Raw genomic sequence first — 72,089 nt, forward strand, 5'->3', positions numbered from 1 at the left:
GTTAACTGAGTGTTAATTTGACTGGTGACATATATATGCCTGACTGTCCTGTACATTTTTCAGGTGACGAGACGCAGCTGAACATCATGATAGGCCTGCAGTCAGTCACCGACTCGGTGTCGATATGCCACGTGGATGACCTTTGTCGGGCCCAAGTGTTTGTAGCCGAGGCCGAGTCCTCGGTGGGCAGGTACATCTGCTGCAGCCACAACACCACCGTCGTGCAGCTTGCCCGTCTCCTAGCTGAGAAGTACCCACGATACAATGTGAAACCTGAACGGTATGCGAACAGTCTATCTAAACCGTTGCCGCGTACACATCTATATTTTTAATACCGGTTTAACCATATCCAAATATATACTTGTGTAGCTTTGTTGGGTCCCAAGAGAAGCCAAGAGTGTGTTTATCGTCTCAGAAGCTCATCACGGAAGGGTTCAAGTTCAAGCACGATGATTTAAGTGAGATCTTCGACGACCTTGTTGAATACGGCAGGACCACGGGGATCCTTCACTACTGATATGTCTGTTGTCTAGGGACGGATATGTAACCAGGACAAAATAACGTGTCTTAGCAGAAAAAACCATGCTTGTATCTTTCTTTGAGGGGTAATCCATGCTTGTATTTTGATGCGTGAAGATGTTTAGTTCTTTGCCTTTGCGGCAAAAATAAATAAATATTATTTTGCTAAATGTATGTGCCGTGCATATCATCGCTGTAACCTCAAAAAAGGCTTTCGCTCTGTTTTATTATAATTAAAATCAGCATCATGTACATACAGACGGTTCAAGTGTAGTATAGAATAAAAAAGTCTGTTGGGGCCCCCGTGCATATACCAAGCCTCTTCTGACCCGTGTGTCATATGGTGTACCTCCATTAAGACATGACAAAAAAAAGGACCGGGTATCCTGAAGCCACATTCTTTTGAGGTTTTATATCACTAAATCCCAACTTCATTGCAGGACGAATGTTTTTAGCGCAAGGCAAAAAAGAAAAGACTATGGTGTGGCTTGGGTCTGGACCAAAGGACATTCTGGACATTGTCGAGCATGATGTATCCTTGATTGAGTAATACTAGAGTTATTTAGCAAAAAGAGTGACTCGTTGCTGGAAGTTGCCACTAGGGTATAGAGTGATTGACATGGAGGAGGACCATGTCCATGTCTTCACACACCCTTCCGTCGAGGTACACGTAATTTGGTCGGATCAGGCAACTTCTCATATATACTTTTGGAGCAAAATCTGCTAGGTTTTATTGATCAATGTTCAAAAATACAGGTAAAACGTTCTAATCATGGGGAGCAACAAACCATACATGTCTCCCTTGATCTAATAAAAGAGCGTGCCTAGCCAGATTATGAGGTTCAAAGTTTGAGTCCGTAGACACAAAATTACAGGAAATGAAAGAACTAGTCCAAGAATTGATATTCTTGATCACCCCACCATAGCTTCCTCCTATAGCTTCATGAATATAGCTTACTACCATCTTGCAATTTAAAGCGATATGTAGTTGTTGTAGTCCAAGGTCTTCCGCTAGAGATGGAGCTTCACGGCACGCCACTGCTTCAAGGGATATGGGATCTGTCATGCCCCTTATCACATAAACTAAAGAGCCCCTGTACAGCCCATGTTCATCTTGACATATAGCGGCAGTTGTTCGTAAGCGTCCTTGGATCGATACAACCGCGTCCACTTTTTTTTGAACGGTCGGGGGGGGGGGGGGATCCCCACCTGAAGAATATTATAGATCTACATTGATTTTATAGATCCTAGGTGGATGAAGGATCCATTTATTTCCTGTTTCTTTGCCTCGTATATTACTTTGACGACCCTGCACATGTCCAAACCGGTCTATCTCAACCAGATCTACAAGAAAAATTGAAACCAAAAGGTGAGTCGACAAAGGACTCTCGTTGATTCTCTCGTGAATAAGCTTCCTTTGCGCCTTCCAAATAGGCCATAGTGTCACTGTCGTTTTGATCAACACATTATGCGATGGTGTCTCAATCATTGTGAACAGCCAAGCCTTAGTCAAAGCATGACACACAAAGGCAAGGGAGCAACTTATCAAGCGGTTTGCCTAAAAGATAACTAACCAATGGGTACACCTTGCGCCGGCGGGGGGGGGGGGGGGGGGGGGGGGGGGGGGGGGGGGGGGCTACGAGGGCCACTTTTGCTGGGCCGAGACTCTCTGCTGCCGCCACATGTCGCGTGTTGGGCGCTCTCTTGGGATTTTTTTTTCTGTATGTGTTTTCCGGTTTTGGATTGTTTTATTTTTCGGTTTTTTTTGGCTTTTCATCTTTTGCCTGATTTTCTCTAGATTTTGGACCGAAAAATGGAAAATAAAAAAACATTGCGCGTTTTTTGCTTCCGCCATAGGCATAAATTTGCCTATCATGGAGGCACACATTTGCTTCTCATTAAGGCACATGTTTTTTTCGCGAGAGGCATAGTTATATCTCTAAGAAAAGAAAAAAAACGTGTTTTATTTTTCCTTCCACGAGAGGCACGGATTTGCTTCTCATGGAGGCACATATTTGCTTCCATGAGAGGCACAACTGTGTCTCTTGGAAAAGGAAAAATATGATTTTTTTTTGCTTCCGCAAGAGGCATAGATTTGCTTCTCGAGGACGTGGAGCCATAGATTTGCTTCGCGAGACGCACAACCATGCCTCTTCGGAAAGGAACAAAAATGTGCTTACGGCACTGGTTTTTTTTGATCTGGTTTTTCTAGTTCTTTTGTTTAAAACAAGTTTATCAAAACCTAGTAACATGAGATTCAGTTTGGAAGATCTCGATGCGAGAAATCCAATGGTGAAAACAATTGGGGATTTGGACGCACGATTTAAGAGATAAAATGTTTTGAAGAAACGATTCTTTGAAATAAGGAAAAGCTCCCAAGTTGCAACAAGGCAGTGCGCCACCTGTCGCAACCCTGAAAAGGTGGGAGTAACCTTTACAAGGTGTATCTATCAGTTAATGATTTCGCATAAGGTTATGGGTGATGCTATGTCTCGTTCATGCGAGAAAAAATACAAGTAGGCTCGCCTGAAGCGAGCAACAGACTGGGCTACCCCAGCACACGGAAGGCGATAGGCCTCAAAGCGCTCACGCTTTTTTAGCATTGTTCTGTTACCATTTTTTTTACTATTTTACTTTTAGTTATTTTTCTAAATATTATATATGTAACAAAAAAGCACTTAAATATTTGAAAAATGATAATTATGCATTTAAAAAAATAAATGTGTATAAAAAAGTTTCTGATGTATATGAAAGTGTACATAAAAATATAAAATGTGTATGAAAGAGTAGACATCAAGAAAATATTTAGAAAAAATGTTAAACACATATAAGAAAATATTCCTAATGTACAACGTATATAAAAAAACTAGACATTACAACATATATTGGAAAAAAATGTTAATCATGTACTTGTAAAATGTTAAATGTGTATATCGAAAATGTTCCTGATATATACGTAAAATATTGCATGTGTATGAAAAAAGTAGACGTCAAAAGGTTTGTTTAAAAAAAGGGTAATCATGTATTTAAAAAATGTTAAACATGGATATAAAAACTATTTCTGATCTATGGGCCACGGGAGGTGCTCAACGCGAGGTGGGACGTGGTGGTGGTCGACAGGCCGAGCGGGGCAGGTCCCGGGGAGCGGGCGAGGATGGGCGCCATATACACCATGGCCGCACTCGCGTGCGCGACGAGGGGCGAAGTGGTGGGCGTGGCGGTCCATGAGATGAACCAGACGACGAAAGATCTAACGCCACCGCCAATCTTCTCCACCCAGCGGGGCCATGGCTGCCGGCCGACGAGCGCCTCACCGCGGCTGCTGGCCGACAAGCTCGCCGACGAGAGCCCTGCCGAAGCCGTCCCCCCTTCGACCTTCTCTGCCACTAGTTGGATAAGATGAAGAAAGGAGCGCTGGCAGAATTCTAATAAATTGAGGGGTCAATTTGTAAAATCTAATCGTTTTTCCTGACATCACTTCAAGAGGAACATCGGGTGCAATTTCTACAAAACAGGAGGGCCTATTTGCAAAACAACCACGACGGGTGTACTGCCAGGAGCTGTAGCCGCTTTTATTATTAGATTAGAGAAGATAAAATAAAGATAAAGATAGCAGCCATCGTCAACAACTCCACGTTCCAAAGTTTGTGTTGTACTCCCTCCGGTAGTAGTATACGTATCGTACAGTGCACATCAACCTTACCTACTGTCACTTTAGCGTTAGCAGCCATGCATAGATACAGCCGGCCGGCTGAGAGTCTTCATGCACAAAAATCTTACCTACTGTCTAGCGTCAGCGATGAGCATGCAGGTCACTTTCAAGTTTCAACTGCTGGAAAACTCTTTGTCATTCACCACCAACCTGGGACTTGTTAGTTATCTGTACACAGTATAAATGCAGGTTCTCTAAAGAGTGGCAACATCCGGAGCAGTGAGCTAGCGAATCGTCGTTCTGTTTGGCAGGAGAGGTACTGATCGAGATGTCGGCGGCCGAGGGAAGGAAGACGGCGTGCGTCACCGGAGGGAGCGGCTACATCGCTGCAGTACTCATCAAGCTGCTGCTCGAGAAAGCGGTCAAGACGACCGTCAGGGACCCCGGTTTGGTTCTTGTTTCTTCGTTTCTAGTTCTCTTTGTTATGCACTCCAGCAAACTTCCATTCAGAGTTGACTTAGGTTCTTTGGACTTTGCCATGTTTTTTTTTTATTTCTTTGGTATGCTCAGACTGCAAAACATACCTTCCAAGTTGTAAATCAAAGTGTTTTGCGTACTATCACTTGTTCTGAAAAATTGTTGGAAACCGTTTTTGATCCAAAATTCCCAAGACTCAAGATTCTGTATTTTGTATGAAGATGACATGGAAAAGAACTCCCACCTCAAGGAGTTGCAAGCACTTGGCCCCTTGGAGGTCATCGGAGCCCAACTGGACGTAGAAGGTAGCTTCGACAAAGCAGTTTCTGGCTGCGATTACGCCTTCCTTGTTGCTGCTCCGATGAACATGGATGCAGCAGATCCTGAGGTAAACATCCATCTCCCACAATCTTCGCTTTCATTTGCATGATCGCTCTTCGATCAGGCATCTGAATATCTGACGGTGATGTACGGAGTTGGGACTTGGACACAAATTTATGTTGTCAGCTATATATCACGTGATCTCTGACAAATTATTCTCAACCAAAGAATTAGACTTGGGTTCTTGTTCACCCTGATAACATGTCCTTCATGTGGCGTTCTGATCAAAAGCCAATGGTGCGCTCCGCAGCTGACGGAAAACGTGATGTCGGTCTTTTTTCAAAAAGGAGGATTACCCCGGCTTTGCATCGAGCGATGCACATAGCCATGGAGTATTTTCAGAACTTTTTAAAATTTATATCGTTTTTTATGTCTGGCGGCAGAAGGATATGATCGAAGCCGCCGTCCAAGGGACTCTCAACGTGATGAGGTCGTGCGTGAGAGCCGGGACGGTGAAACGGGTGGTCCTGACGTCTTCGGATGCCGCGGTGTCCAGGAGGCCGTTGCACGGTGGCGGCCATGTGCTGGACGAGGGCTCATGGTCCGACGTCGAGTACCTCAGAACAAACAAGCCACCGATTTGGGTACATAATCTTTTGTGTGTGCAGCTGCAAACTCTCTCCCAGACATTTAAATGTGCATGGAAATAAATCATGTAACTTTGGTACCCGTTTTATGTACGTAATTTACATGGCAGGCGTATGCGGTCTCGAAGGTGCTTCTGGAAAAGGCGGCGAACAAATTCGCGGAGGAGAACGGCATCAGCCTTGTCACCGTGTTGCCTGTGTTCACCTTGGGTGCCGCGCCGCTCTCCAAGGCCAAAACTAGCGTGCCCCTCACCCTCTCCCTGTTGTCCGGTGAGAAAGGCGTCCATGCTATAGCATTTCTCAGTTGTTTTTACAGCTCGGTCAGTGGTTGCCAACTGAGAGATGTGGCAACTGGCAAGCAAGCTCTGATTCTAGTCCCGTGTTCTTCTGACATGGTGTCCTCTTGACATGTGCATTTACCAGGCGACGAGACATTCCTGAACATGCTGATAGGCCTGCAATTGATTACCGACTCCATGGCGATAAGCCACGTTGAAGACCTATGCCGCGCCAAGGTGTTCCTGGCCGAGAATGAGTCCTCCTCCGGCAGGTACATCTGCTGCAGCCACAACACTACAGTCCTGCAGCTCTCCCGTTTCTTGGCAGAGAAGTATCCACAATACAATGTGCAACCTGAACGGTACGTTAGTCGGCTGTTTAAAGTTTGGACTGCTCGAATGCAGGCACGCAAATATTTATCTTTTATGTGGGTTTAACAACATCCATGTATGCTTATGTAGCTTTGATGGATCCCCGGAGAAGCCGAAAGTGTGTCTGTCGTCTGACAAGCTCATCGGGGAAGGGTTCGTGTTCAAGTATAATGACCTGGGTGAGATCTTTGACAACCTCGTCGAGTATGGCAGGACCACAGGGATTCTTCCCTACTGATATATACGCCAGCTGACGATCAGTATGTGGTCGAAACAAAATATTGTTGTCTCAAATACGCATAAAGCCCCGTTCTTGTGTTTTGGTAAAATAAGATGTTAGTACCCCCGATATTTGTCAAAAAGCAAATTAGATAGCAAAAAATCTCGATCTTTGGGGGTTTTGTATCACCAAATAACTTTTAAGATTAAGAGCTGGCGGTTTCCACCCACCTAAATATAATGTTCGTAAAATTTGTTTGTTGGTGGCATTATCACTACGGTGATTAAAATGGAAGAGTACCAAGTATCCATGCACCTATCCTCAAGGTACACAAGGTTCGGTTGAACGTGCCACTTCCCCTAGTTTGTTGTTGCCCCTACGAGTAAATATAGAGGGCAATGAACACACCGAAGCACGTGAAACCGAAACCAAACATTTGTGTTAACATCAGAGACCAACCTATTGTCATCGACCTTTTATGTGTTGGACAAGGATATATATAGGTGGGTTAGAGTTGTTGGTCTATGTGGTCTAGGTAGATGGAGCAGGGAACTCACCCGGTAGTCGACGATGGAGGTCCTCGTCATCATCATGCATTTTATGGGTGGAGGCCCTCTCCCCATGTGAGAAGCTCTTCATGTTCATCTCGATGATTTCTATTTGGGCCGAGTAGTGCTCGGACCTGGGTCATGCTTTTTGGGCCGACACAAAGCATGGATAAACGTTGTTGTTGGTGAGTAAGGGTACCCGCTCGAGAGGGTGACTTTACGGGTGCGACTAGGTCATATCATTGGTCAAAGTGTCTAGGGACTCCCAAGTCCCGCGCCCCACTGAAACTGAGTAGACACTCATAAGGGAAGACCTAAGTTGCACTATCTCGAGCATCCTCCAGCTACAGGAGATTTGTTTCCTACAACTACGTGATCGCCCGAACATATTCTATCCATCGGATACAACTGCCTAACCACCGGTCCCTGGCAGCTTATATAAAGGCGAACAAGTTTTCACAGGAAGAGAAGGTCACGCGGGTGCAAAATTCTGTAACCGCTCGATAGATCAGAAAACTCCATTGCAATTCTTTCGTATTATCAACAAAGATAGGTAGGCATCTCATAGGATCTTACCTATACGAGGGTCTAAACCTGGGTAAAACCACTGTGTCATCATCATTGCCGACAAGATCTCTGTGGGCACCCACCCCCTCCTTATTATCTTCCACAACACGAGTGCTCATGAATGGTGTGGACGTGCTCTGCTTGAGCCCTGACGCCACCGTCTCTGGTATCCGGGCGCTTCTACCGCGCCATCCAACCACTTGTCTGGTTGCCAGGCTGCAGATGGTGCTCAACTCAAACACTAGGCCGATCTCACCCTTGTGGGGTCGACACACGTTGACCTTGACCTGATCCGGCAGTTGCTTTGCGGGCTTGGTGTTGTGCCTTGTTTATCTCCTCCCAGGAGGTTCAACACCTCGACCGACACCCCTCATATCCAACCCAAATCTGGGGATGATATTGGGAGGCCTGGGCGCAACCGTGGGCATCTACCACATTGGACCCGACAAGCCGGACCCACCTCAAATTGCACCAAAGTTACCATGCCAACCAAATACACCAGCGTCGTCTTGTGCCCATCCACCATTTCCTCTGTCCGTACCCTCATCATCGTCCACCCTTCCTCTCACATCTGCACCACCGGTATCATCCACTACCCTAGATGTCATCGCCTGTCACCTTGTCCTCCACCGCTACCATCGATGTTGCCTCCGCGTCGGTTGTGGGGCTCCCGTCGATCGAGTCAAGCTACAAGCCGGAGAATGTCGCCCGGTGGGGCCGGCGAAGGAGGTAGTGCAAGAGGGAAGTGATGCTGCAGGGAGTTCTGACTGTGGACCTTGAGGAGGAGGTGTCCCTTCTGCCGTGCCTAACTCCCACAATCCCGTCCATTTTGCCGCCGACAAGGAAGGTGCCTTCCATGCCGCTTGGGGCCGACGATGATCCGATGACCAGATGGGTCATTTCAGACGGTTTTCCGGCAACGCAGGTGCCGGAGGACAATTTTTGTGACTTACCGCAGCTCCAAAGGGCGGAAATAAGCACAGGTAGCAGCGGCGCCCGATCTACCCAGCTCTTGTTCGACAAAATGACACGGGAGAACACGATACATTTTTGCTGCTTTTCTATCAATCCTTGCATATGTCATTGAATCATTTAGCAATTCGTTGCACGTACCATTAGTTTATTTGCAATCATGATAACTTTAGGACAATATCATGTCAAACATGATCAATGGTAATCAAGAACTTACCCAAATGGACTATGAGTTTGGGCATCCAAATTGCCCTACGTTTTGAAGTTGGTGAAACATAATCCCCCACCCCACAAATAAGAAAGGCAAAGATACCCAAAGCAAGAGGTCCGGCATTCACAACATTTGAGGATGTCTTGTTGGTTAGAGCTTGGTTGGCCACAAACATTGACCCTGTATGTGGCACGGAGCAAAAAGGAAGTAAGTATTGGGAGAAGATTTGGAAGCATTATCATGAACACAAGGAATATGTGGAACCAAATCCTGTCATTACCACCCGAAGTGTGGCCTCTCTCCAACATCAATGGTCCATCATTCAAGGGGAAGTGAACAAGTATGTATGCTACTATGCACAAGTGATTGGTTGCCCTCAAAGTGGGATGGGAGTGTCAATTCACGTAAGTTGAATTGCTTCATTTGTTGATCATTTGAAATTCTTGTTTTTTTCTTGAATTCACATCGGTATACATATTGTTTGCTAGATGGTCGTGATGGCCACTATGTACCAACAAATGGAGAAGAAGTCATTCGGTTTTAGCCATTGTTTGGTGCTAATGGATGGCAAACCAAAGTGGACACAACTTGTGACGGTCTCAAGGTCGGGAAGAGGAAGAATGATGGCTCAGATCCCACCAACCAATTGGGTTGGATGACGATGAGGGAGAAGTTGTAGGGGAGAATGGAAAAGCCATTGTTCCAATGAATAACCGAAAAGTGATGGAAAACAAGTGGGAGAACGGGAGGGTAGCCCATCATGCCACGGCGATAAAAAGAACCACCACATGGATGGGCATTTTTTCCACAAGGGGGGACAAGAAAGAGGGGGGATACAAGCTCATGTTGGATGAGCAAAAAGAACGGATGAATTTGGGACCCAGAAAGGGTGAAGAAGAAGTTACTAATTTAGAGCAACAAGTTGATAATTGAGAGGGAGAAGATAGAGTTGGAGAAGAAAGGGTGCGTCTCAAATGGGAGCTTGAGAAGGCCCTGAATTTTGGATCCATAGAGATTGAGAAGGAGATGTTGCAACTTGCTCGAGGCACGGAGGATTTGAGGAAAATGTTGGGGGACGCAAGCCTATTGTATGAGCAAGCAAAAAGGTGCTTGTGGGGAAGAATAAGAAGATCAATGAATGTAGGGAGTATGATGCAGCGAGAGCGGCAATGGCACTAGCGGAAAAGGGACGTATGAAGGCAAAGCAGATGACATTGATGACCTCAGCGAAGCAGGCGACGCAGATGGCGTATGGAGAGTGATCCCTCATGATCGGACTTGGATTTCATTTTGGCATGTCCGGGTTGTTGAACTATGATTTATTTATTTTGTTGCATTTTTTAACTATTGAATTTGGGATGAATTTGTGCTATATAATCCACGCGCCTGGATTTCACAGATTTGAGGGTTTAGATTTGAGGCGTGTCGCTGCCTGATAGGCCAAATGAGGGGGCATCCGGTGCTATCCGCGGTCACACCAGGCACGTCCGCGGGCGTATAGGAGGGTGGACTTTCTAAGTCTAGTTGTAGATGCTCTAACCCCAAAGTCTGCGAAGGATTTGAGTGCAATTACAAGTCTTGTGATAAGATATACGACCATATGGACGAATCTTGAGAATCCTTTGGTACATATATATAACTAGGAAACATGTCCGTGCGTTCCAAAGGAAATAATTCATGGCACTTCCCTGTAACATGTTACTGAATGAATGCTGAGTAAACTCATCCACAAAATACCCTGCCAGAACACAAACACGACACAAAAACATCTGGTTGGTGCTGCCAAGCGGCAAGGAGGCACCATGTTCCTTGAGTCCAATCGCCATCCAGCAAAACACCCATAAGAACGCCGGCAAACTAGCAACAAGGAACTAGAGGTGTGCACTACGGCGTGGATTGAGCTACGATGGGTGTGGGATCTATGAGAGAGAATGAATGGCAGAAGTGAGGGGAAATGTTTACATATTTTGTACTAACGTAAAACCTAGCTATTCGTATCTATGAACAGAAAAGGTTAAATGAACCAAACATCATTAGACCCCAAAATAAAACACATAATTGTAATGAGGTGATATCCAAAAAGATGTAAACATCATACAACATAATTGTGTAGCATTGACAATGTCTCCTATCTCCTTTAACATGTTCCTCGCCTCATCTCATAAAGGAGAAAAATAGCAAACCAAAATCCATGGCTCACTGGCCTATATTCATTGGCTACTCTGAAAATGTACATATGGTTGTCATTCATTGTCGTCAGTCTCTTCTACTGCCATCCTTATCTGCAAAAAAAATGTTTGAACTAAAGATTAAACTTATGAAATCTATAAGTGCAGTATTGTCATGGTGACATACGCACCCGTACCCGTTCTATTCAGTCAAATACCTAGGCCCCCAAACATTTTGGAGGTAGTCCTAACTATCTAATAGTGTTCATTGTTTTAGGTATAGTTCTTGCAAGCATTTCTTTCATAAATTTGAGCTGGCCAATTAGAAGGGATTTGTATCCTTTTTCTTTATGGAGACCATAAACCATATTTTTCATCAAAAGGATGAAGAAAAACAAAAAGAAAATGTTGTCTGTTGATATTCTTGTGATTAATCAGATTAACAAGAGATATCATTACTAGGGATAAGCCTAGTAGTGGCGTAGGGTAAAAGCCCACAAGTAGCGCAGGGGGCGTGCTACTACTAGTGTGCTACAGCTAACTAGTTAGTAGGGGCCTGGCCCCGCGCTACTACTACTGATGTTAGCAGTAGCATAGGTTTTACCCCGCGCTACTACTAACTAGCTGTAGCACTGGGTAGTACTCTGCGCCACTAATAAATATGTGTATTTAATTTCTGCATATTTATACTGTACTTATACACCTTATACAAATTTGTATACACTAGCAATGATATAACAACTCATCATCATCGTAATGATATAATAACTCATCATCATCATCATAGTGATAATCTGATATAACAACTCATCATCATCATAATAATGATATAATAATGTATCACCACCTATCATCATCGTAAGTTAAGCACTACTAGCTAATTGTTATCATCCTATGTAAATAACTTCCAAGCACATGACAAGTACTAGTACCTACTCTCACTTAGGTAAAATAGAACAAAACAGAAAAACTCCTCCATCTCTATTATGGAGCACAGAGATGCACCAGTCTCCAATTTTTATGTGCCCATTCACTATTTGTCTCCATCCTTTGATTTTGAGACATCCATTTGTTTGACATTCAGTCGAGTATGCATACTAGAAAGTGGTCCATGGTCGTACGAAAACAATTGTCATCTCACCTTCAACATACATCAGCGGAGGCAGAACATCATTCGGGAGCTTCTGTTGAAGAACATAATAGTAACATAGTTAGCAATGTAGTTTACTTAAGAATAATTTATGAAAAAGATGGACAAGTCACACAATAGTAAAAAAATCTTACCATGGTATTTGCACGAATGTTAGCATGTCTCAACTCATGGATTAGTGGCACGTATCATGTATAATTTCGGCCAGCTCCATAAATTCTCTTAAAAGTCAGAACATCATTAACAAAGGAGACATGAGAACTCTTCTCCTCCCAAGTTAACTATGAGCAAGTAGTGCACTATCTTCCATGTATCTCTCGAAGAAAGGAAATAAGCTATCAATTATAAATAAACAAGTTAAGTAGGGGTGAATACAGGGCCGGCCCTGAAGTTTCGGAGGCCCTAGGGGGAACTCGATAAATGGGCCCAGTGGTAGAAGTATTTTCTTTTTAAATTCCATATATTGATATGAAAAAATATTGTAAAGCCATAGTAAACAATGATAAAAAAAATTCAGGTGGATAATATTTGGTAACAATGTTGTACTTTTATGTTCTAGATCAAATATCAATAAGTTACAGAGCACAACAAGAAATAAATGCCTTTAATAATCATGAGAAACGACTTCGTGCATTTTTTCATTCAAAAATCATCAATGATGGTGTCAAGATTAATGATAGTTAATTTATCTGCTCCTTTACTGTCTTTCTTCTCACAGCTAGACAAGTGTTTTTCAGGCAACATGTTTGCCAAAAAAAGAGCGAGGGCGACACCTGAATGCTGGAGACTGGATTAAATTAGCAGCAGCAATCTCCATCTATATATAAAGGCCCTTCCTGCAAAGGATCGTGCTTCGGCTTACAACTTTGTTTATGATAAATTCAAGAATAAGCTTCCCACTTACAAAGCTGATAAATTATCCCATGCTTCTAGACTTGAGCTTATCAATTCGGTGTTCGCTTCCATACCTGTTTACTATATGTCCAATATCCTCTTTCCAAAAAAATTCCTTGCGAAGCTCACGGCAATCATTCGTAATTTTTGGTGGGTTGGTGTTAGAGAGGAAGCTAGTGCAAGAGCTTTATGTCTCAGGGCTTGGAAAGATATTTGTACTCCTAAAAAAGAAGGTGGATTGGGAATCAAAAACATGTTGGCTATGAATCAAGGTCTCCTTCTTGTGGCTGCCTAGAGACTTGCTGAAAATCCAGAAAGCCAAGTCTATCAAGTTCTCCGTGCTAAGTATTTTCCTGATTCTTCCATTTGGAGAGCTACTCCGAATACTCCGAAATCTGCTTTCTGGACTTCTATTCTCAAGGTCTTGCCGATGCTCAAGGAGCATTCTTTTTATCAGATCACCCAAGGCAACATTTCTATTAGGAGCTCACCTTGGTGTACCACTTGGGAGAACATATATGATCACCTTATTGTCCATCATAGTGATTTTATTTACCCGGCTATGGTCTCTGATCTTTGGCTACCAGGCCAAAAAGTTTGGAATTCTGAGTTCATTACTAACCTTTTTCAGGAACCGACTGCTTCGGCTATTACTGCAACTCCTATAGTTCTTGATGATAGTAGGGATATCCTTTGTTGGAAGCCCACTCCTTCTGGTAAGTGCAATTCTAAGAGTACATATAAGTTGTGTTTACAACAAATTCATAATTTGTAGGCAAATCAACCAAGACAGGTGAACCAATCAACCAAAGATATTTTGCAGCAGGTCTGGAAGCACAAATTCATGGCTCCAAGGGTTAAAACTTTTGCGTGACGCTTACTTAGGCATGCTCTCCCAACTGGTCTTAGAGCTGGCAGGTTTTCCTCTCATATTTCTTCTACATGTTCTAGATGTGATTCAGATGAAGATGAAATGCATCTTTTCTTTCTTTGCAACTTTGCTAGAGCCTCTTGGTTCGGGCACCCCTGGTATATTAGATCTGATATTCTTGCTCTCAATCATAATTTTGTTCTTGATATTATTCAGGTTCTAATTAAGATTAACCATCCGCAAGCATCTATTCCTAATATATTTACCTTCTTGTGGTGTTTGTGGAAAGCAAGAAACGATGTTCTTTTTTGTAGAAAAGAATCACATCCCCATCAGGTTCACCAAGCTGCTCTAGCCATCGCCTCTGTCCAAGATATGCAAGATCCCCAAGAACACCTAAATAGGGAGCTGCCTTGTTCGAAGGAGAAGCAATCTACAACCATACTCTCTCAAGGGCAAGAACAAGTACAGCAAGGCTCCACCCTCAAATCTGACTTGGCTATTTCAGGTACCAAAATATATTCAGATGCTTCTTGGCATAAGAAGAATGTGCCTGGGTATGGTGGTAATCCGGCTACTGGTATTGGTGTTCACATCCTCTTCCCCAAAGAGGGTTCTGATTCAAGAATAATGATTCAAGCCTCTACTCATGATGTTTGTTCACCTCTTATTGCTGAAGTTTATGCACTTCTATTTGCTGCTAAAATCTCTTGCAGGCTTCAACTTCAGCAAGGTTCTTTTCTCACTGACAATCTTTCATTAGCAAAGATGGCTGCTTCAAGAGATATCAATAACACCAACATCAGCTGGAGTGCAGACAACCAATTAGCAAGTTCTTTCAAATCTCCCATTCTCTTAATGCTGTTTATCACATCTCTAGGAATACCAATGGAATTGCTCACAATTGTGCTCATCAGGTTCTCAACTCGAGAGTAGAACATGTCTTTAGTTGTTCACGTTCTTCTCATGCCAATGTACCTTGCACTTTTCTGCAGTCCCTTCTCAATTTTCAAGTTCAGGGCTATGTAATTCATGTTGTACATTGTCTATGAGTTGAATGAAATTGTGGCGCTTGATGGCGCCTTCCTTGTGTTCAAAAAAAATATAAAGGCCAACAAATGTTGCTTTTACAGGAATAAAAAATATTCTAGATTGAGATTGAGGACTAAAATAATTCACACAAAAAATAGGAGTACCTCGGTTGTTCTGCCGTTCCTTGCCCTACTGTGCTTGAAGCCGGCAGCCAGTAACTTGGTGCTGATATGTTCCATTCTCCAGCAAAAGAAAAGACAAAGTTATCACCATGGGGCCTTGCGGACTTGACCACACATGCGTATATAGGTCGCTAGACAGTGGCGGCTCCAGGAATTTGCAACCGAGTATTCATGTGTATTCATTTTGCCAAAAGCATTGTTGTTTTTCAAAATTGTCACTCTTTTGCCACAACACTGTTTTGTAAAAATCATGGGTATTCACACGAAGACCCAAGAATACCCCTAGCACTGCCCCTATCGCTAGATAGATTGGATCGGAGAAATTGGAGAGGCGGTCAAGCAAACCGCCACGGCGCTGTGCAATCATGTTTTTTTAGGATCCGGCACCACGCAATCACCCGAGTTGCCGCTTTTGGGCTTCTGCTAGACATATCATAATTCATATACGGGCCTCATTGGCCTTTTTGTTTCGCATCAATATTGGGCCTACATTATATGGATGTATCCTTTTATATGTGCTAGGTCGGGGCCCCTAGTTTGGTTGGGCCCCGGGTCGTCGCCCCTGCTGCCTTGGCCCAGGGCCGGCCTTGGGTGAATAACAATTATTTTTGAATAAGCAATGTAGATTATTTAAAAAAATTGTTTAACAAACTCACACGAAGTTAGAATTGGAATCATGTCTAGATCCACCCAAATGTCTTTATCATGTTCTGGATCATCTTGAGTAATGCCAATACCGAGGTTTATTCTCATACCCTCCTCAAATCCGTAGGCCTTGCATAATCCACTCCAATTTGCACAACAAAAATGTGTGTGACCAACTTCATTTAAGATCTTAACCTCAGAAATGAAACCATGTTTCGTCTTAAGGTGAGTTTTCTCCATATCCACCTTTTCCATCTCATCGAAAGAGAGCTTCTCTAGGACATAAGGTCTGCATAGTAGGGGATGCACCAGTAGAATTATAGAAAATGGAAATTACATGGTAAAGCCAAAATCTTAAGCCATGCTCAGTTAAGAAGAAATATGTGTTGCTGAATTTATATATCATAAAATATTCGAAGGCCTACTTAAGCGCGAGGAAGAAGCACCTATAATTTTCCAAGTGAGGATTGTCGCACATACACCGTCCTCCGTACAATCATCACACTCGGGGATCCTATCGCCGTCATCCATTTGTTGTGTTCATGATTGAAAACATTAAAAATCACTATTCAACATGGGTTAACTTTTGGTCTGTCGAGTCTCCCTTGAACAACTCTCATATCTGATGGTGCATATGGTGGACATTCCCTCGCTAATATTTTGACCGTCGGTGATGGTCGCTGCCCCTCCTTTCCCTAGTGCATTACGAAAGGTCTAGCACAAGGAGAAGAGGGGGAAGCGACCCCTATGACAACATTTGGGATCCTTTCCTCAAGAACATCAATCTATCACACATGTAGCCCCATCAAATTGAAAGTCAACCCTAAGCATCGATCAACATTGCATATAAAAAATGCATACAAAACAAAATCGCATACTAGAACTACTCCTAGTTACTCCTAGGGTAGGGCACTCGATATTTCCTACTTTCTAGAACAAGCATGCCAAAATCCACAAAAACATTTGGCATGACCTTTGCTAAAATATGACATATTGAGCGTCTGAAATTTGTCAGAACAAAAATGAATCAACATTTTGGCAAAACATAGGCCACTCTGAGGCGTTCCCTACAAAATCATACATATGTCCAAATAGACAAGCAATATATGTCCAAATATACATCTTCTCCACAACAACACATGTCCAAAATCATACTCATTGTTGATCAAGTACAAGCTCTCTTCATCTTTAAGTCAGAAACATATATACCTTGGTGGTCTTTTCTAGCTTGTTCTTGAGGCTTTGGTTATCCTTCTTCGTGCACCTCCTCGATTCTTCACACTAGTTTCTATTGTTCAAAATAAAATATGAATTTATCCAAGTTTCAAGTCATACAATCAATGCCAAAATTGTCATATGCACTAAATGCAACATATCAACAAGTTATCAAGTTTAACATGGCATGCAACAAGTTACATATTCAAATAGTAGACATAACTTATAGCAATTTACATATATAACTTGTTTAAAATGGAGCTAAGGTTCAAAATTTAAAACTATACAAGTTATGTTCTTGTATGCCTACAACATCCTCATGCACTTTTAAACTGGATGAAATAGTGGGTTGGCAATATTAGTTGTAGTTGAAAGTTGCATAAACAGAAAGTAGACATGATGATGATCAATTTTCATATTCACACTTTGTCATATGAGGCATGGTTGAATTTATGTGAATTAAACAAAATGCCTAAACGATGTTAAAAATCTGCCAAAATAAAATTTACTAATGCCATGATAAAACTCTGCCTAAACTTCCAATGCCTTTTCTGCTAACTAAAATTCAATTAACTAGATATGCCATAATAAAGCTCTTCCTAAACTTCCAATGGTCAAATATTAATACTACTACATGCCAACATTTGGAAAAAAAATCAATACTACAAGACAACATTTACAAAAATGAAGATGCTCCTGACCTTGCTCTAGCGGTGGCGATGTGGGAGGGAGGGAGAGGGCAATGTTGACATGGGGAGGGGGAAGAGGACAGAGGTGACGCGGGAGGGAGGGAGAGGGAGAGGGCGATAGTGATGATGTGGGAGGGAGTTGAGGAAGGAGGGGGGAGGGAGGATGTGGGGGAAGGAGGGAGGAGGTAGCTAGGAAGGAGGAAAGAGGGAAGAGGGGGAAGGGGCGACAATGCCGGCAGGAGGACGAGTGGTGATGGTAGCGAGCGAGAGTGATGAGAGAAAGTGAGAGGAACAGTCACGGAGATGATAAGGAGTTGGGATTAGTTGTAGTGCAGGACACAGGCCCGCGCTACAACTAAGCCCATAAGTTGTAGCACGGGGCAGGCAGGCCGCGCTGCTACTAAGTTGGGCCCATCACCTATCCCCGTGTAACCATAGCAGCAGCGCCGGACCTAGGGCCCTGATAACTCACAAGTATAGGGGGTCAATTGTATAAGTAAGAGTGTCGAACCCAACGAGGATCTAAAGGTAGAATTAATATTCCCTTCAAGTTCTATCGACCACCGATACAACTCTACGCGCATGAACGTTTGCTTTACCTAGAACAAGTATAAAACTACTTTGTAGGTGTAAGGATAAGTTTGCAAGAATAAAACGAGAAGTACTTAGCTACAATAAACAACAAATAATTTGCAAGATAATAAAAGATAGTCCTTAACACAAGAGAAGGATTTGTTCCTAGGCTATTAATAACTATACCGGTAATCATTATTGCAATTTTATATGAGGGAGAGACATGAGCTAACAAACTTTTCGTACTTGGATTATACGCACTTATGATTGGAACTCTAGCAAGCATCCACAACTACTAAAGATCATTAAGGTAAAACCCAACCATAGCATTAACTAACATGTCCTCTTTACTCCGATATACAACAACCCCCTTACTCGGGTGTAAACTTTTGTCACTCTAGCCCCCCACCATAAGCGAATTATGAACGTATTGCAACATCCTACAGTGGGAATCCCTCACGCTTGCACGGCATGGAGGGCACCATAGGACAACACCAAAATAAAACATACAACTCAAACCAATCACGATCATCAATCAACCCATAGGACAATACGAATTTACTTAAACATCATAGGATGGCCATACATCATTGGGTAATAATATATAACATGAAGCACCATGTTTAAGTAGATATTACAGTGGGTAGAAGAGTTGTTACACCATTGCATAGAGGGGGAGAGACTAGATGTTGACGGCGGAGAAGTTGTTGGTGTAGATCGACGTCACGATGATTGCCCCGGCGTCATTTCGGCGCACCCGGGTGAGAGGGGGAGAGAGCCCCCTCCTTCTTTTTCTTCTTCCTTGGCCTCCCCTCTAGATAGGAGGAGGGATTCCCATCTAGTCCTTAGTCTCCATGGCTCCCAGAGGGAAGGACCCTTCCGATATTGGATCTCTCTCTGTCACACACTCACTCTCTCTCTCACTCTCTCTCTCTCTCTTTCTCTCTCTCTCTCTCTCCTCTATTCTCTGTTCTCTTCTGTTTCGCGTTCCTATTTTCTGGCCCTTCACTATTTTTTAAATTTCCGGAGATCCATAACTCCAATTGTGCTAAAATTTTGAGGGATTTTTCTTTCAGATAGTATCTTTCTTATGGCAGAAGAAGGGCACCAACTTCCTTACAGGGGCCCCACAATCCTGCCCGGCATGCCCTAGGTAGGGGGCGCACGCTCTGGGGTTGTGGGCCCCTCGGGCATTGTCTCACGTTGATTCTTTTTCCCAAAAATCACATGTATTCCAAAATAAATCTCTGTAAACTTTTTATCGCATTTGGACCTCATTTGATATGGATATTCTGCGAAACAAAAAATGTAACAAACAGGAACTCACACTGGGCACTGGATCAATATGTTATTCCCAAACATAATATAAAATGTTGCCAAAAGTATGTGAAAATTGTAGAATATTATCATGAAACAATAAAAAATTATAGATATGATGGAGACGTATCAAGCCCATGCAGCTACTCTCCTATTAGTTGTACCGCGAGTTTTGGACCCAACATTGCTATTGTGGCCGGTCCCAGGGGCACCGTGAGGCCCACTTAGTAGTAGCGCGGGTCAAGGGAGCCCGCGCTACAGCTATAGCTTACCTGCAACGCGGTGTTTTAACCCGTGCTACTTCTACTTACCAGCACTGGTCTCTTTACCCACCGTTGCTATTAGGTGGCTGCCTATAGAGTTTTTCCTAGTAGTGCATCCTTGATCCACGTCACCATCTTTTTTTTGCCTACAACACCATTAAGTAGCACAGCAGTAGAGGCAGAATTTAGAATATTTGATACCCGGTTAATCCATCCGGGCCCAAAACCTTTAGCTTTAAGCATAGCAATAATTGCCTTATATTCAATCTTGTCAAAAGCTTTTTCAAAGTCAAGCTTGAGAATGATAATGGGTTTTTTTGATTGATGACAAAGATAGAGATATTCAAATGCATATCCCAGGCAATCTTGAATGTTTCTACCTTTGATAAATTCATATTGGTTTTGGTGAATAACAGATGTTATGATCTTTTGAGCCCTGTTGGCCAATAATTTGGTGAAGAACTTCAATGGCAAGTTGACCAAAGATATTGATTTGAAATCATTCATGGTTTCATGATTGGTTACTTTTGGAATGAGGGTGATAAATGCAGTACTGATACTCTGAATGTCACAATTTCCCTAAAAAAAGTCCCAGATCATAGTATAGAAGTCCTGCTTGATAACATCCCAGCATTTTCTCAGGAACATACCATTAAAACCATCAGGGCCTGGTGCCCTGTCAGCAGGGAAGTCTTTAGCAACCATTTCAATTTCATCCATAGTAAAAGGTTCATTAAGGTCAGACAAATCATGGGACTGAATTAGTTCATCAAGATTGAAAAGCATAGTGGGATTGATAGATTTGCCAAGTCTGTCCTGATATGATTGCCAGATAATTGCAACCTTATGATCATGATTTTGATAAGCAATGCCATCCTCACTTAGAATGGAGGTAATGTAGTTTATTCTGAAACTCTGAGTTGCCATAGCATGAAAAAATTCAGTGTTCTCATCATCCAATCTAACACTTCTCATTTTGAATCTAGTCTTCCAATATATTCTTTTAGCTTCTAATAGTTTGCTGGTATGTTTCCTCAGAATTTTCCCGAAATTAGCTTCCATTATAGATAGCTGCCTTTGCTCCTCAATACCATCGAGCATGGTGAGCGCATAATTACAAGAAGCAATGGTGGAGTTCAATATGGATAGATTTTTGCTCCGTTTGTTAAGACCTAGCCTGAGGCATTTAAATCTAGCTGAAACATCCTTAGCAGAGTTGCTTAGCTGATGATTTTTGTTCCAACATTGCATCCCAGTTTCATAAAATCCATCAAATTCAAACAAATAGATCTCAAATCTAAATATGGAAGCTCTGGGGATGTCACTACCAATTTGTATGTGGATGGGAACATGGTCATATTTAACTCTGGCAAGTGGATGAGCCAGGGTATTGGGGAAGGATATAGTCCAATTTGCTGAAGTAAAAATCCAATCAATCTTTTCCAAGAGTGGTAATTCTTGCATATTGGTCCAGGTAAAATTTCTAACTTTAAGTGGAATTTCAACAAGATCCAATTGCTGAATCAAACTATTGAACATCAACATGTTATTGGTATCACCACCAGGTCTGTTTCTGTCATGTGGGCTTCCGATCAGATTAAAATCCCCCACCAACATCCAATGATCCATATTGGAGGCATCAATATTATCCAACCAGTGAAAGAAATCATCTCTGTTGTCATTGTTACAAGGTCCATAAACATTAGTAATATGGAAAACATGACCAGATAGATTACAGACTAACTTGATTGTAATTTGAAAAGATGATTGATCAATCACTGTCCCAGTAAATAGACTGCTATTCCAAATTGTAATGATGCCACCAGATAGGAAAATAGATGGGATGTATGCAAATTGGTTGTATCTCTTGAGGGGGAAATTTCTGAGGTATGGCAGATCAAAATTGTCTCTTTTTGTCTCCTGAATGCAGATAATGCCACAGTTGCTTTCATCAATTCTTTCATGCAAATCATCCCATCTAGTTTGGGAGTTTATACCTCTTACATTCTAGTTAAGAACATTCCATTGTCTATTCATAATAAAACTAATTGTAATGATTGTCATGATCAGAGAATGAGTACATCTCTGTATGCGATGGCAGTTCATGGCACCAGTGAAGCAAATAGCTACCACGATCATACTTCCATTTCAACAAAAAGCAGGGCAAGAGATCTATCATACCATAACCATTCAGACACCTTATAAAGAGTGTTATAAAAAATAGAAGTCTTCAGACCATAGTACCTTATTATGGAGCATAGGTCCTTACAAGCCAGATATAAAAGAGCAACATAATAACATAAGCAAAATGAACTGCCATGGATGACTAAAGGCCCAAGGCCATAAAAGGTCTTGGCACAGCAAGACTGACTACCAACATAAACTAACTTATGCATGATCAACATCATAGCTCAGGAGCTTTCTAGAGACCTCCTCAGGAGGAATCTGACACTGCTTAGTGGCAATGGCCTGGATGGTAGCAAGTGGGAGCTCTGGGGGAGGAGAAGCTTGTGGGTTGCGGAGTTCATATTCAAAATCAGCAGTTAAGTTCTTCTTGCAGTTTGACATGCTCTTGGCTTTATTAGCAGTTGCCTGGTCTTTGAAGCCAACATTGAGTCCTGCGATACAACGACTGCGATGAAGATCATGGACATCTAGTGGAGCATTGACCTTCTTGCGTTTGTTGACAGCAGGAGAAATCATCAGAGCAGAGCTAGGAGCATCATCATGATCAATCTCAAGTGGGTTCTGGACTGTGGGAGATCCAGAGCCTCATGAATTGCAGGTTGCACATCTTCAGATATATCAGAAATAACAACAGAGGATGCAGGAGGAGCAGGGTGATATTCAGTGGTAACAGTGAACAAGCACTTCTTAATAGTGTCATGTTCCTCCTCAACATTGATGAGCTGGCATCTAGTGCCAATGACAGTGGCATCTTCAAGTTGGTCCAAGATGGCAGGAGCAATGGCCATGATTTTTGACACCATGTCTTTAAGAGCAACAAAGCAATCAGTATCCTCAATAGTAGGCTGCAAGGGAGGTTCATGGTGTTCAGGGCTGAGTGGTGGTGTATGCACCATAGGAGCATCATCCTCTTCAGGGGCATGGTGAGCAGCAGGGGCAACATGATGATTTCCTTCGTCCACAAAATCTGCATCATGCCATATACCAACAAAGGGAGCATGTGGCATGGGGTGCATAACACCATCAGGGGGATGGGGTCTTGCCCCAAGCAGATCAGTCTGTAAGATATAGACTGCACAAGTCCAGGATTGACCATGACCAAAGTCATCAAGGCTCTCACAGATAACATGGCTCACAGGAATCTCATGTAGATCAGGTACACGCACTTTGATCAGAATACAAGCATGGTTTGACAGGTCTCTGTTCCAAACAAGAAATTTACCAAATCCAGCAACTGACTCTCTAACTTTATCAGGATGCGATGCCTCAAGGGGGAAGTTGACCATCATAATCCAGGCATCATGGGTAAAAGTGCAGTCATGGTGATTGATACCTCTGTCATGGCGAATGACACGAAGGACTTAGTCGCCAATGAAATAGGGATGTTGGCGATGGCAGTGTTGATGTCGCAGGCGTGGGCAAAGTGAACGAATGCAGCACGCATGCCGCGGCGAGAGATCTCTGCAATGCGGAAACCGCGCTCGTGGTCGAGGAAGTGACAGATGGGCATGGCGTCCGTCTCGAACTGGGTAGGGTCCGGCGGTAGAGCAAGGGAGATGATGGCCCAGTCGCCCGATTGAACCAGAGGGTCACTACCAAGGTAGTGGTAGGTGCGTCGACGTCGATTCCCATCAGCCTCCATGACGGTGGTGCCAGGAGGGAGGAGCGGCAGCGGGTCGCAGGGGTACATGGCCATGGCGGTGGTGGAGTAGGAGGTGGGCAGTGCGAGCGAGAAAGAGGAGGGGGTAGAGCAGGGCAATGAGGGCGAGTAGAGGATTTGTCAGGGCGAGGTGACGTGCAATGGGCTGGTGGAGGAGTTTTGGGGAGATGAGTCGTCGGTCGGGCTATTGGTTTCGGGTGGCGGCTTGGTGGGTGGTTTAGATTTGACCCGATACACTTGGAGTTTGTTCCAGAGATAGAGGCAAAAAGGAGATATGTGATCGTAACGAAAACAGTTGCGACAGCAAAATTGATTGTGGCAAGATAAACGGGGATGACCATAAGATAAGCATTTGCCACAGAATGGAGATATGACCGGGCCGAGGGTTGGGGCAGGGCTGGGCTGGGCCATTATGGTGTTGGGTTAGGTTGATGAGGGTGGATGACATGGGCTAAGTGGCCTATTGGGCTCGGTGGTGGCTGGCTGGTAGTTGGGCTGAGCAAAGGTAGTAGCGGGTTGGGCCGTGATGATGGAGAGCGAATTTGAAATTTGAAGGGTGGTAGCGGCAGGGCGAGGAATCAGCTCCAGATCCGAGGATGACACAGGGTGGTTAGCGGAGGCGGTGGCTGGAGTAGCACGAGGGCCGATCAGGGTGGTATTGGCGCCGGAGAGAATGCCACATGGAGAAGAACGGGATACGGTGGTCCATTCATTGTCAAGTTCATGCAACCATGAATTATATTCACGTATCCAAGCAGGGCCACCAAAACCCCAAAGATGACAGTAGCAATGGAAGAGAGGGCATGTGAACGAGCGAAGCTTGTAGATCATAAATCCAACAACCTTTGAATTAACAAAAAATTTGAAAATATGCCCACGGAGATGAGAAATAAGAAAGCCAGGTGGGGATCCACCGAGGCATGCATGAAATGCATGGCCAACGTTAACGATCGTGAGGGGGAACGTGGAACGGCTAAAGGAGACGACTAGATGAAATGCGTGACATGGATCTGAACAATGAACTGGAGTAGAAAATCTAGCTCTGACCTGAGGAGAAAAACCAGATCCCGGAGAGGGATCCAAGGTTGGAATCGCCATGGATGGAGATCATAAGGTGGAGTCGCCGATGGAGTCACCAAGGGAGTCGCCAGGGAGGGGGTGGGAGTTGCCATGTCTCCGCCTGCCAAGCATGTTCCACGTCACCATCTCAGCTTTACGAAATCTTTTTTTCATTACAATCAATTATATTTATCGATATGGATATGATGTGTATCGAATTGTTTACTCGTATTTGCATATAAATATGTATGTAAGTGTATGACAAAATGCTCCAAAATTATTTTATAATATATTTTTGGCAAAAAAACTCTTTTTTTAATCATATATGACTAACTTACAACTAGGTCGTTCCTTTAAATCAACATCCAAACTAGGTGTTTTAACTTATAATCTATCTATTACAATATGCTCTCTAATTTTAAGGCCCATAATCAATCGAGGTCTTCAGTTTAAAATTAAAGCATGCAATTTTGACCGGCTCAACAATTTCTCAAGGAGCTCTCTCATTCAATTATTTTAGTTCACTATGCTTCCTAATTTTGGAGCTCCCTATTAAATTGGGGAATTCAATTTTGGAATTGATTCACATTATGACCAGGTAAAGGATTTTTCAAATCAATTGGTAGGAGCCGTCCTATAAAAACATACAAATCTCGCATGACATGTCATCACCTAGAAAAAAATAACCAACATGTGATACTATAGCATCAATATAATACGTGCAGCCACCAACGCAGAAAACTTCCTCGCATAAATATGAGTTGATTAGCGGATAACACAGAATCACACCTCGAAAGGCTCACCAAAACACCACATTATTATAAATAAGAAGAAAACAAGATCCATCACCTCCCACTCTCCAAACCAAATATTTCCTCGGTTCCATAATATAAGGTGTATTATTATTTTATAAGTTAAATTTATTTTACTTTGACAAAGTTCAAAGCCAAAAATACCGACATCCGCAATACTAAATAAATAAAATATGAAAACATGTTGAATCTAATGATACTAACTTGCTATTACGGATATTGATATATTTCTCCACAATTTTTGTGAAACTTAAAGAGGTTTGACTTAAGAAAACTAATGCACCTTATATTTTGAAATAGATAGAGTAAAATAATTATGAAAACCCAGGAACACCAACTGCGCAGCAAAGTGCGCCCAACCCTTCTAGTTTATAGTAATCCTCAAATAGTCGACCCCCTTTGAATCTAAAAATTATATAAACCACCACTCCAAGTCAATCAATCACTCATACATACTGTCTCATAGATTACTACAATCCAGCAATTGCACATGAAGAAGCCACCATCATAAATAGTCACTATCTATACTACAATCCAAATTCAATAGATTACTAGCAAGATGCACATGCGTTGCATGGAACATCAAGATGCATTTGTATGAGTAGTTTATCTTGTGGGAGAAAAGGATGAACGAGGGAAGGCCTTATTTGCAAATATGGAGAGGCGTGTGGGTATCTTTTTGCAAAATTGTCATAGTTTCCTTCCTATTCGTCAGATATAAATCGGACGGCCTACATTGCAGGATGACAGACACACCATCATCACCAACTCTGTTTTTTATAAGAGTGGAGATCATCTCTCTGTTGCCTCTCAAACCAAAACCAACCAAGTCCCTCTAATCAGTCAAATTGAAGGGAGGCAGCTTTAGTTTGTTGTATAATTATATCAAAAATCAAATGATTTCCCGCAACAATTCTACAAGATTAATAATTCAATGACCATGAGGTGGATGAGGTCGCAGAATTGGGCCTCGATTTCCAAGCCAGTCGGCTTCATCCTAGTCCCGCGGTGGACCGCCAGTAGTGAGAACAGCACCTAGTTGTGCAACCACGGCTTTGCCCCCGGAGGACGTGCATGGTCATATCGAGATGTGGCCATGCCAAAGAGGAGAGCTAGAGGACGCAACAACCACGAGGAAAGGGGGAAAGAGGTAGCGGCTCACCACGTGGCTAGAGGTACACGCATATAGAGTGGTGAGGAGGTAGGATTGCGCTGAATTGATTGATGACGGGCAGCGGCCGAGGCGAGGAAGGACGGCCTCCGCTCATGTTCTTTGGTGAAGAGGAAGTGCGAGAGGGGATTTGGTGGGGGGGGCAAAGTAGTATATGGTGTGAGGCAAACGTACGGCTCTATCCTTTCGGCAAGGCCACAAATCTTAACGCCGTTGCGGCATAGGGGTGGACTTGAGCGACGGAAATGAAATGAACGAAAATATCCTACGGAATTGTTTTCAGAGGGAACCCCTACTTTGTTTTTTTGGTTTTACCAAAAATGCCCCTCAGGCCTTCATATAATACACGCTATGTGGAGGTGTATTGCATCTGATCTCGAACCATCAAATTCGGTTCAATGTACTGTGCATATTCGCCAGATGCACCATAAAAAGACTCTGATACTATGGAGCATTGAAAGCGTTGTACGTATTGTGGGGAATATGCAAGAGCCACGAGCACAGTCGTGTCGTGGTCACACAAGAGACGTGGTACTACATGATTAAATTCTAGCCAGAGCTGGCCATGTTCAATAGTAAGTGGGACAGGAACATACAGTGAGAGCATCTCCAGCCGCCCCCCCCCCCCCCCCCCCCCGGAAGCCCCCCAGGCACTTTTTCTCGCGCCGGCAGACAAAAATCTTCCCACTCGTCCTCCCAAACTCTCATTTTTCGCCGGATAAAGCAAAAACTGGCGCCGGCAACCCCAACCCAAACGCAGGAAGCTGGGGCGCACCTGGGGGGCTGATTTCGCCGTTTTGCAGGCGTTGCCCCACCTGCAGTGAGATATCTTCTCTCTCCCCAACCTTTTTGTCTCTCTTTCCCCACTTTTCTTCCTCCCGTCGCCGCGTGTGCCTCCTCTCCAGCTCGCCCTCCTCCGCAGCCGTCGTGGCGCGTCCAGTCCTCATCGACGTCGCCGTCTCCGACGCCCACCTGCATCTCCACCGAGGCACGCCGTGGTAGAGCAGGCGCCGGTGTCGGGACCGGAGCGTGGAGGCGCGCTCGATGCACACGGCGCGCGCGGCGAGAGGCGAGGATGGCGCGGCTCCAGCGGGAGCGGTCGCGCGTGGCGACGGCGAGCGCGCGGTCGCCACTTGGGCGTCCTCTCCGCCGGCTCCGCGCTTCCGGCCCCTATCGTCCGCGCCCGGGAGAGAGAGCGCGAGCTGGGGCGGCAGGCCGGCTCTCTTGTTGCGCGCGCGCTGCGCACTGCCAGGGACTGCATGGGCACGGCGGGGTCGCGCTGCACGCAGAAGGTCACGCGGCCGCTGCGGCTCCTGAAGATGGTGCCGATGATGACGACGCAGTGCTGCGGCTGCTGGTGGTGCCGGCCGTCCTTCCTGGCCACGACGGAGGCGGACGGGTCGATGATGCTCTGGAGCCAGAGGTCGAGGAGTACGACGTGAACGCCACCAGGGCCCTTCCGGCGCCCGCGGAGCCGCTGGCTGCCGTGGAGCAGGAGCACGATGCCAGCTGAGGCACCTTGACGGCGGCCTCCCGCCCCGGCGCGAGGCGCAGGGGCGGAGCTACAGGGTGGACAGGGTGGGCCGCGGCCCACCCTGAGATTTTGGGCTGGTATATAAAGTATAGGCTATTAGGAGATGGGCCTGGGAAAAAAGAAGCCCAGCAAACAGCCTACGTTGCTCGTCTGCTTTGTCCTGAACGCAGCGACTACTCCGTCTTTGATCTGCCGCCAGCAGAGCCAACCCGCCCGGCCGCCCGGAGCCACCGCCGGACCGCCCTGACGCCAAGCGGCCAGCCAGCCCCCTCGCCGCCCGGCCGGCTGCTACCCGAACTGCCGGAGCCGCCCAATCCGCTCAGGTGCTAAGCCCGTCAGCTTCTTCCGAGAGAGGTATCCCATCCCCTGATCCACCCCAATCCTCCATGGTTGCTCACTTGCTCTGAATATCTGATTTAGAAAAAATTACATCAAATTTGACAAGATTCTTGGTACAAATCTGAATTTGTCCGATGCAGCAGCTTCTCTAGTCCTTCGCGCTCCTTGGGTTCACGGGAGTCGGGAGACTGGACGCGTGCAGCAGCCCCGATTTCAGTTTATCCCGAGACTGAAGTCAGGTAGGCAGGGAATTATTATTTGTAGAACACTACATCAACACATAATATTTGTCAATTATTATGATTGATAGAAAGTAATTTTGTTGCAGAATTATTGAAGAATGAAGAGGACCACGGACATTCAAAAAACGTGCGGTTCGGCTAATAACTTTGTCAATGTTTGTAACACCGTATTAATCTATTTATATATGGTATTGGAAATCTCTAGAAACATTCACGTGCTAAATTTGTCGTCAATTTTTTAGGAGGACCACCCTGATTTTAAATCCTAGCTCCGCCACTGGCGAGGCGTTCCTGCGGAGGTGCAGGACGTATGGCGCAGGACGGCGAGGGGCAGGACGGCGAGGGAGGCAAGGCACGGCGCAGGACGGCGAGGGCAGGACGGCGCAGGGCCACGCGGGGGCACGCCATGGCACAGGGCGCGTGCGTCGTGCTGGAGCCGTCCTCGCACGGTGCCTCGGCGACGCCGTCGTCGGGAAGGAGCGCGAGCAGCAGCGGCCAGGCCACGGGCGGGAGCGAGCGCGGCCACGGGAGAGCGGTCTGCCTGTGTGGGTGGGGAGGTGGGGGGGGGGGGGGCAACGACTGGAAGAGATCTGAGCCCCGGAGTAAAATTCTCGCCGGCAGCCCCTCAGGAGGCGAGAAAAATGTCTCCTGAAGAGGCCAACGGCTGGAGATGCCCTGAGTTAGTAGATGTTCGATGCAGGGTTTCCGACGGTACGCGTGCAGGTGTGTGGGAGTTGTGTCGTGGTTGGCCGGCCACCATCATATCCTCTTCAACATTTGCCCTATGCTCGAGTCGAGGGGCTGTGGGCCGGCTGGGTCGTTGTAGCCTTGGAGGATGAAGGTAAGGGCACATGGTAGACAGGAGGATACGTACCACACGACCCAGGCTTGCTGTTACTGACTTACTGCTGCAGAAAATTGCATGTGGCGTAAAGAACCGAGGAATTACGTCGTACTACTAGATGCTGTCCAGACTGAGAGCCAACATCCACCCGTACTCCAGCCTCCAGGCATTAAAGAGAGTGACCGGCCGGATGCGCCCGAGCACTCTTACGCGTTCTCGCCAATTATATGACACTGACAACGATAGCGGTAATTCAAGTATGAGCCCAGACTCAGCTAAACCCAATGAATAGTAAATGTAAAAAACTTCAAAATTTTCTGATTTTTTTTTTTGCATCGATGATGATCGGTATGCAAGGAGCGTGCAAATTTTCATGATTTTCGGACATTGGAGGAGGTCTAGGAAAAAGAGACAAAATCGAGCACAAACAGTGTACTTTTTCAAAGTTTCTGTGAGAGCCAAAAGAAAAATTTCCACCACCTCCTCAAATGTCCAAACATCACGGATTTTTACACGCACATCATGCATTCAATCATCTTGGATGTAAAAAGCAGATTTTTAAAGTTCCTATTTTAAATAGTTTTACTGTTCATGCCCAGTTGGACCTGGCACCGAATCGCTGCTTCCCAACGGTAGTAACATCACTATTCCCTACTTCTTCTCACACTCCACTAGTCCCATGGTCAGGGTGGCAAATATCTTGCACTTCGGTTTAGAATACAACTGCCTAGACCATGCAGCTTCGCGTGAGCTTGTCTCGTTATCATTTGTGTTGCAGGACTACATGCCGATGACGGGAGCCTGATTGCCGCCTCCTCATTGGTGGGAAAATTTTCCCTAACATGTTAGCCTATGATCTACTTCCTCCGTTCCTAAATATAAGTCTTTGGAGAGATTTCACTATAAACCACATACGGATGTATGTAGATGCATTTTAGAGTATAGATTCATTTATTTTGCTTCGTATGTAGTCCATAGTGAAATATCTACAAAGACTTATATTTAGGAACCGAGAGAGTAGTTATGAGCCAGCAAGGTGGAGATCCCATTGCCAAAGCAATTTGGCATAATACAGCTCCTAACAAAGTGATGATCTTTGCTTGGTTACTCTTGGGGACCACCTAGTGCAAACCTTGCCTTCAAAAACATCATCAACACGACAAACTGTTCTCGCCACACCTCTGACTTTGAGGACATGGAACGCATATTTATGTCTTGCCCTCTCACTACAAGGATCTGGTGACAACTTTTGGATCAATCCTGGCCACTCTATTCAGGGTCTTTGGGATTGTTGCCCTTCAAATGGACTGGATCGAGATGTGTGGCCCTTCGTCATGTTCACAATTCTGTGGAAGATTTGGGATGCACGAAATGACATGGCATTTAGGCGAGGCTACAAGCTGTAACATGTCTATTAGGAACACTGCAAATGACATTGATCTTCGGTCACACCGTATCTCTAGGCATAGTATAAGGTGGCCGTATACCTCTCCTCTAGATGCCTATGATTATACAAAAAACACCCCTAGACAGAAGGCATGCGTTGATGCATGCATCAAGCATACGGAGATACCCCACTTTGAACAGGGGCCATATCGAATCAAGGACTTATGTGGTGGCGACTAGTATAAGATCTCATATTAGATGAGATCAATGAGACATTTAAAAAAAATACAAAACATGTTCAACATTCTCAAAAAGTTGTTAGACACACATCAATTTTTGATGTACGACCTCAAAAGGTTTTAGCTAATTTCAGATTTTTATTTTGAAAATGCATAAATATGATTTTATTTTTTTTGGTTGATCTCATTGATCTCACCTAATGTCAGATGCTACACTAGTCTCCGCTCACTTATGTGTGCCTCTGTAATCAAATTTTTCTCCGTCCCAAAATAAATGTCTCAACCTTAATACAAATTTATGTTAAAGTTAATACAAAATAGAGACACTTATTTTGAAACGAAGAAAGTAGTAAAAAGCAACTACTTATTTTGTTACTTTCTTTTCTTTGGATTACGTGCGTGAATGCATTCGAGCCTGGTAGCTAGGTCGTGAGCAGCAAAGCTAGTTACAGACATGGCTACCCCTCTACGCATTGAATCTGGCAGTAGATTGACTTGAAACACCGGAATGTTGCACGTGCTTTTACTTTCACAGGGGACAAGATTAATTCAATATGGCGGATGCCAGCAATACTGTCCTTGCCTATGTAGTACTCCCAGCGAGTGTGTAAAAGACTCTCTTATTTATATTACGGGACGGAGGAAGTAGTACTCTTCCTGTTTGAAAATGTAATGCGTACATATTTTTTAAAAGGGTAAAGTTAAAGTTAACTTTGACTAAGTATATAAAGAAAACTATTTATATCTGTAACACAACATATATAAAATATGAAACTAAATCTTATGACGAATCTAATGATATATGTTCGCCTTTCTAGATGTAAATATTTTTTTCACAAATTTAATCAAAGTTGATGAGATTTTATTTTGCGGGAACCTATATGCACTATATTATGAAACGGATGTAGTACCCGCTGGAATTTTTGCCTATTTGGGCCTAGACCAATAACAGTTTCAGAAATTTCTAATAAATCCTAGAGGCCCACGCAGCCTATTCGTGCAAGGCAAAAGGTGAAACTAAAGGTTTAGTCCCACCTTGCTAGTTTAGAGGGAGATGAACCTTTTTATAAGGAAGGCTCCTTCCCCACTTGTATGAGCATGAGAACAAAAGGAACATCCACGCGCGCTCCTCCTCCGCCGCCCCCGAGCTGATGTCTAAATTTTTCCCACGCACTTCCTGAACACTGCGCTGCTGCTACGTTCTTCCTCATCCCGGCTTGCGGCGTGCACCGCACGTCGGGACAGTAGGCCTCCGAGACCGCACCTTTTGAGTCCTGTACGGGAGAAGGGTGATAAGGTTTTTGGGGAGCGCTCAGCGCAACTACTGGCTGCTTCATCACGGACGATCCGGTCGCCGACGACTACTTCCCCGACAACGACTTCTTCCCCGATGTCCACGACCTCCTCAACGATATGGCAGGCGAGGACATCGACCCCAAGTCCAGCGCTTCTGCTGCTGCTGTGCCGTACGTGTTCTTCTCCTTTCTGTTAGAAGTGCTGCTACAGTTCCTTCTTCTAGTGTTTGCCCTGGATATGTTAGACTCTATTTCATATATGCAACTTGCTATACTGTCTGCTCAAGATATGTTTAGTTATGGTTCATATATGAAGATGTTGTTTACCTTCTCTTTGTCAAATCGCATGGCTTGTTTTATCACTGCTACACTAGTCATGCTTTATCTACTATTTCTGTTAATAAAATCACTCGGTAAATTGCTCATATTTCCAACAATCCAAAAACCTTATTATAGGCAATTTACCCCAAGTGGTTTTGCTGCTTCCATGAGACCTCCTATGTTTGAGGGTATCCACTATAAGAGGTGGCATGTGAGAGCAGTCTTATGGTTTTAAACCATGAGTTGCTATGACGCCACTCTTGGCAAACCTGAAGGAGAGCAAGATGCCCAACAGGCACAAGCTTTTCAGAAAATGGATACCTTGTTTAAGGCTGCGATCTTGAGTGTTCTTGGAGAGAACATAGTTGATGCTTATGCGTCAATTGATAATGGAAAAGATATATGGGACGCACTCGAGGCCAAGTTTGGGGTCTCAGATGCCGGCACTGAGCTGTACATCATGGAGCAATTCTATGATTACAGGATGACTGAAGAGCGCTCCGTGGTTGAGCAGGCTCATGAGATACAGTCATTTGCTAGAGAACTTGAGCACTTCAATTGCATGCTACCGGACAAGTTTGTTGCCAGGGGTATCATCACTAAGCTTCCTCCTTCATGGAGGAACTTTGCTACCTTACTGAAGCATAAGAGACAGGAGTTTTCCGTTCCGGATCTCATTGGTACTCTTGATGTGGAAGAAAAGGCGAGAGCAAAGGACACACATGCTCGAGGTATTGAGGGAGGATCTAGTGCCAATCTGGTACAGAAGAAAAACTTTCAGTCCCACAAGTTCAAGAACAAGGGCAAGTTTGATGGTAAAGCAAAGTTTGATGGGAAGAACAAGACCGCTAATGTTGTCATTGGAGACACTGACATGAAGGATGTTGGGTATGGTATATTTCCCACTATTCTTTCAGTATGTCATTCTCCTGACTGGTTGATTGACACGGGTGCTAATGTGCATGTATGCGGTGATATTTCCATGTTTTCGTTTTATCAGACCGCAGGGACTTCAACCGTGTTGATGGGCAACGGTTCAAGTGCTTCTGTTCGTGGTGTTCGCACGGTCGATCTGAAGTTTACTTTGGGGAGGATCATGCGGCTGAAGAACGTACATTATGTCCCCTCCGTCAATAAAAATCTTGTTAGCGGATCTCTTCTGTGTAGAGATGGCTACAAGCTTGTCTTTGAGTCGAATAAATTTGTAATATCCAAGTATGGAACCTTTGTTGGTAAAGGCTATGAGTCAGGAGGCCTGTTTCGTTTATCTTTACCAGACGTTTGCAATAAAGTTGTTAATCATATTTGCAACAATAGTGAATCAAATATGCGGCATTCACGTCTTTGTCATGTTAACTTTGGTTGCATGTCGCGACTAGCGAAGTTGAACTTAATCCCTAGTTTCACCACTGTTAAGGGATCTAAGTGTCAAGTGTGTGTGCAAGCTAAGCAACCTCGTAAATCTCACACGACTGCGGAAATGAGAAATCTTGCACCACTAAAGCTCATACATTCAGATCTATGTGAAATGAATGGTGTGTTGACAAAAGGTGGAAAGAAATATTTCATGACGTTAATTGATGACTCCACTAGATACTGCCATGTGTATCTTCTGAAATCTAAGGATGAGGCTTTGAACCTTTTCAAGATCTATAAAGCTGAAGTGGAAAACCAACTTGATCGAAAAATCAAGAGGCTTAGGTCCGACCGCGGTGGAGAGTATTTTTCGAATGAATTTGATACTTTTTGTGCGGAACATGGTATAATCCATGAGAGGACGTCTCCCTACTCACCTCAGTCAAATGGGGTGGCCGAAAGGAAGAACCGTACTCTAACTGATTTGGTTAACGCCATGTTAGACACATCGGGTCTCTCCGAGGCATGGTGGGGGGAGGCAATATTGACTGCATGTCATGTCCTAAACCGAGTTCCCACAAAGAACAAAGAGATAACTCCATTCGAGGAATGGGAGAAGAAAAGGTTAAAGCTCTCTTATCTACGAACCTGGGGTTGTTTGGCGAAAGTCAATGTGCCAATTCCAAAGAAGCGGAAGCTGGGACCCAAAACTGTGGATTGTGTTTTCCTGGGATATGCTTTTCATAGCATTGGCTATAGATTCTTGGTTGTAAAATCTAAGGTACCTGACATGCATGTCGGTACGATCATGGAGTCGAATGATGCGACTTCCTTTGAAGATATCTTTCCCATGAAGGATATGGCTACCTCATCTAATCAGGAGATGCCTAGTTCATCGAATTAGGAACCAGTTACAATTACCGAACCTGCCATTTCGATGGAACACTTTGAAAGTCCTGTGGAGGAGAACAATGAAGTTCCTATTAGGAGAAAGAGACAGAGGACTGCAAAGTCCTTTGGTGATGATTTTCTTGTGTATCTCATAGATGACACTCCTAGTTCTATTTCAGAGGCCTATGCATCTGAAGATGCTGACTACTGGAAGGAAGTGATTCGTAGCGAGATGGATTCCATCTTGGCGAATGAAACCTGGGAGATAACTGATCGTCCTTATGGGTGCAAACCTATAGGATACAAATGTGTATTCAAGAAGAAGCTTAGGCCTGATGGTACTATTGAAAAGTACAATGCTCGGCTCGTGGCTAAGGGTTATACCCAAAAGGAAGGTGAAGACTTCTTTGATACTTACTCACCCGTGGCTCGACTGACCACTATTCGAGTTCTACTTTCACTAGCTGCCTCACATGGTCTTCTCGTTCATCAAATGGATATTAAGACTGCTTTCCTAAATGGAGAGTTGGATGAGGAAATTTATATGGAACAACCAGATGGGTTTGTAATAGATGGTCAGGAAGGGAAAGTGTTCAAGTTGCTGAAGTCTTTCTATGGAATCAAGAAAGCACGCAAACAGTGGCATGAGAAGTTCGAAAGAACTTTAACAGCTGCAGGCTTTGTTGTGAACGAAGCTGACAAATGTGTGTACTATCGCCATGGTGGGGGCGAGGGAGTTATGCTTTGCTTGTATGTTGATGACATACTGATTTTCGGAACAAATCTGAATGTTATTAAGGAGGTCAAGGATTTCCTATCTCGCTGTTTTGAGATGAAGGATTTAGGAGTGGCTGATGTCATTCTGAACATCAAGTTGTTGAGAGATGATGATGGTGGGATTACATTGCTTCAATCTCACTATGTGGAGAAGACCTTGAGTCGCTTTGTCTACAGTGACTGCAAGCCATCTCCAACACCATATGATGCTAGTGTGTTGCTACGAAAGAATCAGAGAATTGCTAGAGACCAATTGAAATATTCACAGATTATTGGCTCGCTTATGTACTTAGCAAGTGCTACAAGACCTGACATCTCTTTTGCTGTTAGCAAACTGAGTCGGTTTGTTTCAAAACCAGGAGATGTGCATTGGAAAGCTCTAGAGAGAGTTTTGCGTTATTTGAAAGGCATTGCGAATTATGGAATTCACTACACTGGGCATCCAAAGGTGCTTGAAGGGTATAGTGACTCAAACTGGATCTCAGATGCTGATGAGATAAAGGCCACGAGCGATTATGTATTCACTCATGGAGGTGGCGATGTTTCTTGGAAGTCTTGCAAGCAGACCATCTTAACGAGGTCAACAATGGAAGCAGAACTCACAGCACTAGATACAGCTACGGTCGAAGCAGATTGGCTTCGTCGGCTCTTGAATGACTTGCCGGTTGTTGAGAAACCTGTACCGGGTGTCCTTATGAACTGCGACAATTAAACTGTGACCACAAAAGTGAGCAGCTCAAAGGATAACATGAAGTCATCAAGACTCGTTCAGAGAAGGTTAAAGTCTGTCAGGAAAATGAAAAACTCCGGAGTTATTGCATTGGATTATATCCAAACGTCTAAAAATCTGGCAGATCCTTTTACTAAGGGTCTATCACGTAATGTGATAGACAATGCATCGAGGGAAATGAGTATGGGACCCACAATATGAGTTGTTCACAGTGGTAACCTATTCTTTGCGATCGAAGATCCCGTGAATTAGATGTGGAAGACAAGCTGTTGGTCAACTGAGAGGAGAGTATCCTTACTATTAAAATACCACTCCATGAAGATGCAATACCCTCCTAATCTGCATGGCAGGTTGATGTATATCTTAATGTGTTATAAGTGGCTTATTTAAGCAGAGATGTTATCTTGCAGAACATCTTTTGAAGAATACACCTATATGAGTCTGATTGTCAAACGTCGCAATCTATGAGAGTAGGGTTCTCTCTAGTAAACTCATAAAAGGTCACGGAATATGACGCATAAGCTCCACCCGCGGGGAAGACCCACGGTAGCCACGTATCGGTCAAGGCTTTATATGAAACTAGATTCGCAGAAAAACTTGTAGTTCAAGGCCCAGTCCACTGTTCAAGTTGCTTACTAGTGTAGCATAGAGTTCTAGGTGGAAGTTCAACTTAACAGTCTCCACTGCAGTACCGGTATATAAAACAGTGTTTTGGAACCAAAGGAAAATTTTGTGTGCCTCTGGGATCTGGTGGGGGATTGCTGGAATTTTTGCCTATTTGGGCCTAGCCCAATAGCAGTTTCAGAAATTCCTAATAAATCCTAGAGGCCCACGCAGCCCATTCGTGCAAGGCAAGAGGTGGAACTAAAAGTTTAGTCCCACCTTGCTAGTTTAGAGGGAGTTGGACCTCTTTATAAGGGAGGCTCCTTCCCCACTTGTATGAGCATGAGAACAAGAGGGACATCCACGCGCGCTCCTCCTTCGCCGGCCGCCTCGCCACACCTCGTCACGACGCGCCGCGGGTTGCGGGAATGAGCCGAGCCGATGTCTAAATTTTTGCCACGCACTACGGGTATATGAAAGGTCACTCGGAAGCTGAAACATTTTTTCTGTAGTGGACACTGAATCCGAACGGCGCCCCCCTTCGGCTGCTGCCTGTTCGTTTCGTCTCCCTCGTTCTCTTCAGCTCCCAGCGCAGCCTCTCGCCTCCTTCTCTTGCGCCTATAAAAGGGAGGTCGCTCCTCTCAGAGAGACGCACCAGAATCTCTTCCTCCTCTCGCCACAAGTTCCTGAACACTACGCTGCTGCTACGTTCTTCCTCATCTCGGCTTGCGGCGTGCACCGCACGTCGGGACAGTAGGCCTCCGAGACCGCACCTCTTGAGTCATGTATGGGAGAAGGGTGATAAGGTTTTTGGGGAGCGCTCAGCGCGACTACTGGCTGCTTCATCACGGACGATCCGGTCGCCGACGACTACTCCCCCGACGATGACTTCTTCCCCGACGTCCACGACCTCCTCAACGACATGACAGGCAAGGACACCGACCCCAAGTCCAGCGCTTCTGCTGCTGCTGTGCCGTACGTGTTCTTCTCCTTTCTGTTAAAAGTTCTGCTACAGTTCCTTCTTCTAGTGTTTGCCCTGGATATGTTAGACTCTATTTCATATATGCAACTTGCTATACTGTCTGCTCAAGATATGTTTAGTTACGGTTCATATATGAGGATGTTGTTTACCTTCTCTTTGTCAAATCGCATGGCTTGTTTTATCACTACTACACTAGTCATGCTTTATCTACTATTTCTGTTAATAAAATCACTCGGTAAATTGCTCATATTTTCAACAGTACCAAGCAATTGTAGAATATCGGTACACGCCTATAGCACGGACAAAACGAAATCATTCCTTGTTGTTGCACTTGCTACATGCAGGCCTGGAAAGACAATACGGGCGAGTGCTTCCATCCATTACATGCTTTTCATGATTCCACATTTGAAAACTTCTATTTAAATGATTCAAACAAATCCGAATTCTTTTGTTGATTTCCACGGATATGAGTCTCCGCTCGCTTTGCCGTGTGCCGTGCACCAGCACCAATATAAGTACATCCAGCTCGATTGCTGTCATGAATGTGATGCGGGAGAATGGAGAAGGAGAGAGCGAGGTTAGGTACCAGTGGGGCCAATCAAAGCGAGGTTAGCATCCCATTCTTTGTGCGTGGTAAGGGAGGTATGGAGCATCAATGAACATATTATTGGCAACGGTGTTTAAGCAACGTGTGCCTTTCAATGATTCGTTGCCTTAAGACACCTACGGGCACTCCATCGCCATGATTCCCGAAGCGAGCACAGCACAGCACACGGCGGCCCGACCGGACCGATCGCGGGCATATATTTCACGGTGCAGCAGTCTAAACTGTGTCCCCGACCAGGAAGCTCGCGATGGAGCCGACGGAGGACATCGAGTTCCTCTGGAAATGGCGCAAGTACCTGCTGCTGCTCGCCACGCTGGTTGCCAGCGTCACCTACGGCGTCGGTCTCAACCCGCCCGGCGGCGTGTGGTCCCAGGACCAGGAGGGGGGCACCAGCAACGCCCGGGAGCACCGCGGCGGCGCTGTCCAGCCACCGGCCCCGCCGCTCCTGCCCCCGGCGCCAGCGCCAGCGGTGTACCCGAACCGCGTGGGTGACCCGGTGCTCGTGTCGACCTACATGCGCCGCTACACTGCCTTCTTCTACTGCAACGCCGCGGCCTTCGTTGCGTCTCTGGTCATCATCATGTTCTTGCTGGACCGGCGCATCAGCGGCAACCGCGTCGGCCTCACTGTGCTCCGCTCCGCCATGCTGCTCGACCTGCTCGCCCTCATGGCCGCCTTCGCCGCAGGGAGCTGCCGCGACGTCGTCGCGTCCATCTACGTCTCCGCGCTCTTCGCCGTCGTCTTCGTCTACGTCGCCCTCCACGTCGGCGTGGCCTCCGCCTCCTCCGGTTCCAGCCTGCTACTTCTACTCGGGAGGAAGGCGCCCGACTCGTGTCCCTGGGACGCGGAGGAGAACAAGTACATCAGGGAGCGCCGCAAATTCCTCTTCCTCCTGGCCACCTTCGCGACGTCGCTGACGTACGCGGCGGGGCTGGCGCCGCCGGGAGGCTTCTGGACCAAGACCGTGGCCGGACACCGCGCCGGCGCCCCGCTGCTCCACGACGGGCGCTACAAGATCCGCTACCACGCCTTCTTCTACGCCAACGCCACCTCCTTCGTCGCCTCCCTCGCCATCATCATGCTGCTCATGAGCAGGACGCTGAGGGACCGCCTCGCCCGGTCTTACGCGCTGCTTGTGTGCGTCCTGGTTGAGCTGCTCGGCCTCATGGCCGCCTACGCCGCCGGCAGCTGCAGATGGCCCACCACGACCGTGTACGTCTTCTCCCTTGTCGGCGCCGTGCTCCTGTACATTCTGCTGCAGATGGCCATCGCCGTGTTCGCCATGGACAAGTTCAAGAAATGGCGAGAAGCCATCTGTAATATAGTGACGACGTGCGCAGGCAAATCGGGGCCAAAGCAAGAGTAAGCGTAGTTAATATTATTATGTGCTACTCCGCTACGTGTTTCATTTTGCTAACAAACTCTCTATGTCTACGGTAATACACTATCTTATTCATAATTTCATATTCTATATAGGATAGTGAAGCAAAAACGAGACAAGAAAACCAACTTCGACAATGGTCCAGAAGACAAGGTGGAGGCGTCGCGGTCCCTTGTTCTGCTGCTGGCGACCCTGGCGGCGACGGTGACCTACCAGGCTGGGCTGAGCCCGCCCGGCGGCGTCTGGCCGGAAGACGACGACCAAGGCCGCACGCATCACGTCCCGGGGAACCCAGTTCTCCACGACATGCACTCCAAGAGGTACAAGGCGTTCTACCACTGCAACACGGCGGCATTCGTGGCGTCGGTGGTCGTTATCATCATCGTCCAGAGCAAGCAGCTGAGCGCCGTCGGACGTGCCGCACTCAAGACGGCCATGATACTGGATCTGTTCAGCCTCATGGGCGCCTACGTTGCCGGGAGCTGCCGGGACAGAATCACCACCGTCTACGTCGCCGCCCTCGCCGTCGCCGTCTTTGTCTACTCCATCGCCAAAGTCGTGGCGTTCACAGCTCAGGGGCGCCAGACCATGCCGATTGAATGTATGAAGCGCTTGTCGGGGAGGCTTTCACGGTTTCTCAAACTCTCCTCCGACGAGACGCCCCGGCCAGGAGGAGCAGAACCAGCGACACAAGGTCTCCCTGCCGTTGACGCTGGCCACCATCCGGACGAGCCGTCCTCGCAAGGAGGAGAAGACACACCTCAAGTTCATGGTCCTGCTAGCCTCCTTACCGACGACCTTTCTAGCATTCAAGGTCCGTACCAGAGCAAATACCTATCCTCATTCGCTTTAACGTTTATTGTAGATGTTCATATATTTCACTATAAATTAAGTCAAACATTCACTTATAAATAACTAACACACTGTATATTCTAGAACGGGGCTGCTCACATGTGCAGCGAATTTAAGTTACCTGTAAAGGTCTCACCACCTCTTTTTAGAGGAGGGAAGGACAGGGTGTGTATGCATGCCTCTGCTATTCCAGTGAAAAAGTTTCTACCTCCGATCCACTTTATTTGACAATAAATTAGTACAAATTGTTGCTAATTTCGTACTCCCACCGTTCCATATTAAGTGTATTTAATATGGAATGGAGGAAGTACAATTTTATACTAAATCATCCACAGTTGATATGGATAGGAGGGAGTAGCATTTTTTTCCTAGTCATTTATAGATGCTTCATATATTATAAATCAAAGAATTATTTGTTGATGTTTTTATATATATGGACCTGAGGATACTCTTTTCGAACAAGAGTATTATTGAATATACTTTATATTCATTTAATTTTTACGGTTCAAGACATTGGTTGAAATAAATTTCACTTGCAATTTATTCTTGAAGAAACTCAGCCAGGCTCTGCGTCCGAAGGAAAGCATACTCTTGAAGAAAACCTCGAGAACAAGCATGTTATTCTTGAGAAAAAAAGCCTCGAGAGGAAGCGCAAGTTCTTGCTACAGCTCGCCATCCTCGCCGCTACCGTCACGTACCAGACCGGGCTGAACCCGCCGGGTGGGTTTTGGACGGAAAGCAATGGGGTCAGGAAGGTCACCGCCGGTGACCCAATCCTGCTCGACTACTACGGGGTCAGGTACCAAGTGTTCTTCTACTGTAACGCGACGGGGTTCATGGCTTCCGTTGCCGTCATTCTCCTCTTGGTGAACCAGACGCTGTCGAAGCAGGGCATTCGGAGCAACGCGCTCCACGTCTGCGTCATGATCGGGCTTCTGGGCCTCATGGGTGCCTATGCCACCGGCAGCTGCCGAAAGTTGCGCACCTCCATCTATGTCTTTGCGCTCGTCGCTGCGGTGATCGCCTTCCTCATCCTGGAGATCCTGTTCTACGTGTACGCGGACCGCCGCAATCTATCAGAGCATCCATGGGTTCCACAGTGCCTGCAAAGGCTGCTCAAGCCACTATCTTCGGCGCCGATGGGGCCGGATGATGAGAACGACAAGGACAAGGTCTCTGCCTCCAAGCGACTGCAGCAGAAACGACGCCGCGTGAAGTACGAGAAACGTAAGTCCCTGATGCTGCTTGGCATCCTTGCGGCGAGCGTGACGTACCAAGCAGGTCTCGCGCCTCCCGGCGGCACGTGGGGCGACGACGATAACGCGTCATCACCGTCCCCCTCGCCGTCGCCCTCGTCGCTATCGCCATCGCCGTCGGCTGCGTACATCTCCGTTGCCGGCAACCCGATCCTACTCAACACCAACGCGGAACGGTACCAGGCCTTTTTCTACTGCAATGCAACGTCATTCGTCGCCTCCGTCGTGGTCATCATGCTGGTGCTGCTGCGCACCGTGAAGAAGAAGCGCGGGGCACCGCTCTGGGCGATGCAGACCGCCGTGGTGCTGGACTTGTTGGGCTTGCTGGGTGCCTACGCCGCTGGCAGCTGCAGAGACTGGGAGACGTCCGGGTACGTAATCGCGCTCGTCGCCGTGGTGGTCGTCTTCATCACAATCTACGTGTTGCTATCATTCGACGCGGTGCTGGGGAAGGCTAAGCAGCTCACTGTGTGGAAGTACTTTTCTGACAAGAAAGAAAAGTTGTTGAAATACTTGGGAAGAAGCAATGATCCTCCTGGGTGGCCGGTGCCAGTCACTAGGGTGTAACTAACTAAGTCTCCTTGTTTACATTCATCTCATTTGTTTTTTTTATTACCTTGTCTTTTTGTTCTTTCTGGTTATTCTCTTGATTTGAAATGCTGCTGATCGGACAACTTGTGTCAGATTTTGGTTGTGCACTCTCTCTATCCTCCGTATGACGGTTACAAACTATGTTGGATTTGCCTGGTTTGGCTTGTATATTTTTTCAGTTATTCAATTGTTTAGTTGGAGGGGATTATGTTGACACGTTTTTTTTATCTCATACATAAGACCGAGGAAAAACTATTTCCGAGCCACGTAGAGATGGTTTTCCGGTATAGTTTTATATGGTAGTCCTATAGCGACATCAAGTTTTGGATTGAAGGAATAGAGGATCAGTTCGAAAACATCTCGGTAGTTGAAAAGGCAACCCTAAAACCTCATTATCTGTCAGAGAAAGAGAGGCACAACACAACAGACTCAGAGGGTTTATATACCTTTCCAATAACTCAAACCGGAGGTGGTTTCCCGGTGTAAACCGACTCCAATACATCCAAGTCGGAGGCGGTTTTGCATCTGGAACAACCTCTAATATTGGGTCAGCTCATTGGAGGCGGACGGTTTTACTTTTCTAAATTGCCTGACATGCTTGTTAAAGGAAGATAGGGGTTTTATTTCTCGGATCCCACTCCGTGCATGTCCAGCGATCACCTGTAATTGCATGTCTACCGGTCCCGTGCAACATGTCCATCAGTCGGGCGCAACTGTGCAAGCAAATTTGCCGGTTATGTGCAACTGTGTATCCTTTAGCGGCGCACCCGTGTACAACTGCGTGTCGCCTAGTTATGTGCTACTATACAACATTTTTTATAAGAAATACAATGAAAATGTTGACAAACACAAAAGAAAAGGGGAAAATAATATTGAAAGAAAGAAGAAAATAAAATAGGAAGGGGACTGCTATGCGTCGGCCGAAAAAGATCCGCCGCCTAGCAAGTCGTTGGATCTAACACAAGTTAGCGTTGAACGTCTTCCTCCACTCCGCAATAAAGACCATGTTGCAGAAACATTTGCAACATATGTCATGTTGCAGAACACTAATAGAAAAGGGGGCAATGGTCCAGGCCGGGTCAGCCCATTAGTCCCGGTTCAGTCCAGAACCGGGACCAATGGTGGCATTGGACCCGGTTCGTGAGCCCCGGGGGCCGGCCGGGCCACGTGGGCCATTGGTCCCGGTTCGTCTGGACCTTTTGGTCCCGATTGGTGGGACAAACCGGGATCAATGGGCTTCGCTCCTGACCCATTACCATTGGTCCCGGTTGGTGGCTTGAACCGGGACCAAAGGCAGCCCATTAGTCCCGGTTCGTGCCACCAACCGGGACTAAAGGGTTGGTCCTCGTTGCGGTCAGAGTTTAGTCTCACCTCGCCAACCGAAGGGCGCTCACACCGGTTTATAAGCCCCTCCCTCTTTGCCTTGTTGAGCTCCGCTCAAAGTGAAAATAGATGCCCTTATACAGGGAATTTGACCTAAATTCATATTGAATTTGTCTGAAGTTAGTAGAAATTTATTATGAATTTAGGTTGAATTCTCTCTATAAGCGCATCTATGCTCATTTTTTTAGTAAGTTAATCACAACTATTTTTTCTTCTATTTATTTCTGAGTAGTTTTTTATATATTTTTTTTTTCTTTTCTGCTATATTTATTTTTTTTCTATTTATTTCTGAGTTGTAATAAGTCATTAAAAATAAAAAAGAGGCGCAATGCTCGCTAATTAGCTTCAAGCCTTTCAGAATAGTGTAAACTGCACTACACATAGCTCCGTACAGTCTACCCTATTCCTCAAGGCTTAAAGCTAAGCAACGTGCAGGTTAGCATTGAGCCTCTTCTGCATCGTCTCTGCACTCAGGGCTTATAAAACCGCTGCGAGTGCCTCTCGCTTGGCGAGGTGGGACTAAAGAACAGCTGCAGAAAGAATCAACTCAAAAACTCTTTTACCGATTCATGCCATGAACCGGTACTAAAAGGTGCTCGTGGGGCACCAGTCTTAAAACCTGTATCAAATAAAATGCCTTTGTAACAGCCTTAGAACTGGTACTGAAGGAATCAACTAAAAAGCTTTTATAAACCTCTAGTATTATTGAAACTAAAATTATATAGAATTTTGTTATAAACTTTAATAGCAAAAAGAATTATTATAAAAGAAAATAAATAAGTAATTAGAATTCTGTTCAAAACATTAAAAGCAAAAAGAATTATCATAAAAGAAATTAAATAAGTAATTAGAATTCTGTTCAAAACATTAAAAGAAAAAAGAATTATCATAAAAGAAAATAAATAAGTAATTAGAATTTTGTTACAAACTTTAATAGCAAAAAAGAATTATCGTAAAAGAAAATAAATAAGTAATTAGAATTCTGTTCAAAACATTAAAAGCAAAAAGAATTATCATAAAAGAAAATAAATAAGTAATTATAATTTTGTTACAAACTTTAATAGCAAAAAGAATTATCATAAAAGAAAATAAATAATTAGTTAGAATTTTGTTACAAACTTTAATAGCAAAAAGAATTATCATAAAACAAAATAAATAAGTAATTAGAATTCTGTTCAAAACATTAAAAGCAAAAAAGAATTATCATAAAAGAAAATAAATAAGTAATTAGAATTTGGTTACAAACTTTAATAGCAAAAATAATTATCATAAAAAAATAAGTAATTAGAATTCTGTTCAAAACATTAAAAACAAAAAGAATTATCATAAAAGAAAATAAATAAGTAATTAGAATTTTGTTACAAACTTTAATAGCAAAAAAAATTATCATAAAAGAAAATAAATAAGTAATTAGACGACTGCATTGGTACCGGTTGGTGGAAACTAATTATTCACATTTGGAAACTAATGGAGTAACAGAAAGATTATAATTAATCTGAGCTAAAATAAAAAAATAATAAAAAAAGCAAAAATCAAAAGAAAATAAATAATTCAAAGCAAAAAATAAAATAAATAAAATAAGAAAAGTGCCACCTAAGGGGCTACCATGGCCTGCATACGACTAGAAACCCAACAATGGGCCAGGATTCAGGCCCGCAATAGGCCCAATAGGCCCACATGCACATATAGTGTGTTTAGGCCCGTAAGCCTGCATTTGAGAGGAGCTCGAGAGGGCAGCGGGACTGGGGCTTATAAACCACTCTTGAGCTCCCTCAGCTAGCGAGGTGGGACTAAACTTTCGTGCCGCAACGCGGGCAGCACAGGGCCTTTAGTCCCGGTTGGTGGCACCAACCGGAACTAAAGGGGTGCATTGGTACCGGTTCGTGGCACCAACCGGTACCAATGCCCCCCCTTTAGTCCCGGTTGGTGCCTCTAACCGAGACCAAAGCCCTCTGCTTCCCGCCCTTTGGGCTGCTGAAAAGAGGCCTTTGGTCCCGGTTGATGGCATCAACCGGGACTACAGGGGTGCATTAGTCCCGGTTTGTGCCACGAACCGGAACCAATATCTTTGCTATATAAGTAGCACTTAGGAAAATTTCAGAACCGTCCATCCCCACTTCAATCTCTTCTCCTGCTCTTCCCCGACGGCTGTGAATCCATCCACGACGCTGGCCGGCTGCCCGAGCCAGCCCTCGCCCTGCGCCGCCCCGTCCCGCGCCGCCCCGCCCCGCCACGCGCCGCACCTCGCCGTCGCCGTCGCCGTCGCCGTGAGCAACTAATTTAATTTGACGTTAGTAGTAGTTAATTTAGATGTGTAGTTAATTTTGTTAGATTTTTTTGTAGTTCATAGATTTTTTTTGTTAGATGTGTAGTTCATAGATTTTTCTGTTAGATTTTTTTCATATTGTGTAATTAATTTGTTCATATAATTGTGTTATATTTTTTTTCTGTTAATAGATTTTTTTGGTGATATTATTGTTGAATATGCATGTTTGTAGGTTCATATATATGCAAAGATCGAATATGTCAAATTTTTATGATTTTTTTCTGTTCATAGAATTTGTATGATTTTTTCTGTTGTAATTTTGTTCATAGAATTTTAATGATTTTTTTGTTCATAGTATTTTCTTTGTCAACTTATTGTGTATGTATAGGAAAATTGTGAACTAGTAAGTGCTTCATATATAGTTCATAGTAAGTGCTTCATATATAGTTGAACTAGCTAGTTGATTTAATAAACTATTTTATTTTACTATATATAGAAGTAGTTTGTTTTTAGTAAGTACTACTTTATTTATTTATATTAAGTGCTTAGTAGTTGAACTAGTTGATTTAATTAATAAAACTACTTTATTTAATTATATATAGAAGTAGTTCCCGCATCGACGTCGGCGATGCCTATCCCGCATCCTCGTCGTCGTCGACTCGGCGGTGGAGGCCTGCTTGATCAGGGCCATGTTCAGGACTGGGCTCCGCCGGGCTGGTATTGGGAGGTGCTATCTTCCGGGGGACGTAGGTTGGTGAGGGGGCAGCCCGTTGTTGACCCGATCCTTGTTTGGTGGCGGTCGCATGGGCTAGTGACGGTGCCGAGGCTTCCGGACACCGCAGAGGTGGTACATTACCGTGTCAGTGAGGAGGATGAGCACGCCCGTCGCTACATGGTTGCATTGGAGGGCAGGTTCGACAATACCTGGCAGATTCTTCAAGGATCTCACTGGAGTTATGATCCTGTGACGGTTCCTTATCTTTGGGTGTCCACCACCCGTGACGATACCCGTCGGGCGCTACGGTTCTAGTTGTATTACTGATGCTATATTAGTGATAATATTCGACGATGTACGAACACCAAGAGATGATGTACTTTTTCTTATAATTGAATGCATGCTAATTTGAATACTACTTTATTTTATGATTTAGTTTTACTTATTTTATGATTTGGTTTTGCTTATTGGATGCTCATATTGGAAAAGTTCTCCTTCATTCCCGTGTGCTAGACAATTTGGTGTAATAATGCACTCGGGAATGAAAAGAGGAGTTACGTACCATCACCAATAGTCAACCCGTGATTAATAGTAATGATCTAGTTTAATATTTGAATTATGAACATAGGCCGGAAATGTCGTACTCGGACGACGAAAACCGCCCCGGGGAGTGCGATTGGTGCCACGACGACCGAGGTATGTGCGACAGGTTCATTGAGCTGGACGAAGATCGGCGCTTCAGCATTAAGCTCGAAGAGACCTTCGATGTTCATACGGTACGCAACGACGACAATAGTTTTTTTTCTTAATTAAGCACGACTTTCAACTATTTTAACGTGTATTTTTCATCTTTTCCAATTTGACTAGCTTATCCCATGCTATGCAAGACGCTATGTCTTGGAGAGGATGAGTTTTGAAGACCATGAAAGTATGGAAACCAAAAAAAATCTCCTAAGGACCCATCATGGTGTGGATTTTCAAGTAAAGTTGTACAATGCTGAGAGTGTAACCCTTTTTGGTTGTAAAAATTGGGAAGCACTTTGCAAGATGTATGGTTTTGATGAGGGTATGCTTGTCACCATGGATCTTGGTGATCCTACAATCGAGCAAGGCAGACCTTCGATTTGGGTCATTGTGGATACATCTCCAATTCTTCCCCCATGTGAGCTTAACATAGTTAATTATTAAGTAATTTATACTGTTTATTTCAAAATAGTTGACATCTTATTTCCATTGACAGCTTATTTTCATTCTTCAAAGAATGTGCGGAAGATGGTAGACAAAACCCACTACATCGATGACTCCGAATTAACTTATAGGGAGAAAAATCATCTGATCGCATTTTGTACTGATCTTGAGAATTACAATATCTACAATCGAACTCCTCAACATTATGGTCAATACGTGTCACTAGTGCACATGTTGAACTACAGTGACTACCATGGAGATACCCTGGCAAGATTTTTTACTATTACGACATCCGTGCATCTTTTTGCACACTTCTAAAACTAGTACATCATTGCTAACAACGAAGTTATTACTATGTTTTTCAACAGATAATCCCAAATGATTGTGTGCCTCATCTGATGTATACGCACGGTAGCCTTCATGTTTTGAACATACAACCAGGTCTTCCTACGAATCTGAACTATCCATACCGGGTTTCTAAAAGAAGTGGAGACATGACAATCAAAGAATGGAAAAAATGTATGGACAGTCGTAAGGAGCTTCTTAGAAGCAAAAGGCAGCGAAGCGCAAGAATTGGAGACATGATGATTTCCATTCTTCATAATGGAGAGTCAGGGTCTATATTATTTTATGCTATTTTACCTTAAGGGTGTTTAGGTCCTACCTGATACTGATGATCATGTGCTAAGAACAATTATGTAGGGTTGGGTTCGATGACTATGAGGATGATGATCGTATGACTTATTATTAATAACGAGTAGAAGTTGTATGATGATGTATGATTAGTATGACTTGTTATTATATATGATGATGTATGATGCGAGCATGCATGGGTTATTATATCAGCGGGTGAAATGAACATAGCAGCAGCGTTGGTAAAACAAGAACAAAGATATAAGAGAGGACACTTCTCTCTATTAGCTAGCTAATAACAACCTAAAAATAACCCCCAAAACCCCTAAAGCAGACACTTTTTCTTTTAAAAAAAAGAAAAACATCGCCTTTTGGTCCCGGTTGGTGCCACCAACCGGGACCAAAGGCCCCCCTGCCTGGGCTCAGCGCACCGGCCACGTGGAGGACCATCTGTCCCGGTTCATGTTAGAACCGGGACTAAAGGGTCAAGAACCGGGACTAAAGGCCCTTACGAACCGGGACAAATGCCCTGTTTTTTACTAGTGGAAATATTTGCAACAGATGTTATGTTGCAGAATTTTTTTTACAACAGAGGTTGTGTCGCGGATATTTTTTGCAACAGAATTCCTGTTGAATTTTTTTAACAGTAGAGATCTTGCTGCAGAAAAAACAAAACTTGTCTAAGTTGTCGTCGTCGTTTGCCTTCGTCGTTTGCAACACTATTGTTGTTGCAAGATAAGATAAAGGGGCACATGGTTGGTAGGAAAATAACGAACATGTGCAAACATGCGTCAGTAGTCCTGGGTCAAGGGCGATCCAACGGCTGCGATGGTGGCGGAACTCTGCGATCAGCCAACGGAGTCTTAGCGTTTCCCAAATAGGAAATAAAATCTATGCTAATGTCACTTAAATGAGACTTGGTTTGTTCTCTTTAGATTGGTGCACATGCATCACGTGTCTGGAGATTGGAGTTATCCAGCAGTGTAAGCCCCCTTTGCGTGGTGCGTGTATGTAAAATAACATGTGATATTTTGCGGTGAATGAAGTACACTTTACCTATACTAGCAAAAGTGTCCGTGCGTTGCAACTGAAGAAACAAATTATCACCTCTAGCGCCTTCATCCTTGTTGCCACCTCTTTTTTTTATCATCATTGCCGGTCACAATGTTCACTACATGGTGAACGTTCTACCTAAGCTTGGAACCAATAAAAAATTGCATCGCTTGCATGGATAGACCAGCGAACGGTCGCGTTTGAGATCCCGTCCACATCTGCACAATCTAATCTTGCGTCTTGTGTTTGTGTTATCCGGATTTTACATCGTAATAGTTTAGTACCAGTCCGTGAAGGACAAAAACAACCACCAAATTTAACTTTAGTTTAAAACGATCAACACCCTTTTTTCGGGCTAACACGATCAACACAAAAAACAGTGGAGGTTGTGAGTTTGATTCCAGTCACGGTCAACTATTTTTGCCTCATCTCCTAAACGGGATGGTGGCTTTATTTGATGGGCCGGGTCGCACGGACAGGTTGTGAGGGCACTGTTTTTTCTATTGGTCAAACGTTACGCGGACCAACGAGGCAGAGGCCAAGTGGCCCAGGACAGACGATCGGTAGAATAGCCTAGCTCAGTATGAAAAATGCCACGGACATATGAAATGGGAGGACCAATAAGATTATACCTCCATTTATATAAATATAAAATATAGTATATATGCCCGTGGGTTACAACGGTAGAAACAGTTGACATAAATTTAGCGAGGATTGTATGCGCGGCCATAACATTCAATGTGTTATAAATTTGGCACAAATTTAGCAAGCATTATAAGTGCAAGGAAAAGATGTCATGCTGTCTGTTGCAACGAAAGAACAAATGGCCTGCATTTAGTGAGGATCATGCAGGAAAAAGATGCCACATCATTTTTATTCATCTAGAAACAAGAATCAAAGCACCCTACAGACGCTCTCGGAGTTTAGGCATTCCTGGCCGCTGGATCTTTTGCTTGATTGGATTTCGGCCGTCGGATCTCGCCTCAGGATGACACCGGCCATTGGATCAAAACGATCAACTCTAGCAATGAACAGTTCTCTCCCCAGCGTGCCACCACGTGTGATTACAGTGCCCCGTCGAGGGCATTTTTGACATTTCACCTTGTTGGAAAAATATCCAACAGCGGGAGGGGTGAGCACTGAGCCGTTCTGTCCCCCACCGGTTCACTCTCCTCCCTTCCCCGATCCCGTCCCAACCCTATCCGTCGCTATCCAGCCGCCGCCGTGCTGCCGTCTTCCTATCCTCCTCAGCCGCCACCGAGATGACGGCGCCGGCGTTGGCGCTCACGGTGGTCGGGTGCTGTGATGCCTGCCGCCGCCGCTGCTCTCCCCGTCAAGGTTTCCCGCCTTCCTCGCCCCGCCTCTTTGCCATCCTCACTTCGTCCTCTTCTCTCTTTTCTGGATTTTTCGGCGTTGCCTTCTCTGCTCCCATGCTAGCCTCCCTCTCCTCCTTGGTGCCCAGCGAGAGAAGCATGAGGCGTTGATGCTGCTGCTACTCAACGGGAGAAGCCGCGGCCAAAAAATGATGATGCCAACCCCCTCCTCCACGATAGCGCCTTCATCCCCGACAACACCCAGCAGTAGCCCACTCCTGGTACTACTACCCTCCCTCTTCTCTCTCCCTCTCTCTCACAACGGTTCTTGGATGAGGAGACTGCTGCTCGTTCTTGACTTTGTTTGCTCGTTACCTATTCACTGTACAACTTTGATTAAGAGTTCACTATTCTGGCATGCAGGTTAATCTCGATTTCAGTTCAGAGCAAGATATGATAAGAAAATTCCATGCTAGCCTTGCATTGCAGCCTGTGCGTATCTGTATTAACTTTCGTTCTTCTCGACAATTTACTTTGCTGCTCTTGCACTAACCTGACTTGTTCGTTTAACAAATCGCGACAGCAGTGTGGAGGCCACAATCGAGGCAGCGGTGGCCACCTCTAACCCCAACATCACGATTGACTCTGGTGCCGGCGTCCTTTTCTGCATTGGTGCTATGGTGGGTGCCTCGGCCATAGAGGAGGACTGCCGTAGGTACATCGATGACGACCTCTTTGGAGGCGCCACCAATTAGGCCATCGCGAGGCAATGCCCTTTGATATGACCCTGCCAGACCTGTGGCCGCCGCCGACATGGACTGGTGTTGCGACGTGTTGCTCCACCTCTAATGGCCCACCCTTCACACCGGTACCTGCCCTTCCTCGGTCGCTTCACTGCCTTCTTACTCTCGGACCAAAACGGTGACACAATTTCTGAAGGAAATATGCCCTAAAGGCAATAATAAAGTTATTATTTATTTCTTTATATCATGATAAATATCTATTATTCATGCTAGAATTGTATTAACCGAAAACTTAGTGCATGTATGAATATATAGACAAAACAGAGTGTCCCTAGTATGCCTCTACTTGACTATCTCGTTAATCAAACATGGTTATGTTTACTGACCATAGACATGTGTTGTCAAAACAGAGTGTCCCTAGTATGCCTCTACTTGACTATCTCGTTAATCAAACGTGGGTGCCTCGGCCATAGAGGAGAATGATGTGATGGACAAGACCCATCTGCTAGCTTAGCATTATGATCATTACAGTTTCATTGCTACTGCTTTCTTCATGACTTATACACGTTCCTCAGACTATGAGATTATACAACTCCCGAATACCGGAGGAACACCTTGTGTGCTATCAAACGTCACAATGTAATTGGGTGATTATAGAGATGCTCTGCAGGTGTCTCCATGGTGTTTGTTGGGTTGGCATAGATCGAGATTAGGATTTGTCACTCCGTGTATCAGAGAGTTATCTCTGGGCCCTCTCGGTAATGCTCATCACTATAAGCCTTGCAAGCAATGTGACTAATGAGTTAGTTGCCGGATGAAGTATTACAGAACGAGTAAAGAGACTTTCCAGTAACGAGATTGAACTAGGTATGATCATACCGATGATCGAATCTCAGGCAAGTAACATACCGATGACAAAGGGAACAACGTATGTTCTTGTGCGGTTTGACCGATAAAGATCTTTGTAGAATATGTAGGAGCCAATATGAGCATCCATGTTCCGCTATTGGTTATTGATCGGAGATGTGTCTCGATCATGTCTACATAGTTCTCGAACCCGTAGGATCCGCACGCTTAATGTTCAATGACGATTTGTATTATGAGTTATGTGATTTTATGACCGAAGTTTGTTCGGAGTCCCGGATGAGATCACAGACATGACGAGGAGTCTCGAAATGGTCGATACAGAAAGATCGATATAATGGAAGGCTATATTCGGACATCGGAAAGGTTCCGAGTGATTCAGGTATTTTTTTGGAGTACCGGGGAGTTACGGGAATTCACCGGGAGAAGTAATGGGCCTTGTTGAGCTTTAGTGGAGAGAGGGGAGACGGGCCAAGAGGTGGCGCGCGCTTCCCCCCTCCCTGCCCAAACCGAATTGGACAAGGGGTGGGGGCGCAGCCCCCTTTCCTTCTCCCTCTCCATCTCTTTCCTTCTCTCCTACTCCGAATAGGAAAGGGAATCCTACTAGGACTTGGGAGTCTTAGTAGGACTCCCTATGCTTGGCGCGCCCCCTAGGCCAGCCGCCTCCTCCCTCCCTCCTTTATATACGAGGCAGGGGAGCACCCCAAGGACACACAAGTTGATCTTTAGCCGTGTGCGGTGACCCCCTCCACAGTTTTCCACCTCAGTCATATCGCCGTAGTGCTTAGGCGAAACCCTGAACCGTAACTTCATCATCACCATCACCACACCATCATGCTGATGGAACTCTCCCTCGGCCTCAGCTGGATCTAGAATTCGAGGGACGTCACCGAGCTGAACGTGTGCAGATCGCGAGCTGTCGTGCATTCGGTACTTGATCGCTTCGATTGCGAAGACGTTCGACTACATCAATCGTGTTACTTAACGCTTCCGCTTTCGGTCTACGAGGGTATGTGGACACACTCTCCCCCTCTTTGCTATGCATCACCTAGATAGATCTTGCGTGATCGTAGTATTTTTTTTGAAATTACTGTGTTCCCCAACAGTGGCATCCGAGCCAGGTCTATGTGTAGATGTTATGTGCACGAGTAGAACACAAAGAGTTGTGGGCGAAAATAGTCATACTGCTTACCACCAACATCTTACTTTGATTCGGTGGTATTGTTGGATGAAGCGGCCCGAACCGACATTACATGACCGTGTTCACGAGACTGGTTCTACCGATGTGCTTATGCACATAGGTGGCCGGCGGGCGTCTGTTTCTCCAACTTTAGTTGAATCAAGTTTGACTACGACCGGTCCTTGTTGAAGGTTAAAACAGCACACTTGACAAAAAATCATTGTGATTTTGATGCGTAGGTAAGAAGGGTTCTTGCTAGAAGCCCGTAGCAGCCATGTAAAACTTGCAACAACAAAGTAGAGGACGTCTAACTTGTTTTTGCATGGCTTTATGTGATGTGATATGGTCAAGGCATGATGTGTTATAAATTGTTGTATGAGATAATCATGTTTTGTAACAAAGTTATCAGCAACTGGCAGGAGCCATATGGTTGTCGCTTTATTGTATGCAATGCAATCGCCATGTAATTGTTTTACTTTATCACTAACCGGTAGCGATAGTCGTAGTAACAATAGTTGGCGAGACGACAACGATGCTACGATGGAGATCAAGGTGTCGCGCCGGTTGTCGGTGTCAAAATCGGCGGATCTAGGGTAGGGGGTCCCGAACTGTGCATCTAAGGCTAATGGTAACAGGAGGCGGGGGACACAATGCTTACCCAGGTTTGGGCCCTCTCTATGGAGGTAATTCTCTACTTCCTGCTTGATTGATCTTGATGATATGAGTATTACAAGAGTTGATCTACCACGAGATCGTAGAGGCTAACCCTAGAAGCTAGCCTATGATTATGATTGTTGTTGTTGTCCTACAGACCAAACCCTCCAGTTTATATAGACACCGGAGGGGGCTAGGGTTACATAGAGTCGGTTACAGAGAAGGGAATCTACATATCCGAATCGCCAAGCTTGCCTTCCACGTAAAGGAGAGTCCCACCCGGACACGGGATGAAGTCTTCTATCTTGTATCTTCATAGTCCAATAGTCCGGCTGAAGTATATAGTCCGGTTGTCCAAGGACCCCTTAATCCAGGACTCCCTCAGTAGCACCTGAACCAGGCTTCAATGACGATGAGTCCGGCGCGTAGATTGTCTTCGGCATTGCAAGGTGGGTTCCTTCTCCAAATACTCCAAAGTAGATCTTGAACACAAGAATCGTGTCTGGCTCTGCAAAACAAATTCCACATACCATTGTAGAGAGAACAATATTCCACAAGTCTACTCTGCTGATAATTTCTTCATAGCGTGACACCACGACACGGCCCGGTCATAATTCGAACCATTTTGCCAACCTGCTACTACACGTTTCACGAGGAGGTTTTATTGGCACGTCTTGTCGAAGCAGAGATCGCGTCCCCTTATCACGGGATTCTCATCAATACGGGTGTGGGTAACCCCACCGTGCCATAAGCACGGCGCTTGGGGAATAAGCGAGTTTTAGGGCATGTGGGGAGGCACATGATTTTACTGTCTTTATAAAGGGATAAGGATTTCCCTCTTTCACCCACGCCCTCTCCTTTTTCTGGTCATCCATTCTTGAGCTCCAACGCCCAAGCTTTCGCCTCTTCCGCAAAAACATTCCGAACATGTCCGGAGCAGGAGGGAAGTGGATGGCCTCCTCCGTCAAGAAGGAGGACATCAAGAAGCTTCGGGAGGCCTGATACTTGGCCAAAGACATAGCTCATCGGCTTCCGGCCTAGGGGCAGATCATCCCCACCCCGGAGCCCGAGGAAAGGGTAGTATTTCTCTCCCACTTTATCCGCGGGCTGGGATTCCTCCTCCACTCGTTCGTCCGTGGACTAATGTTTTACTACGGGCTAGACTTCCATGATTTAGCCCCCAACTCCATCCTCAATATCTCGGCATTTATTTTCATGTGCGAGGCTTTTCTCCGTATCCCACCTCACTTCGGCCTATGGCTGAAGACCTTTAAGGTAAAGCCAAAGGTAGTGAGCGGCCAACAAGCGGAGTGCAGAGGCGCCATGGTGGGCAAGATGCCCAATGTTACCTGGCCTGAAGGATCCTTTGTGGAGACTGTGAAGGGGTGGCAATCGGGGTGGTTCTATATCACCGAGCCGCGCGGCGCCAACTGGGCGGCGACCCCTGAATTCCGATCCGGCGTCCCCATGCGGCTCACCTCCTGGCAAGAGAAGGGCTTGGCCTGGGGCAACGGAAGAGCTGACTGGGCTCCAGTCATGTATCCAGAACATGATAAGCAAGGAAATCAAGCTTGTCAACATGATCCAGGTTATGCTCTTCTGCCGGATTCTTCCATGCCAGGACCGGGCCTGTAATTTGTGGGAGTTCGATCCGGCTGAGCACCAGACGCTGCCGGAGCTCTTCGGCACGACGCACGAAGACGTTTGGAAGGTGCTCTTTAAGGCCGGCGAGGTACCATCGCCCACGACCGAAAATCGCGGGCTCATCGCAAAACACCAGGCTAATCTAGTAAGTTTTTATGTTTGCAAGATGTATCTTTTACTAGCTCATCTGCGGGAGGACCCTAAGCCTCCATGCCAATCTTTCAGGATTGGGTAGCGATAGCGGAGCAGATTAACTGTCCGACTCCGCTACCAGAAGATCCAGAAACGCCTCTCCTGACGAGGATGCTGTTTCCGGCGCCCTATGAGGTGTCGAAGAAGAAAGCTAAGAAGGCGGCCACTGGGATCAGAGAGGGTCTCTGGTGCAAGGGTGCTTCTGACGTGACGTCCGAAGACACCAGCACACACTCCTCCACTGAAGACGATGAGAAGGAGGAAATCCGTCCCCCCCCCCCCGAAAGGGGGGAGGAAGAAGAGGCAGGCATCCATGCATGGGGAGGCCAAGGCATCCAAGAAGGGAAAACCCACCCTCCCGGACTACTCCGTCGCAGCCACCAACAACAACGAGGAGTGGGAGCCCAGGGTCAAGCCCCTGGCCAAATCTTAAGTTTCTGGATATGGTAGTATTTCCGGCCTTTTGCTTTATCGCTTTTTAATGTGCCAGACATGCACCTGCAGTCCGGCCAAGTCCAACATCGAGATATCCTCCTCATCGGAGGGATCGCTGGACCCGTCGGCGATGAACAACGGGTCCCTTCCGATGGCCTCCTCCCCCAAGGTCGTGGACAACACTGAGGTTTTGTCTCGAAGGATACCGGGCCAAAGGGGAGACCATTCCGGTGGCGCCGGAGGGTGAAACCCCGCTTGCCGAACCCATGGGGGGAAAGACCCCCATGGAAACCGATGATGGGGACCGCATCCAGTTTGGTCCCTAGTCGAATACGGCTCCGGAGACCCAAGTGGCTCTGGAATCAGGCAGGCAGCCTCTCCCGAACGAGGGGGATGAGCAGCCTCCACAGGTGACCTCTGTCCATCCAGAGGCACTGGACAGATTACTGGAAGCGCTTCGAAGCACTTCCATTGTTGAAGAACATCGTACTCTTATGAGTGTGGTGATTGAGAAGATCCAGTCCACCAAGAGCGGACTGTCCGAAGCCTGCACTAGCCTTTTAACAGGCTTTGAGGTAAATAATAAAATTGTGAAAGAATATCACAGTGTAGACAGTAGCCCTTGATGCTTTATTTGTTGTTCAGGAAGAAAAACCGAATAGACGATCAAATAATATTCGCAGGAGTCTAACATGAGATGTCTATGTGAATAAGCAGGCGTCGCTGCTAGCCGCTACTGCTCATACCGCTGAGGTCTCTGGACTGAAGTAGGACTTGGAGCGGTCCAAGAAAGAACTCGGCCTCGTGAAGAGGCAGCTGGAAGAAAGCCAAGGTATGGAAATACCCAGCGTGTATATTTATGAAGGATAAATGGCTCATGCTTATTAAAGCATCATGAACTTTGTTAGGGGCCACGACCGAGGTGGCAACCCTTAAAAAGGCGTTAACTGAGGCCAAAGACAAAGAGGCCAAGGAACGCGCCGCGTGCGAGAAGCAGGAGGCCTGTGTTCGCGAGGTTTAGCAAGAGCTCCAGGATGCCGTCAAGAAGTACGAATCCTTGGAGCGTGACTCTAAGACTCAAGAGTTCGAGCTTGCCAATTCCCTCCAGAGCGCTCAAGACACCAGAGCAGAATCTCAGAGGGCCCTCCAGGAGGTCCAGGCAGCCAAGAAGATTGTGGCGGGTAAGGATTTTCCTATGCAAAGCAAGCATGTAAAGGAGACATTCTTTTTACTTACCCGGATTTGGAGTTCTCCAGGAGCGTTTGCGGATCTGTCGCGCAGCATATCAAATGCCGCAGAGTTCTATTGAGCCGAAGAAGGGAGTTCTACGGAGAAGCTGTTCTGGTCCCAATACATTGGATCAGAACATCCGATGCCCTTTAACGACCAGCTAAAATAGCTGGCCGGGCTGCATAAGGCGGCCGAACTGGCCATGAAGGTCCTAATAGTCCGGTTATGGCCTCCCGAGCCCATGCCCAGTAGCTACTTCGGACTTGTGAAGCGGCTTTTTAGTGCCTGCCCACGGCTTGAAGCTGTAAAGCGGTCGGTTTGTATTGAAGGTGCGCGGATGGCCTTTGCCCGTGCGAAGACACATTGGGCAAAGATGGACGCCACGAAGCTGATGACCGAGGGGCCGCCTAAGGGCAAGGAGCACCGCCGACCCGAATTGTACTATAACAGTGTCCTGGAGGGATCCCGCCTTGTGGCGGAGCAGTGTTCAAAGGACGTAATCTTTGAGTGAATGTATTCATCCAATCCTGCTCTGTAATATAGAACAAGTTCGTTATGCAATATTGTGCTTGTTTATTTAAATTTTTACCTCCTTATGCGGCCGTTTGTAAAATCTGAGAATTGGCCAGTCGTCGGCTTCTGCCCCCACATAACTAGTACGGGTGTGTTCCGGATAAATCTAAACACACTTTACCCAAGTCTTTGGTCCTTTAAGGAGGTTTTTAGCGCAGCGAACAAGGCAATCGGACTATACAGCTTTATCACCCTCACTTATCCATAGGAGTTCGACAATTTTAAATTTTGGCGCATCCCCTAGTATTCGGAAGGCCGAACTTGGGGCGCTATAAACGCCTGATCGGACAAAAATCAATTCATCGCATAAAGCAGAAAAAATCTTTAAGGATTTGGAACCTCTCGAACAGCGACCAAGTCTTGCTGCATCATGACAGTCAGTTTTCGGCTTTCTCTACTGAGGTGCTCGTCCGGGAGAACCGGGACACAATCGCAGTAGTTCTCCCTATGCCACCTTAGCCGATATAGCGGAACGTAAGGTAGAAAAACATGGGAGCCGGGCAAACCCAACATTTGACCAAAGGCATGATCCGGAGCTGATGCATACAATGCTATAAGTTCGGGGTGCCGAACTATACTATAAAGTGTTCGGACTTTCTTGCCGTGTTATGGGGTACACTGAAGCCTCTGGTGAATTAAAGCGTACTAGGGTGTACGAATGCAATAAATACAAAGACAAGGAAAAAATTAGGTAAAGAGAGGATGAGGCAAATTATTTTCCATTGTAATTTGATTAATACGCCAAGGCGTATGCGTACAAGTAGTGCAATAAGCAAATAAGACTATTTGACATGCCATTACCAAGAGCGGGCTGCGTGTGGGTATGTAAAACAGGAACAACAATCGTCAGCAGAGACCACCTGGGAATTCCCTTATACGTCGAAGCCCCTTGTCTTTCTTGGTGTATCGTTCTGCGATGGGTCCGGTGATCGGACTATTAGAAAAGCCTCAAGAAGAGAGAACCTGAAAGGAGGAGAAAAAGTGAAGGTATGCCGATCCAGGGGCGGTTGAGCCGCGTTGTGGACCGCCATCTGACTGTGCCTCCGTCTGTGCCCAAGGTATTTTAAGTGCGTAATTATGTACGCGCGACACCAATTTCACTGCTTGATTTGGGCTAGAACGGAGGCCGAATTGCTAGGTGAGCTCTGGACGAGCCTGACGGTCCTGCTACAGAGTAGTTCGGACTCGCTTGACGGTGTCCGGGGGCTTTATAGCCGAATTGAGGGTCTGCCTAAGAAGGCTGCTCTGCACTTCTGCTGCGAGGGCCGCGGTGTGCTCCTCCATATGGAGGGAATGTTTCGTATTCCCGTTGACTGTTATAACACCGCGAGGTCCGGGCATCTTGAGCTTGAGGTAAGCATAATGCGGCACAGCATTGAATCGAGAGAATGCGGTTCGTCCAAGCAGTGCATGATAACCACTGCGAAAGGGGACGATGTCGAAGATTAACTCTTCGCTTCAGAAATTATCCAGGGATCCGAAGACCACTTCCAGTGTGATTGAGGTTGTACAACATGCCTCACACCTAGTAAGACACCTTTAAAGGTGGTTTTGGTGGGCTTGATCCTTGAGGGATCGTTACCCATTTTGCACACTGTATCCTGATAGAGCAGGTTCAGGCTGCTGCCACCATCCATGAGGACTCGTGTAAGGTGGAATCCATCGATGATAGGGTCAAGCACTAGTGCGTAGACATCCCGTAGAGCACGCTTCCGAGCTGGTCCCTTGAGTTTTAGTGGGAGATACTTGATGGCATGGAGATCGTCACCGCGGGCCATATGAATGTGGAGAAGGAAGTCTTTGATCCACACCGCGGGATCTATTGTCCCATCAGATGATTCGGTGTTTACGGGTTTAAACCCTTCTGGGAATTCATGTTCCATTACTTCATCAGTGAAGCATATGGGGTGTGCGGTGCCTCTATGTCAGGCTACGTCGCAACGCAGTTTGGATGGAGCTGGTCTGCGGTATTCGGCCCGGGCAGATTTATTTTTATTATACCTGGCATAGTAGCCGTCGTCATGTATCGGGGCGCACCCCCGTGGTCCATAGATCGACCTGGTCTGGCCTGCAATGTTCTCCAAATCGTACCGTAGGTCGTGCATGTATCCCTAAGCTATTGTGTTTCTATTTGTTCGGTGAGGTAATGCGGGCTGGGCATTCGTTTTGTCCCGACCACGCGGTGGTCGGTCAGCTGGTAGTGCTGGTTCCAAGGCCTCATCATTGAATTGGGGTAACAACTTATGCTTTGGGTAACTTCTGTTTAGGCATTCGAGTCCATATTCCTCGGCTGCCAGGACCTTAGTCCATCTATCAGTCAGCAGATCTTGATCAGCTTGAAGCTGATGATGCTTCTTCTTTAGGCTCTTCGCAGTGGCTATAAGCCGGCGCTTGAAGCGCTCCTGCTCGGCGGGATCCTCACGCACAGTGAATTCTTCATCGCCAAGGCTCACCTTGTCCTCGGAGGGAGGCATGTAATTATCGTCCTCCGAATCTTTATTCATGGCCTGTTCATCAGGGCTAGCTTGCCCGTCCTCCCATCCGCCCTGTTCGAAGCTTGGCTGGGTGGGGTCGTCTTCGTCTTCGGCATCGTCCGGAGTGCTATTGTCTCATGTGCCAGTATTGCTGTTTTTACCATGGCGTGGTTTAGAGCAGTGCCGCTGACATCGGTGCTTCGGCTTCTTCTCAGCAGGCTTATCCTCAACTGGGTCCTTTTTGTCATCACCATTGGCTTATTTTGGGGTATCCACCATGTAAATGTCATATGACGAGGTGGTTGTCCAGCTCCCTGTGGGCGGTGGTTCCTGTTCTTCTCCTGCATTGTCGTCCATACCGTCGATGTCTTTGGAGTCGAAATCAAGCATATCGGTTAAGTCATCGATAGTGGCTATCAAGTGGGTGGTGGGTGGGTAACGAAGTTCGTCGTCCGCTTCCCACTCAAGCCAGACATAGTTCGGCCAAGAATTCCCTTCCAAGGAGAGGGATTTCAGTGAGTTTAACGCGCTGCCCATGGGAGAGTGTTGGAAGATGTCCGCGGAGGTGAACTCCAAGATCGGCGCCCAGTTGGATTCGGTGGGCGCGGATACACGCGGTTCGGAACCTATGGCCGGAGGTGAGTCCGAGGGTCCGATTACAAAGGCCTCGTTAGAGGTTAGATCTGTGTTTGTCTCAAGCGCCGTTGAGTATGTGGCTTCCGTGGCGGGGTTTATCCCCCCGTCCTCGGACAGCGCGTTCTTCTCTGGATCTAGGGCCAGGACTGTCACAGGCACAGTCTCCTGAGTACGGCCTGATGTCAGATCTAAGTCATGCTCATCATGGTACCGGGTGCGGCTGTCATGGGCTCGAATCCGTCGAAGATTAAGTCTCCATGGATGTCGGCAGTATAGTTCAAGTTTTCAAACCTGACCTGATGGCCAGGGGCGTAGCTGTCGATCTGCTCCAGATGGCCAAGCGAGTTGGCCTGTAGTGCGAAGCTGCCGAATACGAAGATCTGTCCGGGGAGAAAGGTCTCACCCTAGATCGAGTTGTTGATGATCGAAGGAGCCATCAAGCCTTATGATGACGACACAATGGAACTCTCAATGAAAGCACCAATGTCGGTGTCAAAACCGGCGGATCTGGGGTAGGGGGTCCGGAACTGTGCGTCTAAGGCTAATGGTAACAGGAGGTGGGGGACACAATGTTTACCCAGGTTTGGGCCTTCTCTATGGAGGTAATACCCTACTTCCTGCTTGATTGATCTTGATGATATGAGTATTACAAGAGTTGATCTACCACGAGATCGTAGAGACTAACCCTAGAAGCTAGCCTATGATTATGATTGTTGTTGTCGTCCTATGGACCAAACCCTCCGGTTTATATAGACACCGGAGGGGGCTAGGGTTACACAGAGTCGATTACAGAGAAGGGAATCTACATATCCGAATCACCAAGATTGCCTTCCACGCAAAGGAGAGTCCCACCCGGACACAGGATGAAGTCTTCTATCTTGTATCTTCATAGTCCAACAGTCCGGCTGAAGTATATAGTCCGGCTGTCCGAGGACCCCTTAATCCAGTACTCCCGCACCTGTGACGATGGAGATCATGACGATGCTTCGGTGATGGAGATCATGAGCACAAGATGATGATGGCCATAACATGTCACATATTTTGATTGCATGTGATGTTTATCTTTTATGCATCTTATTTTTCTTAGTACGGCGGTCGCATTATAAGATGATCCCTTACTAAATTTCAAGGTATAAGTGTTCTCCCTGAGTATGCACTGTTGCGACAGTTCTTCGTGCTGAGACACCACGTGATGATCGGGTGTTATAGGCTCTACGTTCACATACAACGGGTGCAAGCTAGTTTTGCACACGTAGAATACTCGGGTTAAACTTGACGAGCCTAGCATATGCAGACATGGCCTCGGAACAATGAGACCGAAAGGTCGAACGTGAATCATATAATAGATATGATCAACATAGTGATGATCACCATTGAAATCTACTCCATCTCACATGATGATCGGACATGGTTTAGTTGATTTGGATCACGTGATCATTTAGATGACTAGAGGGATGTCTATCTAAGTGGGAGTTCTTAAGTAATATGATTAATTGAACTTTAATTTATCATGAACTTAGTCCTGATAATATTTTGCAAATTATGTTGTAGATCAATAGCTCACGTTGTAGCTTCCCTATGTTTTTATATGTTCCTAGAGAAAACAAAGTTGAAAGATGATAGTAGCAATGATGCGGACTAGGTCTATGATATGAGGCTTATCCTCATTGCTGCACAGAAGAATTATGTCCTTGATGCACCTCTAGGTGACAGGCCTATTGCAGGAGCAGACGCAGATGTTATGGACGTTTGGCTAGCTCAATATGATGAGTACTTTATAGTTTAGTGCACCATGCTTTACGGCTTAGAATCGGGACTTCAAAAACATTTTGAATGCCACAGAGCATATGAGATGTTCCAAGAGCTGAAATTGGTATTTCAGACTCATGCCCATGTCGAGAGGTATGAGACCTTTGACAAGTACTTTGCCTTAAAAGATGGAGGAGAATTGCTCAGCTAGTGAGCATGTGTTCATAATCTGGGTACTACAATCGCTTGAATCAAGTGGGAGTTAATCTTCCAGGTAAGATAGTGATTGACCGAATTCTCTAGTCACCATCGCCAAGTTACTGGAACTTTGTGATGAACTATAGTATGCAAGGGATGACGAAAACGATTCTCGAGCTCTTCGTGATGCTGAAATTAACGAAGGTAGAAATCAAGAAAGAGCATCAAGTGTTGATGATTGACAAGACCATGATGTCTACTACACAACCTTCTTCTTGTAGACGTTGTTGGGCCTGCAAGTGCACAGGTTTGTAGGAGAGTAGCAAATTTCCCTCAAGTGGATTACCTAAGGTTTATCAATCCGTAGGAGGCGTAGGATGAAGATGGTCTCTCTCAAACAACCCTGCAACCAAATAACAAAGAGTCTCTTGTGTCCCCAACACACCCAATACAATGGTAAATTGTATAGGTGCACTAGTTCGGCGAAGAGATGGTGATACAAGTGCAATATGGATGATAGATAAAGGTATTTGTAATCTGAAATTATAAAAACAGCAAGGTAACTAATGATAAAAGTGAGCACAAACGGTATTGCAATGGTAGGAAACAAGGCCTAAGGTTCATACTTTCACTAGTGCAAGTTCTCTCAACAATAATAACATAGATAGATCATATAACAATCCCTCAACATGCAACAAAGAGTCACTCCAAAGCCACTAATAGCGTTGAACAAACGAAGAGATTATGGTAGGGTACGAAACCACCTCAAAGTTATCCTTTCTGTTCTATCTATTCAAGAGTTCGTAGTAAAATAACATGAAGCTATTCTTTCCGCTCAATCTATCATAGAGTTCATACTATAATAACACCTTAAGACACAAATCAACCAAAACCCTAATGTCACCTAGATACTCCATTGTCACCTCAAGTATCCGTGGGCATGATTATACGATATGCATCACACAATCTCAGATTCATCTATTCAACCAACACAAAGTACTTCAAAGAGTGCCCCAAAGTTTCTACCGGAGAGTCAAGAACGTGTGCCAACCCCTAAGCATAGGTTCATGGGCGGAACCCGCTAGTTGGTCACCAAAACATACATCAAGTGGCACATGATATCCCATTGTCACCACAGTTAAGCACGGCAAGACATACATCAAGTGTTCTCACAAAAGACTCAATCCGATAAGATAACTTCAAAGGGAAAACTCAATTCATCACAAGAGAGTAGAGGGGGAGAAACATCATAAAATCCAACTACAATAGCAAAGCTCGGGATACATCAAGATCGTGCCATAGAGGGAACACGAGAGGGAACACGAGAGAGAGAGAGAGAGATCAAACACATAGCTACTGGTACATACCCTCAGCCTCGAGGGTGAACTACTCCCTCCTCGTCATGGAGAGCGCCAGGATGATGAAGATGGCCAACAGTGATGGGTTCCCCCTCCGGCAGGGTGCCGGAACGGGCTCCTGAGAGGTTTTTGGTGGCTATAGAGGCTTGCGGCAGCGGAACTCCCGATCTATCTTGATATTCAATGGTTTTAGGGTACGTAGGCTTATATAGGCGAAAGAAGTCAGTCGGGAGGTGAGGGAGTCCTAGATTAGGGGGTATCCAGACAGCCGGACTATGTACATCGTCCGGACTATTAAAGCGTGGAGATACAAGACTCAAGACTCCGACCCGTATCCGGATGGGACTCTCCTTTGCGTGGAAGACAAGCTTGGCGATCCGGATATTATATTTCCTTCCTTGTAACCGACTCCATGTAAACCCTAGCCCTCTCCAGTGTCTATATAAACCGGAGAGGATGGTCCTTAGAAGGCCGATCACAATTACAATCATACCATCATAGGCTAGCTCTTAGGGTTTAGCCTCTACAATCTCGTGGTAGATCTACTCTTGTACTACTCATATCTTCAATATTAATCAAGCAGGAAGTAGGGTTTTACCTTCATCGAGAGGGCCCGAACCTGGGTGAACATTGTGTCCCTTGCTTCCTGTTACCATCAGCCTAAGACGCACAGATCGGGACCCTCTACCTGAGATCTGCCGGTTTTGACACCAACATTGGTGCTTTCATTGAGAGTTCCTCTGTGTCATCGCTTCGAGGCTTGATGGCGCCTTCAATCGTAAACAGCACGATCCAGGAGGAGACTTTTCTCCCCGGACATATCTTCATGTTTGGCGGCTTCGCATTGCGGGCCGATTCGCTTGGCCATTTGGAGCAGATCGACAGCTACGCCCCTGGCCACCAGGTCAGGTTCGGAAACTTGAACTACACGACAGATATTCGTGGAGACTTGATCTTCGATGGATCTGGGCCTACGCCAAGAGCACCGAACAGTCACGATGGGCACGGCTTAGACCTGCCGTCGGACGGTGCTCGGGATATCACCCCTTCAGTAAAAGCCTCAGATCTAAATCCAGAACAGGTTGTGTTGCCTAAGGGCGGAGGGGTGGACCCCGCCCCATAGGCCGCACACTCATTGGCGTTGGAGCCGAATACAGGTCTCACCTCTGTGGAAGCCTGTAGCCCCGGGCCCCCGGACTCGTATACGGTTGTTGGTTCTAGACCGCACACCCTCGAGCCAGCCGAGCCAGGTTGGGCTCCGGTAATGGAGTTTACCGCTGCGGATATCTTCCAGCACTCGCCCTTTGGCGACATGATGAACTCATGAAACTCTCTCTCGTTGTTTGGAGGCTCTGGGCCGAACTATGTCCGGCTTGGGAGGGACGCTGGCGACAAAGGAATTCGCTGCCCACCCACCACCCACTTCCTTGCCACGATCGACGATTTAACCGACGTGCTTGTCTTCAACTCCGAAGACATCGACGATATGGATGACGATGCAGGAGAAGTACAGGAACCACCGCTCACAAGGCGGTGCACGACCACCCCCTCATACGATATATACATGGTGGACACTTCAAAGGAAACCAATGGCGACGAGGCAACGGAGGATAACCCCTCAAGGGAAAAAAGCAAAGCATGGGCATCTTCGGCGCCGCTCCAAGCCCCGCCACATCAATACCGGCCTCGGAGATGAAAGCAATCTGGATGGTGCCGAAGAGGAATACATCCCTGATCAGCCCACCTTCAAGTAGTCCGGACTGGCCACGGTGGGATACTTGGAGAGGGACAACTATACACCCCCCCTCCGAAGACGAGGTAAGCCTCGGCAATGACAAATTCGGCGTGCCTGAAGATCCAGTGGAACAAGTCCGCTTCAAGTGACGGCTCATGGCTACGGCAAGGAGCCTGCAAAGGAAGCAAGAGCATCTTAAAGCTGACCAAGATTTGCTAGTGGATAGGTGGACCAAGATCCTGGCCACCGCAAAGTACGGACTCAACCGCCCTAACAGAGGGCATACATGGCACAACTGGCTACCTCAACCTAAGCAGGAGAACCAAAGGCACACAACCCGACGTCCACACACCACTACGGTCCAAGACAGTAAAAAGGATACACGAAGAGGCATCCTAAAACCTCGGCGCAGCGATCATAAACGTCAAGCCAAGGAAGCTGGTGCCAAGCCCAGCAACTCCCAGTCCGGTCAACGGACAAAGAGCAGCTCAAGCCTATCCGGCCCGAGCCACATACTTGATCAACCATGTGAAAGTCACGGTACTCCTAGAAGGACGGCAAAGCATACCAATAGAGAATGTCGGATCCTCAAAACAAAGCGATCGGTCGTGTGCCAGAAACAATGAAGGGAGGCGTCTAGTCAAGAGATCCCCCCAGAGCACAACAGTACGGCCGATCGCCCCCTATCATACAAACCACATCAATTCAATTGCCGTACCCCTAGACCTAGTAGTCCGAGAAAAGCCCTCGCAGGTATAAAACCACGAATAACACCTTTTACAAGATATCAGGGGCAAGGGCCAAGTTCATTGGCCCACCGCTCTAACGGTTGTTTTCATATAACCAAAAATTGCCACGTCATCGGCGCATTCCCCTCATACGGTAACCCACCATCTACTAACGGGATGAACCATGTTGACTAGATTCCATGTGGTAAACCATTAGGCCAACACCAGTGATATACTCACGCCTATGTACAAGGCCGAACCCCGCCCCTAGAGCGGAAATCATACAACTGCCGGAGTAGCAAGTCATGCATGCCTATCAAAATTTTGATATGACAGCCAACTATCCGGACACCAACTGAGGAGTCCGCGCTGCTTCACGGTATAGCGGCTGGGGTCACAAGGGTCCAATCAGGAACCTTTAGACCAACCACAGGAGGATGTTCGGCTGCCTCCGAGCATTTACCTTCACAAACTAACTTTTATGCAGAACAGGATTGGTGGCGTGGAATTGGCCCGGACACACAAAGACAGGACCATGTAGGTAGAAGGCAGTCCGGATTTACTTTCAATCCACTCACAGCCCCCTACAGTCTGGCCATCACAGGTTTCGCCAAAAACCATCTCTTTTCATAATCATAAATCGCACTCATATGCATAGCCATATTATCCTGCTACAATGTGTAGACTTCAATAACATGTACCGGCCGTCGTTTATCATCAACGCCTCTTTGCCACTAAACGGCATCCACGCTTCGTGTTACGCCCGGTTATGCCAGGGGCTTCACAGTACAGCAACAAAGTCCGACCACCTTTTTGGTCGCTCGGCACCCCAAACTTATAGCACTATATGCATCAGCTCCGAATCATGTCTTGGGTCATTGGTTGGGTTTGCCCGGCTCCCATGTTTTGGTACCTTACGTTCTGTTCCGTCGGCTAAGGTAGCGCTGGGAGAACTACTGTGATTGTGTCCCGGTTCTGCCGGACGAGCACCTCAGTAGAGAAAGCCGAAAACCAACTATCATGATGCAGCGAGAGCTGGTCAGCTGTTGGAGAGGTTGTAAAATCCTTAAAGATTTATTCCACATAATGCCATCATAAATGTAGACTGCGACGGATCAGTCTTCCGATCAGGCGCCAATAGAGCCCCTAGTTCGGCCTTCCGAACACTAGGGGCTGCGCCGACCATACTCAAATTCCTATGGCTAAGTGAGAGTACTAAAGCCCTATAGTCCGATTTCCTGGTTCGTGGTGAGAAACACCTCCTCACAATGACCCAACCATGGGATAAAGAGTATTCAGATATATCTCAAACACCCCCGTATTTCTCACATGGGGGCTGAAGCCGACGACTGGCCAACTCTCAGAATTTACATACAATAAACAGCCGCACATGAAGAACATATGTTCAAACAAAACAGGCAATATATAATAAAAGTGCCATTATCCCATATTACAAATATTGGCAAGAATGCCCTCAGGGAAATATAATGTCTTTGGTGCACTTATCCACCGCCAGGCGGGCCTCCTTCAGCACACCTTCATAGTACAGTTCGGGCTTGCAATGCTCCTTATCATCCGGTGGCCCCTTAGTTATCAGCTTCTTCGCATCAAGCTTCCCCCAATGCACTTTTGCATGGGCAAACGCCATGCATGCACCTTCTATATAGACTGATCGCTTGATAGCATCAAGCCGAGGGCAGGCACCCACAATCCGCTTTACGAGTCCGAAGTAACTGCTTGGAATTGACTCTGCAGGCCACAGCCGGACAACCAAGTCCTTCATGGCTAGTTCGGCCGCCTGGTGCAGTTCGACCAGCTGCTTCAGCTGATCGATAAAAGGCACCGGATAATTCAGCGCCAAATACCGTGACTAGAAGTTCCTCTCCGCAGACTTCCTCTCCTCGGTCCGGTAAAATTGGGCGGCGTCTGATATGTTGCGTGGCAGATCCACAAACGCCCCTGTAAAATCAAGAATTCAGCTTGTCGCTTAGAGTTCTACCCACTATCACGTAATAATGGCCATAGATACAACATGCCTTACCAGTTGCAACTTTCCGGGCCTCCCGAATGTCCCGTACAACACCTCGGGCTTCTTCCCGAGCAACTTCCGCGGCTTGGAGAGCTTGGGCGAGTTCGGATTCTTTCCCTACTAGACTCTTTTCCAAGCTCTCGTTTTTCGTCACAGCCTCCTGGAGCTCCCGTTCAGCTGTGATGACCCTGGCCTCGTGTTTTTCACGAAGCGCCTGTTCGGTGGCAGCCTTCTCGTTGGCATCAACCACAGCCTTCTTCAACGCTTCATATTCGGCACTCGCTCCTAGGGCGTACAACACAAATACTTTTCAATAGGCACAATTATTCATTCATGCCCAATGCAATACCATGTTTAAACATACCTTGATTCTCCTCTAATTGCTTCTTCAAACGGCCAAGTTCTTCCTCAGCTCGTTCCAGGCTCTGCTTCAGTTCGGAAACTTCCACATCCTTACCGGCCATCTTCTCCGCAGATGCCTGTTTTCAAACAAAGGGGTATACATCATTAACAAAAGTTCCCAATACAAAAAAGGGTTTGATCCCCTGCCCGGCTCTATTTTGCCGGATAGTGTATCAGGGGCTACTACTCATATTATGATGATTCCTCAAAGGTTTCTTAGAAACCATACCTCAAAAGCCTTTATAAGGCCAAGGCAGGACTCATTCAGCCCGCTTTCGGCAGACTGAATCTTTCCAACCACCGCACCCATGAGGGTCGGATGTTCATCGATGATAGACGCATTCTTTAACGCTGTCGATAGACCGCCTGGCAGCTCTGCATAGACAGAGGTTACCGGCGGAGTAGGCGAACCTCCATCCATTGAGGATGGCCGATCGCCCGATCTTGGAGCCTTACAGGCCTCCAGGACTTTATCCGGCTGTGGTCCGAACCCGAGATTGCCCCCATTGTCGATACATCGTGGGGCCGCTGCCCCCATGTGTCCGGCTCCAGCGACATGCCCCCCATGCTCTGGGTCTCTTTGAGATGACTCCTCGGTGTCGCGCCTGGACATCGGAAAAGGAGCCCCCGGAGGCGTCTCGCTCGCCATAGCATCCGAGCTCAACGAATCCTCCGATGAGGATTGTCCGGCAGGAGACCTCGTCGGGCTGTACGAGATGTGGAGACAGTTAAAACTATTGTGCCCAGGCGACCCTGGATGCATAGGCGCATTCGGATTTCGGTTACTTATGATTTTTCCAGGGGCTGGGCCTTGGGATCCCACTCCGGGTTGTTATCGGCAGCCGGGGTGGATGCCTCTGGATGGGAACCTCTCCCCCTCTTGGGCGATTCGCCCTCTAGGGACGGGTAAGCCGCACGCTTCTTCCCGCCTTCAGAGCGAGGCTCGTCCTCCTCTGCTTCCTCCTATTCATCTTCGGAAGAAGGAGCGTCGCTGGAGCCTTCGGATTTGGCGTCCGAAGCCTCGCGGAAACGGAGGCCGCTCTGGGTCTTCTGGACCTTCTTGGAGGCCTCCTTCTTTGGTGCCTCATAAGGCGCAGGGACCAGCATCTTCATTAGAAGAGGTCCGGCTGGTTCCTCCGGCAGTAGGGACGGACAATGCATCTGCTCCACCTTCTTTATCCATCCCTGAGGTCACGATGAAACACGATTAAAATTTCTCCCTCATGACATGCCAGCTGAAGCATGGATGGACAGGGCATGGCTGTAACTTACCGGGCTTGCAGAATGGGATAATTGATACCCCCGGTCCTCGGCGGAGTCCGGCCATGATTTGCCAGACTTGAAGAGAACCTTCCAGATATCCTTGTGGGAGGAATCATAGAGCTCCCGAAGGGTTTGGTGCTCGGTTGGGTCGAACTCCCACAAAGTGCAGGCTCGATGCTGGCAAGGGAGAACCAGGTGAACTAGCATCCCCTGGACTACGTCGACGAGTTTGACGTCCTTGTCAACGACGCTCTGAACGCGCGTCTGGAGCAGTGACAGCTCATCAGACGAGGAGCAGTTTGGGCCCTTCTTGGGCCAGGACATGAGCCGCAGTGGAGCTTCAGATTTGAACTCAGAAGCTGCAGCCCACTTTTTGCCGCGTGGTTCGTTGATATAAAACTACTACTGCTGCCACTCCTTGACGGAGTCATTGAAAGTGCCCTTCGGCCAAACGACCTTGGGCATCTTGCTCACCATGGCGCCGCCGCACTCGGCGTGTTCGCCACTCACCACCTTGGGCTTCACATTGAAAATCTTCAGCCACAGGCTGAAG

General features: G+C 46.2%; 1 protein-coding gene, 1 long non-coding RNA gene and 1 pseudogene across 3 annotated transcripts in view; all 3 read left to right on the forward strand.

Annotated features, from left to right (window-relative positions):
• Positions 1-6,721, forward strand: part of LOC123039464 (uncharacterized) — an 8,267-nt pseudogene extending 1,546 nt beyond the window's left edge. The window contains exons 5-13 of the transcript XR_006417949.1: positions 64-280; positions 370-514; positions 3,602-3,908; positions 4,483-4,617; positions 4,870-5,036; positions 5,413-5,613; positions 5,727-5,886; positions 6,040-6,256; positions 6,357-6,721. The product of XR_006417949.1 is annotated as an uncharacterized protein (transcript). The remainder of the gene's footprint in view (positions 1-63; positions 281-369; positions 515-3,601; positions 3,909-4,482; positions 4,618-4,869; positions 5,037-5,412; positions 5,614-5,726; positions 5,887-6,039; positions 6,257-6,356) is intronic.
• A 21,604-nt stretch (positions 6,722-28,325) lies between these two features.
• On the forward strand, positions 28,326-29,085 carry LOC123042238 (uncharacterized). The gene is made up of 4 exons (XR_006418740.1): positions 28,326-28,560; positions 28,689-28,784; positions 28,874-28,914; positions 29,030-29,085. It is a non-coding gene; the product is annotated as an uncharacterized lncRNA (long non-coding RNA).
• Positions 29,086-38,691: 9,606 nt separating this feature from the next.
• LOC123046892 (uncharacterized) lies at positions 38,692-43,097 on the forward strand. The gene is made up of 3 exons (XM_044470330.1): positions 38,692-40,180; positions 40,295-41,013; positions 41,604-43,097. Exons 1-3 carry the CDS (start codon positions 39,066-39,068, stop codon positions 42,872-42,874), a joined length of 3,105 nt encoding a protein of 1,034 aa, XP_044326265.1. The 5' UTR covers positions 38,692-39,065; the 3' UTR covers positions 42,875-43,097.
• The last annotated feature ends 28,992 nt before the right edge of the window (positions 43,098-72,089 follow it).

Source organism: Triticum aestivum, chromosome 2B (genome assembly GCF_018294505.1).
Source record: "Triticum aestivum cultivar Chinese Spring chromosome 2B, IWGSC CS RefSeq v2.1, whole genome shotgun sequence".
Classification (NCBI taxonomy): domain Eukaryota; kingdom Viridiplantae; phylum Streptophyta; class Magnoliopsida; order Poales; family Poaceae; genus Triticum; species Triticum aestivum.

Bases quoted from the DNA above. Each gene is read 5' to 3' on its own strand.
- LOC123046892 (XM_044470330.1), top strand. From the start codon at position 39,066: ATGGAGCCGACGGAGGACATCGAGTTCCTCTGGAAATGGCGCAAGTAC. The intron at 40,181-40,294 runs GTAAGCGTAGTT...TATTCTATATAG, and splicing joins AAATCGGGGCCAAAGCAAGA to GATAGTGAAGCAAAAACGAG. The intron at 41,014-41,603 runs GTCCGTACCAGA...TTATTCTTGAAG, and splicing joins CGACCTTTCTAGCATTCAAG to AAACTCAGCCAGGCTCTGCG.